The sequence below is a fragment of the Benincasa hispida genome, chromosome 2 (genome assembly GCF_027475165.1).
Source record: "Benincasa hispida cultivar pf3 chromosome 2, pf3_genome.v1.1, whole genome shotgun sequence".
NCBI lineage: Eukaryota > Viridiplantae > Streptophyta > Magnoliopsida > Cucurbitales > Cucurbitaceae > Benincasa > Benincasa hispida.
In genome coordinates this window covers 30557699-30629787 of record NC_143479.1, presented here as the reverse complement: position 1 = coordinate 30629787, position 72089 = coordinate 30557699, and the positions used below count along the sequence as shown (strand labels likewise).

Here is a 72089-nt window from a genome sequence, read left to right as displayed (position 1 = left end):
GTCTCAGTGCATGAGATCATGGAGTCCCTACAGGGGATGTTTGGACAACCATCTGAATAGCTTATGCATAAGGCTTTTCAATACATATTCAACTCCAAAATGGAAGAAGGCACCTCTGTTCGTGAACATGTGCTTAACATGATGGTCCACTTTAATGTGGTGGAGTTGAATAGGTCTACCATCGATGAAGGTAGCCAGGTTAGCATAATCCTACATTCTTTACCGGAGAGCTTCCTGCACTTTGTTAGCAATGTGATTCTTAACAAAGTGAAATATAACCTTACAACTCTCCTCAACAAGTTGCAGACATACCAATCTTTATTGAAAAGTAAGGAGAGGCAGAAGGGTGAGGCAAATGTTGCTTCATCTTCCAAGACCTTCAATGTGATTCTTAACAAAGTGAAATATAACCTTACAACTCTTCTCAACGAGTTGCAGACATACCAATCTTTACTGAAAAGTAAGGAGTAAAAAAAGGGTGAGGAAAATGTTGCTTCATCTTCTAGGACGTTCTATAGAGGTTCAACCTCAAGAATAAAGTCTGCACCTTCTGCTTCTAACTCTATAAAGGGGAAAAAGAAGAAGGGTGGTAAGGGCAAAGGGAAGGCACCTGCTAACCCACCGCCTGTCACCCCAAGGAGGCATCCACAGGTTGCTATGGGAAAGTGTTTCCACTGCAACCAAGATGGACACTAGAAGAGGAACTGTCCTTGGTATCTGAAAGAGAAGAAAGTAGCTAAGGCTAAGGCCAAGGCAAATAAAGGTAAATCTGATTTACTTGTTCTTCAAACATGTTTAGTGGAGAATAATGATTCTACCTAGATAATTGATTCGGGTGCCACTAACCATGTTTGTTCTTCTTTTCAGGAGATTAGATCTTGGCGACAGCTGAAGGCTGGTGAGATGACGATGCGAGTAGGCACCGGGCACATCATCTCAGCTGTGACAGTGGGAGGACTCCAATTCGCTTTACAGAATAGGTTTCTTATTTTAAATGATGTATATATTATTTTCGAACTAAAGAAGAACCTAATTTCTATAAAGTGTTTATTGCAATGTAAATATACTATCTCGTTTAATGTGCTTAAAGCGTTTATTCATAAAGATGGTGTTTTTATTTGCACAGCAAATTTGGAATCGAATTTATATGTGCTAAGGTCGTTAGCCATTAATTCCCTCCATAATACTGAATTGTTCAGAACTGTCGTAACTCAATAAAAACGTCGACGAATTTCTCTAGAAGAAAGTGCCCAATTTTGGCATCTTCGTTTAGGGCACATCAATCTCAATAGGATTGAGAGATTGATGAAAAATGGACTTCTAAGTGAGTTAGAAGAAAATTCTTTACCAGTGTGCGAATCTTGCCTTAGGGTAAGATGACTAAACGACCTTTTACTGGAAAAGGTTATAGAGCCAAGGAGCCTCTTGAGTTAATACATTCTGATCTTTGTGGTCCTATGAATGTGCAAGCCCGAGGTGGCTATGAGTATTTTATCAGTTTTTACTGATGATTACTCAAGGTACGGGTATGTTTATCTTATGCAACAGAAGTCTAAATCCTTTGAAAAGTTCAAAGAGTTCAAGGATGAATTTGAAAATGCATTGGATAGACGGATTAAAACACTTCGATCGAATCAAGGTGGAGAGTTTTTGGACTCGATATTCTAGGACTATTTGATAGAACATGGAATCATTTCCCAACTCTCAGCGCCGAGTACACCTCAGCAGAATGGTGTAGTAGAGAGGAAAAATAGGACCTTGTTAGACATGGTTCGCTAGATGATGAGTTACGCTTCCTTACCGGACTCGTTTTGGGGTTTTGCAGTGGAGACTGCAGTATACATACTCAACTATGTTCCCTCCAAAAGTGTTGCGAGAACACCTCTGGAGTCGTGGAACGGGCGTAAATCTAGTTTACGTCACTTCCGCATTTGGGGTTGCCCTACACATGTGCTTGAGGCTAATCTTAAGAAGTTGGAACCACAGTCGAGGTTATGCCTCTTTGTAGGCTACCCCTAAAGGTATACGAGGGGGTTATTTTTATGATCCAATGGAAAATAGGGTGTTTGTTTCAACAAATGCTACTTTCTTGAAGAAGGATCATATGAGAGAGCACAGTCCACGAAGTAAAGTCGTATTGCGTGAGCTTTCCAATGAAACTACTGAAACATCAACAAGAGTTGTTGAAAAGCCTGCTACATCAGGAAGAGCTGTTGATGGGAGTTCATCCAGTAGGTTAGTTCCACCTCAAGAGTTGAGGGAACCTCGACGTAGTGGGAGGGTTGTGAACCCACTCGTTCGCTATCTGGGTTTCACTGAAATCCTTTCTATGGTAGCAGATGGCGACATTGAGGATCCGTTGTCTTATATGAAGGTAATGCAGGATGTTGACCGGGATGAATGGGTCAAGCCATGGATCTCGAGATGGAGTCGATGTACTTCAACTCAGTATGGGATCTTGTAGATCAGCCTGATGGGGTAAGACCTATAGGTTGTAAATGGATCGACAAGTGCAAACGAGGTGCTGATGGGAAGGTACAGACCTTCAAGGCTCAACTAAAAAATTGGTTAGCAATAGGCGTCTCGATCTTCATCCTCCTATCCATTGCAACTTATTATAATTATGAGATCTGGCAAATGGACGTCAAGAAGACCTTTCTGAATAGCAATCTTGAGGAATCCATTTATATGGTGCAACTCGAATGATTCATAGCCCAAGGTCAAGAGCAAAAGGTTTGCAAATTGAATCGGTCCATTTATGGACTGAAACAGGCGTCTCTATCTTGGCACATACGGTTTGATACTATGATCAAGTCGTATGGCTTTGACCAAATTGTTGATGAACCTTATGTCTACAAGAAGATCATTAATGCTTCAGTAGTCTTCTTAGTGTTGTACGTAGACGATATCCTACTCATTGGGAATGATGCAGGTCTACTGACTGCAGTTAAGAACTGGCTAGCAACCCAATTCCAAATTAAAGATTTGGGAGAGGCTCAGCTTGTTCTAGGTATACAGATCTTTCGGGATCATAAGAACAAAGTGCTAGCACTGCCTCAAGTGTCGTACATTGACAAGATGTTGCTCATGTACTTAATGCAGGACTCCAAGAGGGGCCTACTGCCATTTAGGCATGGAGTCACTTTGTCTAAGGACATGTGTCCTAAGACGCCTCAAGAGGTTGAGAAGATGAGACGGATCAGTCTAACCCAGACCATTTTAATGTTGCTGGCCCATTTTAAGGGTCACCTACGAAGAATGGGTCTACAGGATCACCCATGGCTAGACTAGGGCAAGTGGGTGATTTTCTTGTACTGGGCTTTTATGGCCTATTTATTGTTTTGTACTAGTTTTTTGTACACCCCACTTTGCTTTAGGACAAGTGGGAGATTGTTAGGGTTGATGCCCTAAAGTCTAGTGTCTTGTAGTTTGTAAACAGTTTGTACGAACGCTTATGTTATGACTTGTCACAGATGGTCTATATGTGACTCAATCATGTATGTGGTGACATACAAGTGGATCATGTCTTGAGTGATAATCAAAATGGTCTATAGTATATGGATATAAGAGGGAAACCTTATCTTGGTAACGCTACGGATGCGGCCCGCTTTGTGGAATGATCACAAGTGTTATGACTTGTCACAGATGGTCTGATCCTGATCATTCGTGTTGGGGACATGCGAGCGGGGGCGTCCTATACAAAGAGTTCGTATAAGATTTGACCACAAAGTGTTAATGTCTCGTTATATAACACCGTTCATGACAGAGACTTCACTTCACTAGGATTACCATAGGTAACATGACCTCAATCCTGAGTGAGTTAGGAACTCCTGCCATTGAGGGCAGTTCTTTGATTTGTATGTGTGCGAGTGGCCAGGTTGCCGATTCAAACCTACGATTTTGGGGATTCGTCTGATTTGGGAGCTGGGAACTCAGCTACACAAGATGGAATTCACTCCTTCTGCGAGGTAGGGGTAAGTAGATAGATAGCTCCCTTAAGGGCTGATTCCAGGGCTTGAACTATGTGGCGCCACACATCTTCTCTTGGCCCGAAAGGTGTTCACACATAGTTGGGCTATGTTGTATTGTTCATTAGAGGAATCAGTGACACTTAAGGAGTGAGATGTAACTACAAGTGCAACACGATAATGTGGCCTAGTTGTACTTACAAGCATCTGTGAAGGGTCATCGTACTCATGATTGGTTATATCCGATGGACACAGAAATATATCTGTGGTAAGAAGAGTTCAGTTGTTGGTCTTTAGTGGAATGTTTGACAGTTAACAGATGGTGGATCTCGTGGCTAAAGAGTTTAGTTAGCCATTCACGGACCGTTGAAGCTTTGAGCCACAGGTCCATTAGGTCCCCTGGGTAGCTTGGATAAAGTCGAGAATCAGTGTTTGGGTTAATTTGAAATGTTCAAATTGACAAGAGGAAGTTCGATTATATATGATATAATTGGACTGGTTAATTATATATGATATAATTGGCTAAATGTATGAGATACATTATTTTGGAAGAAATTAGATATAAATATGATATATATCAAGTATAGGAGAAAATACTATAGTAGATATGTGATATCAAACTATAGGTTAAAAATATAATATGATTATATTTATTAATATTTTAGTTGGTTAATTATATGATAATTAATCCAAAAATCATGTTTGGACGTGGGTTAGTGGGGCAATGTCGGTTATTGTAACCGATGAATTAAAATGAAAATAGTTTTTCATTTTGATCACCCATCCAAAAAGAAACCAAGAGAGCACGCTAGTGAATCATAAACGATCGCTTAAGTATATCAAGAACCTATACGATAGTCACTCTCCACCTAAACAATTGTCCACCTCGTGCCTAAACGATCGCATACTAGTTTCTACACAATCGTATAGCTTCTCTAAACGACCGTATATGTGCCGAGTTTGCTTAACGATCGTATACAATTTCCTAAACAATCATTCAGTAAAACCTACACGATCGTGTAGTGTCTCCTAAACGATAAGCATCGTGCTATGCAATAGCGCCTTTTTTCCTCCCACTTGCTTATCACCTACACGATTCGTGCTTTCTTCTTCCTCTACCAAATTCACCAAAGACCATGCTCTGGGTTCTCACTCCGAGAATACCTGGGGCTCTTTTCTGGTGGTGTCATCCTCGCGGCGTTCGTGTTCGTGTGGTTGTTCGTGCTGCTATAGTCGACGCTGCTGCTAGGTGTTGGTAGATCACGTGGAGGTTTCTGTTGTGTTGAGTTCTGAAGATTGAAGATTGTCTTCAACTAGTATGACACTCTCTCCCTTGTTATATCTTGTTTATAGCATGTCGATAATTAGTGTTTGTTTGCATAACTGTATGTATGAATGTATATTGTTGTATTTCAGTCACTATGAGATCAGAGAGATCCGAATGCGCTTATGGAACTCTTTAGTAAGAGATCCTTCAATACTTCTGATTGGGAATGATGTAGGTCTACTGACTGCAGTTAAGAACTAGCTAGCAACACAATTCGAAATGAAAGATTTGGGAAAGGCTCAATTTATTCTGGGTATATAAATCTTTCGAGATCGTTAGAACAAAGTGCTAGCATTGTCTCAGGCATCGTGCTTTAACAAGATGTTGCTCAAGTGCTCGATGCAGGACTCCAAGAGGGGCCTATTACTGTTCAGGCATGGAGTCACTTTGTCTAAGCACATGTGTCCTAAGACACCTCAAGAGGTTGAGGAGATGAGACGAGTCCCACATTCGTCTGCCATTGACAGTTTGATGTACACGATACTCTGTACTCGTCCAGACATCTGCTATGTCTGGGCATAGTCAGTAGATATCAGTCCAACTCAGGCCAGGGTCACTAGACCACAATGAAGAACATCCTCAAGTATCTTTGGAGAACGAGGGACTACATGCTCGTGTATGGATCTAGGGATTTGATCCTTACTGGATACACAGATTCTGACTTTCGGACTGATAGGGACTCTTGTAAGTCCACTTCAGGGTCAGTATTTACTCTTAACGGAGGAGCTGTAGTATGGTGAAGCACTAAGCAGAGGTGCATCACCGACTCCACTATGGAGGTGGGGTATGTACTGGCTTGCGAAGCTGCTAAGAAGGTCGTCTGGCTCAAAAAGTTCTTGACAGAACTGGAAGTTGTTCCAGATATGTCTAGGCCATTATTCTCTATTTTGATAATATTGGGGCAGTGGCGAACTCCAAGGAGCCAAGGAGTCACAGGCACGAAAAATACAGAAGTATCATCTGATCCGCGAGATAGTGCATTGAGGAGACGTGATCGTCAGAAGATCACTTCGGAGCACAATGCTACTGACCCGTTTACGAAGGCTCTCACGGCTATAGTGTTTGAGGATCACCTTCAGAGCATGGGTCTACAGGATCGCCTGCGGCTGGACTAGGGAAAGTGGGAGATTTTCTTGTACTGGGCTTTTATGCCCTAGTTTATTATTTTTTTACTAGTTTTTTACACCCCACTTCGCTTTAGGACAAGTGGGAGATTTTTTGGGTTGATGCCCAAAAGTCTGGTGTCCTATAGTTTGTAAAAAATTTGTATGAATGCTTGTGATGTATAATATATGATATTTTACTTCACTTCTTGATTTTGCTTAGTTGTTTGTTTTATTTGCTTTCCACAAACCAATAAACATAAAATCCCTAGATATCAGTATGTAACTTAAGCATGTATGTGGTGACATACAAGTGGCTCATGTCTTAAGTGATGGAATTCATAAGTGTTGTGACTTATCCTAGTAACGCTATGGATTTGGCCCGCTTTGTGGAATGGTCATAAGTGTTGTGACTTGTCATAGATGGTCTGATCTTGATCATTCGTGTAGGGGACATGCGAGCGGGGGCATCCTATACAAAGAGTTTGTATAAGACTTGACTGCGAAGTGTTAACGTCTCGTTATGTGACACCGTTCATGATAGAGACTTCACTTCACTAGGATGACCATAAGTAACATGATCTCAATCCTGAGTGAGTTGGGAACTCCTGCCATTGAGGGCGGTCTTTTGATTTATATGGGTACGAGTAGCCAAGTCGCCAACTCAAACCTACCATTTTTGGGATTCGTCTGATTTGGGAGCTGGGAACTCAGCTACACAAGATGGAATTCACTCTTTCCCCAAAACAGGGGCAAGTAGATAGATAGCTTCCTTAAGGTCTGATTCCAGGGCTTGAACGATGTGGCGCCACACACCTTCTTTTGGCCTGAGAGGTGTTCATACATAGTTGGACTATGTTGTATTGTTCACTAGAGGAATCAGTGTTACTTAAGAAGTGAGATGTAACTATAGGGAAAACGGTAAATTGGCATAGATATACTTACGAGCATCTGTGAATGGTCATCGTACTCATGGTTGGTTATATCCAATGGACACAGAACTATATCTGTGGTATGAAGAGTTCAACTAGTTGTCTTTAGTGGAATGCCTGGAAATTAACGGATGGTGGATCTCGTGGCTAAAAAGTTTAGTTAGCTATTCACATACCGTTTGAGCTTCGAACCATAAGTCCATAAGGTCCCCTAGGTAGCTTGGATAAAGTCGAGAATCAGTTTTGGGTCAGTTTGAAATGTTCAAATTGACAAGAGGGGGTTCCATTATATATGTAATTGAACTAGTTAATTATATATGATATAATCGACTAAATGTATAAGATACATTATTTTTTAGGAAATTAGATATACATATGAATTATATCAAGTAGAGGAGAAATTACTATAGTAGATATATGATATCAAACTATAGGTTAAGAATATAATATGATTATATTCATTTATTATTTAATTAGTAGGTTATATGATAATTGGCCGAAAATTTCTCTTAAATCATGTGATAGTGGGAAGATCAATTTCGGTTATTGTAACTGAAGAATAAAATGAAAATTGTTTTCATTTTGCAAAAAGTTCGAAAAAATCACTCAAGATGTGGAAACGTCACGATCGCTTAGTTGAGAGCCTATACAATAGCGCCTTACCGCCTAAAAGATCGTATGTGTTCTCTAAACGATCGCTCAGTCTCTCTAAACTATCACTTAGCGTGTTGAGTTTTCTAAACGATCGTTTACTCCTTACTAAACGATCGCTTAGTAAGACCTACACGATCGTGTACCTTTCTCTAAACGATAAGCATCCGACTATACGATAGTTACCTATTATCTCCCACTTGCTTGTTGTTCTACACAATCATTCTTTCATCCTTCCTCTACCAATTCCATCAAAGTCCACTCTTTGGATTCTCACTCCGAGAATACCAAGGGCTTCGAGTGGTGGTGTTGTCCCCGGTTGTTGCTTGTTCGTGCACTGTCGTTCATGTAGACGATCATGGTGCTGGTAGCTGACTGATTGCTAGGCGATAAGGATGGTAGAGGACTCGCTTCTGCTAGATTGATTTCAAGTGAAGACAGTCTTCAACTAGTACGTTTACTCAATCTGTTGTTATTTAATTGTTAAAACATGCCTATAATTAGTGTTAAAATGCATACCTGTTTGGTAGAATGTGTGTGTGGTAATTCGGTCACAATGAAATAGGAAAGATTCGAACGCGCTCATGGATGCTCTTGTTTAAAAGTTCCTTCAACAGTGTCAGCTTTAATCAATAACTCTTTATTAATATAGACTTTTCTTTTTATGGAAACTAAATAATACATGGTGATCTCGTATACTTTTCTAGAAATAATTTAGCATTTGTCAACACAAACACTTGATTTTCTTTTACTTGAAAAGTATACTACTTTTGGTTCGCCTACAGATAGGCATGACATCTAAACAACACTCCAATACTTAAGGGTTCGACAGTAACACGTGTGTCGATCTATTCTAGATTTATGAACTATGTAAACATCTTTTACATATCATAAACAACTTTTATGAGCTATCCATATCTCATATGAAGTTTCAGAAAAAATGGAATGCTGTTCAAAACGATTAAGGCAACTAGATGTAGAGAATTGTCACTAGATTTCATGTTATATCAAAATAGCCTTGGAAATCTCTGATTCTCTGTATTCTCTACTTCGATCTAATCAAAGTGTTTTGCTTATTTTACCTAAAAAGTTTTATACACCTTGAACCTTTCAAGTGTTCTAAACTTACAACTTAGGCAAATACAACTGTACTTTAGAATAACTACTGATATATTCATACCCTTCCTTATGCTTTAACATTCACCAGACGATAAAGATCTGAATGTATAAGCTTTTAAGGGTTCTTTGGTTCTTTTGATCATCTTATCCTCAAGATAAGACACACATAGAGTTAAAATATTTGTCTTCTAACTTATATAGATGACCAATTTTAACCTTCTTAGTCTCATTAAGACATGATGTGACAATGATCTTAATTACCAAAGATAAGTACCAGAATACATATTTTGCCTTATTATTTTTCAGCCGTTTTAAATACTAAATACTTGAAATGGCCTTGAACTTTGGTTGGTCTTAATAGAAGTTGCTTTATAGTAGAACAGATATAAAATGTAACTTTTGCTAATGAACATTTCATTTATAACAAAAGATTATATATAACATATCCTTTACAAAAGATAAAACAAATTTTATTACATTAATAAAAGTAACCGAATTCATCTTTTGTCAGCAATTCCAAAATCTCCCATTGGTTCTTCTGAGATATTCTCCCATGTTCACACCTGAAGCATTATCTCATTGCAAGAAATCCCTAGGAACTAGTTTCCTTGTTTTGCTTTCTTCACTTTTTTCTCTATAAGATATTGTGGACAGTTTCTCTTCCAGTGCTCGTCCTCTCTGCAATAGAAATATTTTCCTTTATCTGTAGCTTTGGCCTTGCCTTTGCGGCAAGTAGAAGTTTTCTTTTTCTCTTTGCCCCTGTTATTCTTTAAGGGAATACTCTTATTCTTAGAAAAAGAAGCAACATCAGACTTTTTAGAGGATGATTCTCTTTTCTCTGCAACGGCAACATTTACCTTCGCTTCTTGTATTTTTGTTCTCAAAATGGACTGAAAAGCTTGTAGCTCATTGAGAAGTGTAGTCAAGTTACATTTTATCTTGTTCATTAATGTGTTGATGCGAAATTGCAAGAAGCTCTTTGGAAGAGACTCTAGAATAAAATCAATTGACTCCTCTCATCTACGACAGCTCCATTTACCTCTGCCACATCGAAATGGACCATCATGTCCAGGACATGTACTGTAACAGAGATCCCTTCTTTCATTCGGTAGTTGTAAACATATTTGACAGCATCATGCCTTAGGTAGAAGGACGGTTGTCCAAACATCCCATGTAAAGATTCCATAATTTCTTTGGCAGTACTCATGCTTTCGTGTTCTTAGCCAAGACATCAGATATGCTAGCAATAATGTAGATACGAGCTTTCTCATTTGCCTTCGTCCATCTGTTGTATGCTTCCTGAAAAGTTCGGTTTGCATTTAAGCTAGGGATGGGAAGACATTCCTCTGTCAAAATAAACCTTAAATTGTCTATCACTAGTATTGTGTTCAAATTTAATTTTCATGTAGCATAATTGTCCATAGTTAATTTATCCAAAGCCAACAATTGTACTAATGAACTAGTCATTGTAAAAATATAAACAAATTCTTCTTTAGTGAATTACTTTTAAACCCAATCATGTTTTAGCAAAGTAATAATGTACCCAAATTTCATTAGTTTTGCAACAATACTATAGTGAGTCAGAATAAGTGCTACCGAGGGGCAGTCAAATAACCCTTCATTAAAGCAAGAAATTATTGACTAAATACTAGCTCCAGAATAATGCTTATTCCTATAGTCATTTAGCTACCGTCTTTGGTCAAAACTTACTAACACTTTAGTAATTTCGTAAGTGTAACTCTCCATTTTCAGACCTTAGAGGTCGGCCCCAATGATGCTACCGAATTGGAAAGTCAAGGTTGAAAAATGACCTAAGAAATCCTATCCATTTCTGGAGTTTGAGTTGTTTCGAATCCTATGTTACAACCCTCTAAAAAGATATTCATCGTTAAACGACTAGCAAGGGCCGCCTAAAGCTACCCAACAGGCGCAACATAGGAATCTCACGGACAAAACAAACGGAAGAGACCGCAGGATGTGTTGACACATATCCTTCACCCACTTACTATAAACTACTTCTCTCATTTACCTTGATCTTGACCCATACAAATACTTTCCAAATGAAGGTCACTCCCAAGGTGACACAAAGCATCATATGAATCTCATGGCGTGAACTTTCTAGGGACGTGAGAGTTGAAATCAATATATCATATATTTGATTTTACATTGAACAACTTCCCCTCATTTACCTTGATATTGACTCATGCAAACATTTTAGGTCACTCCCAGGGTGACACGAAGTGTCGCATGAATCTCACGGTGTGAAATTCTTAGGACGTGAGAATTTAAATCAAAACATCACTTTTGATTTTACTATGAACAACTTCCCCTATTCACCATAATATTGATTTATGTAAACACTTTCTGAATGGAGATCACTCCTAGGGTGACACAAAGCGAAACATGAACCTCGATTATGAACTCTTGGAGACGTGAGAGCTAAAAATAACATATCACATATGTTATTAATCTTCTACTGAAGCGTTTATTAAATTTCCACTTAAATGTTCTAATAACCTATCATATATGCTATTAAACTCCCACTGAAGTGTCCTAACATTTGCTTGGGTATATCTCTACTTAGGAATGTTCCGGCTAATTAAGAAACCTAAGGCTAGGTGTTTATCTAATTTACGTTTATATTTGGATTTAACCTACGATGTCTAGGTGACAAACCAGTTTTAAAACCTCACACTCACGTATTGCTCATAAAACTGGTTAACAATGCTCAATTATTCGGCCATAGTCCCTAACTAGGAGGTGTTCCGTAGACCATTAACTTAAATACCTCCAGCCTTAGACAGGATTATATACTGGTTGTGTTTGTAATCTAAGTTTTATAAGATAACGACCTATTTTAACTATTAAAACAAGTGGTTAACCTACTTGAGCATGCAACTTATCTTTGTTATGGATTTTATTGTCTAACCCAATTTTATAACAACTTATAAAACTTTGGACATACTGTACATCCATAACATACATCAGATATCTCATGATTTAATATAAAACTTATATTAAAACATCAAGTATCTTATGATTTCAAATCTGGCATTCATAGTTCTCTGTTTTCAGCTCAAAAGTTTGTGGGTTATGTTTTAGATCTTTATGTAGGTCTTCTTTTCTTGCCCAGAAGTTCGTGAGTTCCTGATTCCATACCAAAAGTTCTCTGTATTTTAGTTCTTCGTGGATTTTTGTTTCCAACCTAGACCTACCGTGATTTGATTTAGAATTTCTTCCTTTTTTGTTTCTATCATCTAGTTGCTTCAATTCGTCGCTCACAAACTCAAGTTGCCTTTACCTTGAGTTTGAGGGAGGATGTTTCTATATTTATGCCTTAATTTATTTATTATATATATATTTAGGCTATAGATTACGAAATTAGTTATCATTCTTTTGTATAAATTTCTTATGTAAATCTCAAATCAAGATATAAAAAATATTCATTCAAATTTCTCCCATAGTTATAATGGCTTTTAAGTCACTATAGACAATTAACTTCACGCCTCATGTTCTATCATCCTCTCATAGCTTCAATTTTTAGAACTACTAGCAGCAGTCGCCATATATTCAAAGACCTTAAGTTAGTAAATACCATAATCTAATAATTTACTCTTTTATAGCTTGTGAGTGCATGCACGATACACCATCCAATAGATTACAAATCGGATTTCTTCTCACGAAGGTTGTAGAAGTGTGCTAGTGATGGTAATGTGTAGCATAAAGGCATTAGGTATAGTTCAAGATCTCAGTAGGAGATGTATGAAGGGGCACGATTCATAGGACACTATTCGCTTCATGATCACATCTATAACCAACAGAATCCAATGTTGACAGAAATTGATAAAACTATAAACGTAAACATCTTCCATCCTGGCTAATGCTCTGGTTTTAGACCAAGCATGAAACCTATATAAGTGTTCTATTTCCATTAATTTTAGCAATCAAACAAGCATGTTCATCAACTTAGAAGTAGGATTTCAGAAATTACCTTTGAAAAATCCTCCTCCAGTTGCAAATCTGATTGAATTTTTCACTCCAATGCTTGAAGACTACCACTTGATCTTCCTTACTATATTCTCTTGGCCCTTTGATACCTCAAAATGAAGTTGAATTAAGGGAATTGGAGGAAAAATCTGCTTTTTGTTGTAAGGAGAAGAGAGAACTCTTTCTTTCTAAAAATCACATATTTGCATGCGTTTCAATCTCTGCAAAAAAAAAACTTGTTTTTTTTTTGTTCGACAACTGCATGCAACTTAAGTTCATGAGTAAATGATATCAAATCTCAAACTATTTTGAGTGAAAAATAGTGGTGTCTTAAGTGGAAAAAACCCACTGTAGATTTTTCCAGTTTTAAATGATATAAAAAACAATTTCTAAATTTTGAAATCTAATTTCAAAAATTAAAAATGAAAATACCAATTTTAATAAAATTCATTAATTTTAAACAAAATTAATTCTTTGATTAATTTTGAATTAAATTAAAATAATTTTAATTAATTTAATATCAAATATTAAATTAATAAAATACACCACTTCCAAACATGAATCTATATTCATGTAATCTAATATTTAGATCATATTTAAATATTTTTCTATTCTCCAACTTCGTTTAATTCGATAATTAAAAGTTTAATTATATCGTATATAATTAACAATTCCCTTAATTCAAAGTTAAACGTTTCAAATTTTCTCATCGAACTATTCTAAGCTTTAGTCCATTTATGAGCTAGTAAGGGGACTTAATGAAACTATAGATCATGAGCTCCAACAATCTCAGATTAATTGTCTAAACACTTTTAACCGAATTAATCAACATTCATTCACTATCGGGTCACTCCATTAAAGCCCAGTAGATGTGCTCTCGTCACTGTAGATATATTTCTATCCACTTGATTTAATTATGATCAGTAAGTAGATCCTTCACAGGTTGTCCGTATTAACAGTTAGGTCAAAATTACCGTTTAACCCCTGTAATACATCTTGCTCTTTAAGTCTCCATTGATCCACTAATGAACAATTGGTTTATTGTCCTACCAATAAACCAAGTCTCTTTCATTCATAGAGAGGGTGAGATCCCTTTGTTCAAGACTAGGAGTCAGTACTTAAAGGAACAACATATCTGCTACCCTAAAACGGGTAGGAGCGAATTTCATCTTGCAGGACTATGTGCCCAACTACCTACTCGATTTAACCCCTAAATTGAAAGGCTTATTGGGCGACATTGTTGAGCCACTCTCACCCATGCAGATAAAAGGATAATCCCAAGTAAACAGAAGTTCATTGTTAGCTCAAGATTGAGATCGAGTTACCTTAGATCATCAGATTAAAATAGTCAGTTTTAATAGCAAATGGTCATTATAAAGAAAAGTGACTATTTTGTGGTTCGGATTTATGCAAATGTCTTTTGCATAGAATGCCCTCACTCACATGTCTCTAGATAAATGATTTTAGGATCAAATCGTTTGTATCATATACAAAGTGGGTCGCATCCATAGTGTTCCCAGAATAAAGTACCTAACCCTATCCTTAAACCTGATCTTTTTTTATGTCTCCACATAAAGTTTAAGTTTCATACTATAGCCAGGGGTGATGCCCTAAACTCTCGTAGGGTCCTGTAGTTTGTAAACATTTATATGAACAAACACTTGTGATGTAATAATATGAGATATTTTCTTCACTGTTGTTTATGAAATATGAGATACTTTGTTTGCATTTACCACAAACCAATAAACTAAGATCCTTGGTTGTCGTTGTAACTTAAGCATGTATGTGGAGACATACAAGTGGATCGTGCTTTAAGTGATAACCTAAATGGTCTGTAATATATGGATATAGGAGGGAAACCTTATCCTAGTAACACTACGGATACAACCCGCTTTATAGATAGTTACAAGTGTTATGACGTGCTACAGATGGTCTGATCCTGATCATTCATGTGGAGACATGCGAGCGGAGGTATCCTTTACAAAGGAGTTTGTATAAGACCGGACCATGAAGTGTTTAGCCTTGTTATATAACACCGTTCATGATAGAGACTTTCATTTCACTAGGATGACCATAGGTAACATGACCTTAATCCGGAGTGAGTTGGGAACTCCTGCCTATAAGGGTGGTCCTTTGATTTGCATGGGTGCGAATGGCTAGATTGCCGACTCAAACATACCACTTTAGGTTTCCATCTGATTGGGGAGCTGGGAACTCAGTTACACAAGATGGAATTCACTCCTTCCCCGAAGTAAGGGTAAGTAGATAGATTGCTCCCTTAAGGGCTGATTTTGGGGCTTGAACAATGTGGCACCACACACCTTCCCATGGGCCGAGAGGTGTCCACTCATAGTAGGACTATGATGTATTGTTCATTAGAGGGATCAGTGGTACTTAAGGAGTTAGATGTAACTACAGGGTTAAAACGGTAAATTGGCCTAGTTGTACTTACGAGCGATTTGTGAAGGGTTATCATACTATTGACTGGTTATATCAGATGGGCACAAAAATATATCTGTAGTGAGAAGAGTGCAACTATCGATCTTTAATGGAGTGTGCGGCAGTTAACGAATGGTGGATCTCGTGATTAAAGAGTTCAGTCAGCTATTCACATACCATTGGAACTTCAAACTACAGGTCCATAAAGTCCCCTTGGTAGCTCATTGGATTCAAGTTGAGAATCAGATTTTGGGTCAGTTTGAAGTGTTCAAATTGACAAGAGGGTGTATGATTATATATGATATGATTAAACTGGTTCAATTATATGTGATATAATTGATATGATATATAAGATATATTAATTAGAGAATTTTGATATAAATATGATTTATATTGAATTAAGGAGAAAGAAACTATGGTTTAAATATTACATATGATGTGATATTAAGACTATAGGTTATAAATATAATATGATAAGTTAGTTATTATATTTATTTATAATTAAAAAAATTATATGATAATTGTGGGTGGTTTCTCCTTTAACCATGCATGAATGTGGGAGGTTATGTTCAGTTTTCATAACTGAAGGATAAAACCAAAATTTTTTTCATTTTGAAAGGAATCGCTTCATTAAGTACATGACTAACTGTTTAGCTCACGAGAGACTACACAATAGCCTTTTAGTGTTTTTCTAAACGATCGTGTACTAGTGCCTTTGACTAAATGATCGTGTAAAACAATTTATTAAACGATCGTGTGCCAGGCAAGATTCTTTAAACGATCGTGTAAACAATCAAACCTATTTTACTAAACGATCGTGTACTTGCCGAGATTTACTAAACAATCAAGCACACAATGTCTATACGATAGACAATTAATTCTCCCACTTGCTTTTTGGTGTAAGGAGAAGAGAGAACTCTTTCTTTATAAAAATCACATAGTTGCATACATTTCAATCTCAGCAAAAAAAAAAAAAACAAAAAAAAAAGTTTTTTTGTTCAACAACTACATGCAACTTTAGTCATGAGCAAATGATACCAAATCTCAAACTATTTTGAGTGGAAAATGGTGGTGTCTTAAGTGGGAAAAACCCACTATAGATTTTTCCAATTTTAAATGATTTAAAAAAAACAATTTCTAAATTTTGAAATCTAATTTCAAAATTTAAAAATGAAAATACCAATTTTAATAAAATTCATTAATTTTAAACAAAATTAATTCTTTGATTAATTTTGAATAAAATTAAAATAATTTTAATTAATTAAATTAATTTAATATCAAATATTAAATTAATAAAACACACCAATTCCAAACATGAACCTCTATCCATGTAATCTAATATTAAAATCATATTTAAATATTTTTCTATTCTCCAATTTCGTTTAATTAGATAATTAAATGTTTAATTATATCGTATATAATAAACAATTTCCTTAATTCGAATTTAAACGTTTCAAATTTTCTTATCACACTATTCTAAGGTTTAGTTCGTTTATGAGCTAGTAAGGGGACTTAATGGAACTACAGATTATGAGCTCCAACAATCTGAACTCTTTTAATCGAATCAATCAACATTGGTTAACTTTCGGGTCACTCCACTAAAGCCCAGTATCTGCGCTCTCCTCACTGTAAATATATTTCTGTTCATTTAATTTAACCATGATCAGTAAGTAGATCCTTCATAGGTTGTCCGTATTAACAGTTGGGTCAAAATTACCATTTAACCCCTGTAATACATTTTGCTCTTTAAGTTTCCACTAATCCACTAATGAACAATTGGTTTATGGTTCTACAAATAAACCAAGTCCCTCTCATTCATAGAGAGGGCGAGACCTCTTTGTTCAAGACTAGGAGTCAGTACTTAAAGAAAAAACACATCTGCTAACCCTAAAATGGGTAGGAGTGAATTCCATCTTGTAGGACTATGTCTCCAGCTACCTACTCGGTTTTACCCCTAAAATGAGATCCTTATTGAGCGGCACTGTTGAGCCACTGTCACTCATGCAGATTAAAGGATAATCCCAAGTAAACAGAAGTTCATTGTTAGCTCAAGATTGAGATCGAGTTACCTTAGGTCATCATATTGAAATAGTCAGTTTTTAACAGTAAATGGCCATTATAAAGAAAAGTGACTATTTCGTGGTCTAGCTTTATGCAAACATCTTTTACATAGGATGCCCCCACTCGATGTCTCTACATGAACGATTTTAAGATCACATCGTTTGTATCATATACAAATTGGGTCGTATCCATAGTGTCCCTAGGATAAAGTACCCAACCCATCCTTATATTTATAGACCATTTTCGCAATATACCCAAACCCAATCTTTTTTTATGTCTCCACATAAAGTTTAAGTATTCATACTATGGTTAGAGGTTTGTTAGTTTATTGGATTTTAGGCTTTACAAGTGCAATTTACATATTCAATAACATCTTTATTGAATAAACCTCAATAACATCTTTATTGTAAATAAAATATGTTTAATTTTACAAACTGCGAGTTTTAGAACATACAACCCAACAATAAGTATCCTCCTTTTTCCATGTATAGCTTTGAACAAATTTTTGTCTATTTATAAGTTCAGGTGATGCTATAAAATCAAAGACATTATGCACTTTCAATCATGCATGTAACAAATGTTACAAGTTGACAAGTTATGTATACATGCCAATGTATCTGCTGGCAATATTGTGAATCTATGGGCACATAACTCGAGCCTAGCAATAAACTTTCTTTAGAGGAACAAGAATAAATCATTGTGAACATATACACATAACGGCAAAAATGAGGTAATGCATAATTAATAAAACATACTGATCGCACGAGGTTTTCAGAGAAACTTAATTCGTGGAATTTGAACTTTTGTATTTGTATTAATTTTGTTGAAAGTGAATGCAATCTCTAATATATAATATTTGGATGCTTTCAAAATAAGCTATAATCTTTAAGCTTGTTGATTTTCTAGAATGATTGGCCTTCAGATTTGTTGATCTTCTTGGATGATCGGCCTTTGGGCTTGTTGATCTTCTTGGATGATCGACCTTTGGGCTTGTTGATCTTCTTGGATGATCAACCTTTGGGCTTGATAATCTTCTTTGGTCTTTGGGCTTGTTGATCTTCTTGGACGATCGGCCTTTTTACTTGTTGATTGATAACGGGCAAAAATGCACGTTATTATAGTACTAAGTTCTTAAACAATGTTGGATTGCGTCGATGAAATATGTTAAATTGCGTCCATTAAGCATAAATTCTATAATATTGCGATCGCATGCGTCCAACGCATTAGAGCAGTTGATCTTTATATTTTGTGCAGAATATATGTGAACGCAGTGCAGAGATTGCGATCATAGGAATACATTGGTCGAGGCAACATCACCACAAGACTTTGCATTGATCGTGCTCGCAAACATTCGCTCAAGAAGAATCACCGCAACTTGGTCAACGCAACATGGTGGGCACATTCGGATGAAAGGATAATTAAGAGCGATGGGACAGAAAGCTGATGACAGTCGGATCCAAATTAAGTTGACAGCTAATAACGGTCACAAAGTACATTCAGCTTTATCGGTGACAATTATCCGGCGCGTCAGTCAGGAATTAAAGTTGTCCCATCTGTACAACTGAGAAAGAGAAGTCGCCTTTCACCATGGAAACTCTATAAATACCAAGTACATTCTTCAGAGAAGGGGTTAAGCAGTCGATTACTTCATCACTATTACAAGTTCATGCCTCTGTCCATAGTTTTATTTCATTTTAAGGTGGACGCGAGAAAGAAGGTGTGCCGGTAGATCGTTCCGGCAAGCTTGGAAAAGCACCGGAAACTCCAAGATAAAGAGAGGGTCGACGCCTACGGAAGTAGGAACATTTGTAGATCAGAATAGAGATTCAGTGTAAAAAGCCTCGATTAGCAAGGAATTTCTACCAGGCTCTCTACCTTTACTTTCCATTGTCATTTTGTACTCAACTCAATTATAAGAATGGAATGTCTTTCTCTATATTTGTTCACTCTCTGTTATTTATGCATGAGTAGCTAAATTAGTTGAATGGGTTGAGAAGTGGTTAGCTAGCATAACGAGGGAATCTTCATCTTTGCGATTATCTTGTTTATGTATGTTTCATTCGTCTATTAGAGATACTCGGGAGGGTAGCCTAAAGACAGGATCTAGACTTGGAAAGATCAGGTCAGAATCTAGGTTTGAAAGAACCAGATTAGAACGCATAAACGGGAGATAGGCACTTAGTAATGAGCACTATTTGTTATTAACACATCGCATGCATCTTAGCAATAAGGTATGATTGTATGTGGTCACCTTGCTTTCATGCATTTTGCATCAACGCATAGGACAAGAGTAAAGACTTAGGGATAAGCTTTATGGACATTTTGCATTCAACACATGCATCCTAGACTTAAGAGCATCGCATTTACATTGGGAAATGACTTACTGTGCATGGTTGTAACATGATCGCAAGGTTTGACGCATTCCCGAGTAACGCTAGCTAAAAGACCTTCTCAACCCGTTCATCGTATACTCATTGCATCGATCAACGCAACTATCTTTCTCAAATCTGCCGCCTTTACTTACTTCTTTTTCATCAATGCAAAAACACACCCAAAACTTATTATTTACTTGGTTTGCACAAAGTTTTCATAAATATTACAAACGTAACTATTTTCACAAGTCCCTGTGTTCAACCCTGGACTTATCAAGAAACTCAGGGGAATTTACACTTGAATTTCGCTGGGGAAACTTGAGTGCACAACGCAATCCATCAACGCATATCATCCATATTTCCATTCAATAAAATAATGCATCATTGATTTTCTTGTACAATCAGCCTTTGGGCTTGTTGATCTTCTTGGATGATCTGCCTTTGGGCTTGATAATCTTCTTGGACGACCGGCCTTTGGGCTTGTTGATCTTCTTGGATGATTAGTGCTCGAACGAGGCTTCCAAAGAAACTTGTTTTGTGGAGTTGAACTTGAGTTGTTGTTGATGTTGATGTGTATTTGATGTGATGTGGTTCGACCTCTAGTACTTGATCCTTTGCTTCTCTCTCAGTCGAATGCATACGCTTGATTTGAGGAAGTGAAACGCGTGATGTTCGTAGTTTTAATATGTCTTCTGATCTTCAAAGTTTTAGTATGTCTTCTGATCTTCACAGCTTTGATATGTCCTATAATCTTCACAACTTTGATATGTCTTCTAATGTTCAAAGTTTTAGTATGTCTTCTGATCTTCAAAGCTTTGAAGGAGTTGTGTTCTTCAGATTCTTAGAGCTTCAGAACTTTAGATCTTTAGAGAGCTTTGGCCTTTAATTCTTCCAACCCCCCTCGCCCCTCCCCCCTCCCCCCTCCCCCCAAATGAAGAGATAAGACATTTATAGAGGTTTCTCAGGACCTTATATGGACTTGGGCCTAATTACTTTATTGGGCCGAAATTGGATTTGGGCTAAAGTTGGGCTTGGGCCCATTTGTTATTGGGTCGAAATACTAGGCTTGAGCTTAATCTTTAATTTAGCCTAAAATTTCACCATGGGTTTGAATTGGGTTAGGTCTGAGCGACTTTAATTACTCGGTCCAATCCAACTTATAATTTTTCTAATAGGCTCGGACTTTCATTGATGATGTGGCAACTCGTGATTTGCCGAAATTTCTCATTCAACACATACACAATTTATTATAGAGGAACAAGATATATCATGTGTCACATTCGAACCATTCATTGTCCCCAGGGAGCTCATAAAACAATTCCTTCATGGAACAACCTATCTTAATCTTTGTGCTAGGTATATATGTGAAAAGCACTTAAAAAGTGTTTTCTTAGGCTTAAATGAGTTCATTGATACTTTATTTATTTAATTTGTAGGAATCAAGTGTTTTAATCGAAATGGACTAAAAAGGATGTAAGATGATGAAAATACCCCTTAGGAAGGTCAAAATTTGAGGGCAAAAAGGGTGAAAATGGCTAAAAAAAGGCATGGATGACATGCTACGGAGATTTTATAGCAATGCAGCACCGCAACGCCATCCGTTGCTATAAAAAGTTTTAATTCATAATTAGGTCATAATTTTCGCACCAGGTGGCCTTTTAGGCAAATGACCACTCATTTTCATCATTTTTTCGTCCTCAATCCATATGCAGTAATATTTTTTAGATTTGAATTTTTTTTTTTTTTTTGATAGGCTAGCTTAGGGCCTCTACCGAGATCAAACTTTTGAGCATAGACGACGTCTTGGAGCATTCAAAGGAATGGATGATCGAGAAGATCATTGGAGGTGAAGGGATCAAATCTCCAACATAAATGTTTAATTGCTTTTGTTTCAGTTTTCAGAAAATGAAAAAAATACAAAAAATTAAGAAATAAAAACAGACATCACATGCTATGAATTATTTATGCTAAGCATGAATTAAAAGTAGAGGAAAATTAACTTTGAAGACTCTTCTTCTCGTAATTCTTCTTCTTCAATGAATCAAATTCCTTTTTCAATTGAGAACGTCTCCAAAAGGGCTTCCTAACTATGACTTTGATGAGAACTCATTGGTGGGAGTGCTCTTTTAAAAGGGTTATGGAATTGAGAGGGGAGAGAGATTTTTTTTTTCATTTACAAAGAATCTTTCTTCTATAGAACTAATAAGTAAGAGAGAGATTCAAGTTCTACAGTACCTCTCTGCATATAACTTTTTTGTGTTTTTATTAACAAGGAGAGGGCAACTGCCGACTTCCCCACTCCCATTTCATTAAGGGAGAGTTAATTAATTATTTAATTATTAAATTATTAAAATAAAAATTAATTTAATTAAAGATCTTATATTTAATCAATTAAAAAATATTTGAATCATATTCAAATCCATATATCTCTATTAACTTATAGTTTTAATATGAATGTCATTCGTATTAAATTATTATTTGAATCATATTCAAATATATTTATTCTCCCATGTTATATAGTTTACATTTGAATCATATTCATAATTAACTATATAATAATGTATCTAAATAAATTACATTTTATGTTAAATGTATCATATAAAATAAATATATGTTTCTCTAAAGTAATTTGAACATTTCAAATTATTCTTTCAAAATTTTGGCTCTTGGTGAGTCGTTGTGAGCTAGCAAGGGGACCTAATGGACCTACAGATTATAAGCTCAAATGATCCAAGATTAATTAATTAAACTCTTTAATTAATTAACCAACATTCATTAACTTTGGGGCACTTTACTATAATCTCATAGTTGAACACTTATGTACTATAGGGCAAGTTGCATGGATATAATCAATATATGTAAGTCAATCCTTCACAAGTCGTTCATAACTATAGTTAGATCAAACTTCCATTTTACCCCTGTAATTACCTCTATATCCTTAAGTACCATTGATTCTCTAATAAACAATTTGTTTATGGTCCAACCATAAACCAAGCCCCTCTTGGGCCATGAGAGGGTGGAGCCCAATTGTTTAGTCCCGAAGTTAGCACATAAGAGAACTACTCATCTACTTACCCTATATGGAAAGGAGTGAATTCCATCATGTAAAGTTACGTTCCCAGCTCTCAATTCGATCAAGTCTCCAAAATGATGAAGGAAATCGCACACAAGGATTTCCATGAGCAACAAAAAGATCATTCCAAATTACAATCATATATGAACTTTACAATAGTCATAAACAGAAACATACGGTTATGCATTAATTACAGAAATTACAGCATGATAATACAAAAGATCAAGGACAAAAGCTACACACTTTTGTAGATTAATCGCCAAGCTCCTTGATCACGAACACTCGATCACAGCAACACAGCAACCACGAACGTTCGTCCAACACGACCGCTACACTACACGAACACCGCACACTCGAACTCAGCGATCGCCTCGGTCACGAACACCTCAACTACACGAACGGCCTCCACAGAACCTCGACAGTGTCGAGTTGAGTATGACACCACCAAGAAGGTTACCTTGGTATTCTCGGTGTGAGAATCTAAAGGGTGGGCTCTGTGTGGACTTGTTTTGAGGCAGAAGACGGAAAAAACAACAATCATGTAAACAATTGAGTAAGTGGGAGATGGTAGAACCTCTCGTATAGGTCAATGCCCAATCGTTTAGGAAAAGCTAAGCAATCATCTAGCAAAAGCTATGCGATCATTTAGCTCATCGCTTAGCTGTATGTCTGTTGCCTACAAACCCTCCCCGATCGTTTACCTTATCCAAGCTATCGCTTAGTAAATCCAATTTACTTGACAACTTCCGTAAGAATATTTTTCAGAGAGGAAATATGAAATTCACAAAATTCAACCTTACTAAAATTAGGAAAACATTTTTTCTTTTATCTCGCAGTTACCATGAAACCACCAATAACCTTCCACTCACTTGATTATTAGATAAAAAGAGTTAATTATCCAATAATTAATATTATTATAAATATAAATGATAACCAACTTATCATACTATATTTATAATCTATAGTTTTAATATTTCATCTCATGAAACATATAAACCATAGCTCTTTTTCTATTCCATGGTACTTAATATAAATCTCATTTACATTAACCCTCCACTAGATGTATCTCATACATCGTACCGATCATATCATATATAATTGAATTACCTCTTGTCAATTTGAACATTTCAAATCAACACCAAGAACTGATCCTCAACTGAATCCATTGAGCTACCAAGGGGACCTTATGGACCTGTAGCTCGAAGCTCCAATGGTACGTGAATAACTGACTAAACTCTTTAGTCACGGGATCCACCATCCGTTAACTGCCAGGCACTCTACTAAAGACCGATAGCTAAACTCTCCTTACCATAAATATATTATGTGTCCATCTTAACCAATCAGCAATGCGACAACCCTTCATAGATCGCTCGTAAGTACAGCTCGGCCAATAACCGTTATGCCCCTGTAGTTACATCTAACTCCTTAAGTACCACTGATCCCTCTAATGAACATAAGTCATAGTCCTACTATGACTGAGTCCTCTCTTCGAAAGAGAAGTTGTGGCCACTATGTTCAAGCCCCAAAATCAGCCCTTAAGGGAGCAATCTCTCTACTTATTCCTATTCGGGAAAGGAGTGAATTTCATCTTGTGTAAGCGAGTTCCCAACTCCAAGATCAGACAAGTCCCTAAAAAGGTAGGCATGTTGAGTTGGTAGTCTGGCCACTCTCACCCATACTAATCAAAGGACCACCCTCAAAGGCAAGAGTTTTCAAAACACTCAGGATTGAGGTCGTGTCACCTATGGTCGTTTAGGTGAGATGTAAGTCTCTAGTATCAACGGCGTTATATACAGAGTCTAATCATCTCGTGGTCTGGGCTTGTACAAACTCTTTGTATAGGACACCCCCGCTCGTACGTCTCCACATGAGTGGTTGGGATCTACTATCTGTAGTAGTTTACAACACTTGCAAACATCTACAAAGCAGGTTGTATCCGTAGTGTCACCAAGATCAGGTATCTCACCTTAATCCTTATGCTACAAACCTATTTAGGTTATCACTTAAGGCATGATCCACTTGTATATTACATATACATGCTTAAGTTTACATAAGATAACCATGGAGTTTTGTTTATTGGATATGAATAAATGCCAGAATGAAATAAACAGTTATTTTATTCATCAAACAATGTGTATCATTACAGACAACAAGACTCTGGGAGAATTAGGACACTAATCCCAACAAATGGTACGCTTATTGAGTTAATGACCTGGGTCACTCTCATCCATGCAAATTAAAAGACGAGCCTTCATAGATAAGAGTTCATGATTCTCTTAGGATTAAGATCGAGTTATATATGATCACCCTATGAAATATTAATCTCTTTAGTCAATGTGGTCACACAGAGATATTAAGAATCTGTCGTTTAGTCTTACACAACTCATTGTATAGGATAAACCCACTTGCATGTCTCTACATGAACAATGTGGATCATATCATTTGTAATAATTACAAAGTGGGTTGTATCCATAGTGTTGAAACACACCTAAAATGTGCATTTATAGCTCGTGATTTAGGATAGTTTTTAATATAATTTTGTTAGAGTTAATGTGTTTACAAGTGGATTTCAAGGTTATGTTTGAGATGGAGATTCAATGTCAAAAAAATCCAAAAAGAACCAAAATATGCCCAAGGAAGTCAATCCCGAGCCAAACATCGAAAGGATGGAAGAAAAGAAGAGGAAAAGACCATGTTGCCAAGAAATAGGGTAGCACCGCAACGCTGCAAACTTGGTTTATAGTTGTAGGTTACTGTACTTACGAGCGATTTATGAAAGGTCATCACACTATTGATTAGTTATATGGACACAGAAATATATTTGTAGTGCGAAGAGTGCAGCCGTCGGTCTTTAGTGGAGTGACTGACAATTAACAGATGGTGGATATTGTGATTAAAGAGTTTAGTCAGTTATTCACGTACCGTTTGAGCTTCAAGCTACAAGTCCATAAGGTCTCCTTAGTAGCTCAATGGGTTCAAGTTGAGAATCAAATTTTGGGTTAGTTTGAAGTGTTCAAATTAATAAGAGAAAAATTGATTATATATGATGTATTTGATACATTATTTGATTGGAGGAATTAATATAAATATGATTTATATTAAATTCCATAAAATAGAAAAAGAACTATGGTTTATATGTTGCATATGATGCAAATTTAAAACTATAGGTTATAAATATAATATGTTAAGTTAGTTATTATATTTATTTATAATATATTAATTATGTGATAATTAATTATTCTTTTTCTTAATAACCGACTTGAGTGGGAGATTATTTGCGGTTTATGGTAACTGTGAGATAAAAAGAAAAATAGTTTTCTAAATCATCAGATTATTCATTCGTATCGTCTCACAAGAAGAAAAACTATCGAGTAAAAGAGTTTTACTAAACAATATTATTACACAGCCTAAACGATCAAGTATCAAGTTTACTATACAATAGTTACTCGTTACTACACGATCGAGTAGAAAGTCTATACGATAGGCTTCTTCTTCTATATGATCGAGTGTCAAGTCTATACGATAAACTTCCTTCTTTTATTTCATACTCGATCGTTCACTTCCTCCATTCCTCTATCCAAAGTCATACAAAGCCCACAACTCCTAGATTCTCACACCAAGAATACCAAGGTAAGTCTTGTGGTGGTGTTATTGTTCTATTCGAGGATCGAGGATCGAGTTGTACTCGATTGTGATCGAGGTTCGACCAGTTGCTCGTTGAGATCGAGTTCTGATCGTTGCGTTTGAGTTCGTGTTGTTGGATGCGTTGTTGAACAATCGAGGGATACTTGAAGAAAGGGTTCTTCAAAGGTATTGCATACTCGATCCCTTGTTTGTTCTTAAAAGAAGCATGTTGTAATTTACTCCTTATACATAATATGTTCGTTTTTACTACAAATGTTTGTATTCTTTCTCAATGGACTTTGGAATGATCCGCTTCCGCTCACTGGTTCTCTATTTAGAGTTTCTTCAGTTAATTCATTAAAGAGTTTAATTAATTAATTTAGGATCATTGGAGCTTATAATCTTTAGATTCATTAGGTCCTTTTGCTAACTCACAATAGATCAACAAGGACGTAAGTTTTTTTAAAAAAAAATAAATTGAAATGTTCAAAATTAATTGAAGGAAACATATGTGAGTTATATATGATATAATTAATTTAAAATATAATGTATATAGATACATTAATATATAGTTAATTATGAATATAATTTAAACTTAAACTATATAATACGAGAGATTTAATGTATTTGAATATGATTGAAATAATAAATTAATATGGATGAGATTCATATTGAAATTATAGGTTATGAGAGATATATTCAATATGATTTGAATATTTATTTAACTAAATATAATGTATACTCAATTCAATTATTCTAATTAATTAATGATTAATCAAATGAAATGAACTCCCCTTTTATACAGGGGAGTGGGGTAATGGGGAGTTAACTCACTTTACAGGTTAAATACTGAATGGGTTACATGTTTTATTCTGCTAAAGAACTACCTCTCTCTCTCTAACCCTCAATATTATCATAGAGAAAGGTTCTCTGCAAAAAAGCTCTCCCATTCCAATTTCTTTATCTTTCAAAAGGAGACTCTCACAGGTCGTTATGCTTTGCCAGAGTTATAACAAAGAAATTCTTTTGGAGGTGTTCTCAATAGAGGAGACGATTGACCCCTTAGAGGAGAAGAATTGATGTAAAAGAAAAGTTTCTCCAAAGGTATTTTTCTTCTTTTTTATACTTAACCTAGAAAATTGCAATATATGCTTGTTCTATAATTTAGTTAGGTTCTTAAATTTTTTAAATTTTTTATCTAAACAAAAATCCGGTCTTAACGCCCTTACTACTGCTGTGCAGCCTTTCAAGCAACCTCGAGGGTAGGAATAGTGAAAGAAAGATAAGGGGAAGAATTGGGGTAGAGGAATTGGTCGACTCATCAGGCCCATGACCTGGCTTACAGAAGTACCGAAACAACCACAATATGCACTACTTCCAATTGAAAAACAAATTCTAGTCATTTATGCTGCTGTCAATAGATTCTGTGATCGAATCGAGGCAAATATGATCATCGCTTCTGCTGGGATTTGATCCCTTCATATTCAATACGTCATTTTCCTACACAATTACAAAAATGTGTTAGGACAAAAACCCTACATAATTGAAAAAATACGTTAAAACAAAATATACCCAACACAGCAATTAAAGTAGGGCAATAATGGTCTGTATGCTAGGCTGCTAGCCTTCATCTCATCAAGTCTGATTGCATCTCCCCAAATTTATTGGCGACTCTCAAAACCCTACCGTTTAAGTCTTGGACGTAGTCAAGGTCATGGTCCACATGCGATCTACGACTCCCTTTGCCCCTCTTAGGTTGGTGGATCTCAAGCACAGTTTGCATCTCAAAGAGCTGGTGGTTATCATGTTCTTTGAAGTCGACATGATATCGTTGTACGAATCTTGCTCATGCTCACACTCGTGCTCATGTACTTGCTCGTGCTAACCATCTTCAATATCACCAAAGTCACCAGAATGACTTTGAACATCATGTGATGTGTGTGACACCGATGGACTCATCTCGAGTTTATTTAGTATATAGATGAGTCGTTCTTCAACCCGATTGTTTCGGTATTGCTTCTAAGTATCAAACATTATCAATATGAGAATGATCACTGCCTGCACAAAACAACAACAAAATAATAAGAGTTACACACCTTCACAATTGACATTACTTTAAATACACAACTCTGTGTTAATTTAGTACTAACCCTGTGAGAATCATACATGCCTTTCTGCAATAATTTGGACGAAATTGAGTATGAGCACTCTCATCTCAAGAATGGAGGTATAACTTTGTTGTTTAGCCAGGTTGCAACTTTCTCGATCACCAATGATATGATCTCGTATGCCCACACCTAGTAAAAAATATACAATTTAAGATCATTCAACATTTACAAAAGTTAATAAATGATTATGAAACATGGAACCATAATTATCTGGAATGCAAGAGGAAAACCCTGTAGATTATACTTCATAATGTAATTCTTATTAAACTTGGACTTCTTGTACGTATCAACCCTATCCTTAAATGCTTTTTGAAGGCTTGACAATGTCTTACCCATAACTTATGTCCCCAGTCAAGACCACTGAAGTATTCCAAGTCCTCCACATCATCCAATAAAGTTTTGTCAACATTGGCCTTTATCTTGTCTTTTCTCATCACAGTCACTTGGTGTAATAGAACAATGTAATCTTTACCATTTCCATGTCACATTCGAACTCCAACTTCTTATACCGTTCTTTGAAGGTACCAAGGTTAATGTTCACCAACAAAGCATCGCTGAAGTACTTAATGCATAATGATTCAGCCACTTTAGGTTCAACCATCTTCACAATTCTATTAGATGACCGCCACAATCCTATTACCAACAAGAACTCTTCTTTGGAGAAGGCGAGAATCGTACCATTCAGATCAAAATGCCATTTATCCTACCTATTTTCATTCAACTCCCATAATAAGATATGTTGGACTAATGGGTTGTAAATACAATGTCCATATCTACAAATCGTCCAAACACCATCTTCTTAGATAAGGCAAGCTTAGTGGAGGTATAATTCTATTTCACTATAAGCTTGTGACTTGGTCAAGAAATTGATCTCGAGCAGCAATTTTTAGAACTCTAGCCGTACTGCATAAAAAAGTAGTAGTTATAAACACAAATACAACAGGCGGTAGGACACAAATGTTATAATTCTGTAAAATTCTTGATTCTCGATTCTTGCTTTCAATATGGAATTTATTATGCTTAAAGTAATTTCTCGATTTCGATACTCAATACCCAAGTATGATACTTGATAATCGAGATCGATGCTTGATGCTCAATGCTCAATCCTTATTTTCAAACCACACTCGCCATCCCTCCTTTATTAACCTTATCGCTCTCAATACTCTATGGTCTCACCTGTTCTTATTTAAACAAAGGCTATGGAGAGTGAAGATTTTGAATCTAACGAGTCTGAAATGGAAAAATGAAAATGACTTCAAAATGTAAAATGAAAACAAAATCGAAAGGGAAAAACAAAAATGAAATGCAAAAGAAGACGAAAAAGAAATGCAAAAAACGAAACACATATTACCTATTGAGAGAGGGAATCAAAGTATGGAATTTTTTTTTAGAGAAATGTATATGTAAATCGAGGCTTGAATGTTTTTTAGAAAGAAGGGGGAGATGAGAAAGCAGATGCAAAAAATCAAAGAAAAGAGTGAAGTAAAGAAAATACGTTTCAGTATGTATTGAAGAACTCAAAAAGTCAGGATGATATCGAGTATCGAATATCAAGAGATGAGCATCTATCACAGGAACTTATGGAGTGTTCGCAGGATCAATGCAGTAATTACACAATGTATTGATGCAGTAGAAGACCATTTTCATTCGATTGTCAAGCATGAAAATTTGGGCCTTTGAAAAAGGTTTGTCCACATTAAAACTAAGAAAAATAAAAAGAGGAACCAAAAGCTAAAGGGAAAAAAGAACAGATGAATAAATGTTTCGCTCGGATGGAGATGACGCTTAATTAAACAAATTCTCACAAAAGTTGTTTTTAAATTTAAGCAAACAACGAATTTTTTTTTTACTTTCTGCCTTTCTTCCCTCATTTTTTATAGAACATTTTGTGAAAGCTATCTTCAGATGCTATGAAAAAGGATATTTGTTGTAATAAAAAGTTTGAATATATATATATACACACACATATAACATATACTTGAATTCTAAAATAATATATACATCGGCATAATTGAACTAAAAGATGTCGTAATGGCTATTTAATATTACATTTTATTAACTATTAATATTCTATTCAATCTAAATTTATTTTATTATTTTTAATAATTAATTAAATAATTTAATTAATTTTAAGGTTAAAAAAATCATTTTAATTGATTCAATATTTAATTAATATAACAATACATCAAATAAGACTAAATTTAATTCATGAATACATTAAGTATTTTTTTACATTTAATTATGGCCACGTAACCATTTTGTTTTTAGGGTTTTTTTTTTTAAATTAAACGTATGGACCCTACTTCTACCTCCAAATTTCTTATTTTGTTATCTACTTTTCACCAATGATTTAGAAAACAAGCCAAATTTTGAGAACAAAAAAAAGTAGATTTCAAAATGTAGTTTTTGTTTTGAAATTTGACTAAGAATTCAACCATTAATTACTTAAGAAGGATGCAAAACATTGTAAGAAATGTTGATGAAATAGGCTTAATTTTTAAAAATAAAAACAAAAAATCAAATGATTGCCAAACGGAGCCTAAGTATATTTAACATTCGCTCATTAGTTATCCTACACATTCAATCTCATATATTTAATATTGTTAGCAATTAAACAATATAAAAATATATGTGATCCAAACAAAAAGTAATAAATATAAGAAACATAATAAAAAAAAAACAATTGTGAGAAAAAAAAGGCCAAACCTAAAAGTAACATCGTAATGGCATGGGACCCTAATTGTTTTAGTGTGGCACCCGCGGATGTAGGTTTGAATAGGGAGAGAAGTAATGGCACAAAATAATGAACACAACAACCATCGTACAAACTTACTAATATGGCGGTTGATCAATCATTTAGAAATCATCTAAATATAGTAGAAAACGTTAAGGTATTTAAATACACTAAATTAGCATACCAAATGAAACCAAAACCAATATTATTTTGTGGTTGTCTCTCTTACAAAATGAGTGTGGCTTTTCTGAATGATACAACAGTGACAAATTTCATCAATGACACAGTGATATTTGACAATTGCATCAAAGAAAGTTTTAAGAAGTTTGATATTGACAACGATGGGTTCCTCAACATGAATGAACTTCGTGTTGTGTTTCAGGGTCAACCATTAGAATCTGAATTAATGGATCCTGTGGACGATCTAGCTGAGGTTGTTCGTCGTAAATTTCACGTGGAGAAAAATGGTGGGATTGATGAAAAAGAGTTTAAGTCTGTAATAAGGGACATTCTTCTTGCTATGGCCCAAGGGATTGGAAACTTTCCTCTCCAGGTTGCACTTCAACAAGATAGTTTTCTCATGAAGGCTGTTGAACATGAAAAGGCCAAAGAACCAAAGTAGGAAATAGAATTCCCAGAAAATAATCTTTTGATTTAAGTTCTTCAATTTTGTCAGTTGGTTGTGGATGTTGTGATTGTACCCATTTGATTATTAAATGTATAACATATTTTTTTCTTAACTGAGATTAGTGGCATAACAAGACACAAATCACATTTAAATAAATAACTTTGAGGTTTGAATTCTCACTCTCCTAAAGAAAAAAAGATTGTAGGCATTCAAGGCATCATTACTATATTATAAGGAATAAGGTGTCGGAATCATTTGGGACAATATTACCCAAATCATAGGTATAACGAAAATGTGTTTGTTTTGCTGGTAAAAGTTGTTCAAACCTTGGATCATTTACTTCACTCGTAGCTTTGGAAAGAGAAGTTGGATAATCTTAGTGGAGAAAAGGTTGCTTGTTTGGATGTTTGTCTTTCATATTGTCAGGTGGTCTAAGTATTTGTCAGATTTCTTTCATGAAATGTCACTATCATCATGAAGTTGTTGTAACTTATCCGGATATATTCCAAATCATTGTGGGTCGCTTAGATGGAGGATTACATATTGCACGATCAGAGTATCTAGGATAGGTTTGTTCCTCTAGATCTTTGTCTCGGTGTTGGCGGACAATACTTCATGTTTACGACAGTTTGTAGCCTTTGGTACGATTTTCTATTAGGAATGGGTGACGTTATTTGACTTGGTTTGATCCTTAGTTGGATGAGGCTCTATACTTCAACAATTTAGCCAAACACATTATTTAAGAAAATAAAAATAACTTTTTGAAAAATATTTTTTTCCTAAACAATCTAAACAGGCTAATTCAATATTTTTTAATGTTAAAAAATCAAATCACATGTTAAAAAAAACATTCGTGATTTAGTTTTATAACCCTGGTACATATGCAGTTACCAAAGAAAAGTTGATATACCATATTTCACAACAAAAACATATATAATACATATACATTTTTATTTTTTAAAAAAAATTGAAATATGTTTTCTATAAGATAAATAGATGCATTTTTTTTCAAACATGCATTCTCAATTTTGGACATACTATAGATAGAAAGGGATATGATTGATGAATCTTTATATCTCCATTTTTCTTTACATCTTTTAGTAATTCCTATTTTGTCATTTGTTACAACTCTTCAAGACGAGATGGTTACAAATGAAATAATGTATTCCTTTGTATAAGGGTTTGATCTAGATCATAGATATAAAACATCACGATATAACAATGAATATATGTTTGCACGATCACTCACGTCCTTTTATCTGTTATAATTATCCAATTGAACAATTACATGAAAGGTGGTATCCTGTTATGTATGGGTGTGATCTAGACCACACATATAAAACATAAACAATCTAAGAGTGGAGATACCTTTGAATAGATAGTCACATCTTTTGCCCTATTGCAATTATTTAGGTCAAATTGTTACACAACGAAGCGGTGTATCTTTTTGTATATGGGTATGTTAGATTATAGATATGAAACTATATCACAATCTAACGTGGGTGTATGTTTAGTCAGACAATCACATCTTTTTTCCTTTACATTTCATAAATTTTTATTTTAAATTTCTCTTCAAATTTGTTACTATTATACAAGTCAAACAATGTAAAAGACTATTTTATTAGTTAGAATTTTTTTAAAACATTTTTATATGAACTAAAATAAAATTATTAATTTCACATGCATCGTAGAGGGCTATGGCCTAGTGTTGTTAATATTTTCTATATCATATTTATGAATAGTGGCACATACAAATAATCTGAACCAACCAACATACATACATAATATACCATAATCTACCATTGGATACAAGTTGCCCAAAAAAGACCGTAAACCCCATCATTGGCCAACTTATTTTTAGTGCATGTTCCACTCATACATTTAACAAATGTCAAAGTATGTTATAAATTTTCTTGATCTTATGAAAATAATAGTATTTTGACTACCTCAAGTACATTATTACATGCATAAAATTGTAAAATATATGTAAAGTTTTTAAGTTGACATCTCAGTTGTGTTCTTAAAAATGGGAGAAAAATATGTATGCAATTAAATGATTTAAACATTTTAAGCAAACAAAAATGGGCAGCATAAAAGCAGACTTCTTTAACTTACAAAAAAAAATTGAAGCAGATACCTCTAACTTAATGACTCAACTATGCACCTTAAGTACAAACTTCCATAATTAACACAACTAACTCTACATCCAACAAACATATTAACTCTACAGACATATTAAAACAACTCAACCTCTAAAAAATTGGTTTTCAATTCTTTTAGCTACTCAGAAATTTTTGTAATTTTATTTGGGGACTAGTCTATGATGAAAATCTAACTAATCTTGTCCTAGAAAGCAAATAAATGATTAACGTGGGGTGAACCAAACAATGACACGTCATAGGGTGATGATTTTGTTGATGGATTAACCAGATTAATTATCTTAACCTTAGATTGATTTTATTCTAACTATAGATCTAGAAGTATTTTATCCAGATGTCCTCTTTTGAGTACCTCTTATCAATGGCTATTTATCAGATTCTTATGGTTTCATCCAAATCTTCTAAGTACCTATCAATTTCTTGTGGTTTTTTTAGAACGAACGACCGGAGTACCTCCTATGGAGCAAAAGCTTGAAGATGGAAGGAAGGGAAAGAGGAAAAGTTTTGTGAGAAGAGGAAGAGTGTTTGTTTATTCATTCAAGATAATGGCAGCATGAAGAGCAGACTGAGCAACAAGATAACGACAACATGAAGAACAGTCAGAGCACCTCCTATCGACGGCTACTTCTCGGATTCTAATGTTTTCTTCAGAAGGAACGTCCGGAGCACCTCCTATGGAGCAGAAGCTTGAAAATGGAAGGATGGGGAAGAGGAAAAAATTTGGTGGGAAGAGGAAAATTAAGGTGTCTATTCATTCAATGTTGGAAGTGAATTTAAAAATTACAGTTAGCTTTTTCGGGAAAGATAAATCAGCAAGTGGGTTTTAAAAGTATGTTGCTAATTTTGAGTGGGTATAATTAAGGTGTATCTAAACTTTTTTCTTATTAAGGATTGTATCTACGTGTAAGGGATACTTTGGACTTTTAAAATGTTGATTTCTTTTTTTTTAATTATTCCATTTTGTCATTTTTACAAATGAAAAGTAGGTTTGTTATTTGTCCAAATAGAAAGCTAAAATATGTTATATTTCTTATTAGCTATTTAACGCATTCGTTCGAAAGCCAAATTAATCCAAAATTTGATTCCATCAAACCCACAACTTCTTAAATTAAGTAATAAAGACAATTCATAATTAAAACTTGAATTGATAGAAATAATTATTTCCAAAAAGTCAAGCGTCACATAAAACCTCATAAATTCACATTAAAATTATACTATTGTGTAAATATAGACTAAAATTACACTATTGTGTAAATATAGATTAGTTAAATCACATGACTTCATATTACCATTATACTCATGTGTAAATATAGATTAGTTAAATCACATAACTTCATATTACCATTACATTCTATGTGTAAATGTATATTAGTTTAATCACCAAACATATGAAAATTTGTGGAGAAAATTATGAAAAAGTAATATTTTGTTATAACCAGGAACCACAAAAAATTATAGTTAAAACTTCATAACTTCACACCACATTTACATGGTATGTATAAATGTACATTAGTTAGATCTCGGAGTTTTCACATCATAATTATACTATATGTGTAATGTAGATTAGTTAAATTTCATAGTTTCACATCGCAATTATATTGTATGTGTGAATATAGATTAGTTAAATCTCATAGGTTCATATTGTTATAATATGTATTTATATTATAATTATGATTATTTGTCCTTTATTGTAACTTTATATCTCTTAGATTAGGGTTCCTTAGTTGCATATATATATATATATGAATGTGTATATATATATATGTATGTATGTAAGTATCTTCAGCCTAATTAATGAATAAAATAATTATTCTCTCCAAAAGTATTGAGAATATGGTATTAGAGCAGTCTAGGGTTTAGAATATTCGTTCTATGGCTACGTTAGGGTTTACACTTCTCACAAGGTTAAGGATGGAGTTGAGTCATCAAGTTTGAGTGGTTGTTTGTCTACACCACCCATCCCAGTAGAAGCAAAGTCATCATTCGCTCTAGTCTGCAGTTGTCAAGTCGTCAAGAAAGGCTGTGCGTGAGGTTCACGCGCCGCCACAAAGAGGTTCATTCATCGCCCCATGCCGGCGCATGGAAGCACACGGGCCCACCATTCCACGTTTCGTCAGTTAGGTTCTTCTCAGTTCATCTTTTTTAATTGTTCTGTGCATTTGGTTCCATTGAAATCTACTTAGTTGTGAGTTATTTGAAAAACATACCATTTCTGTGCTTCGGGTTTGTTGCTATTTTGTTTCAATTTGGAGTTGTTTAGCTCTTTGGTTCATGTTTGATTTCTATTCTAAATTTTTATTTCTGCTCGTGAAATCTACAAACTGTTTGTTAGCCCATAATGGATGAACTGAAGCATGTGGTAGTATCTAATATAATTCATCTAGCATCGAAGATAATTAAACGTAAGTTAAATGGATCTAATTACTATGATTTGTGTCAGACGATACAATTTTATTGCTTAGTACAGATATGGATGACCATGTGACTTAAGAGCCACCAAAAGATGATAAGGAAAAGGCTTGGCTTCGTGATGACACTTGAATTTATATTTAGATTAAGAATTCTATTGAAAGTGGGGTTGTTGGTTTGGTAGATCATTGTGATTTTGTGAAGAAACTCTTAGAATTCTTAGAATTTCTATATTCTGGAAAAGAATACGTTCATCGAATGTCTGATGTTTTATGCAATTCTTTTGAGCTGAACAGAAAGCATAATCTGTTACAAGTTACTTTATAAGATTTAAGAAGACTATTGTCGAACTTGCTTTACTATTGTCACTTAGCCCTGATGTCAAAGTTCAACAAGCTCAGTGAGAAAATATGGTATGATATTTTTTAATGGACTTTTACCTGAGTTTCGAATGACTAAAACACAGATTATTTCTGATTCTGAAATTTCATCATTAGAGGAAGCCTTCAGTCATGTTCTTCGTATTGAAAGTTCTCAATCTAGTTCGCCTTTTTTTCAACCTAACCGCGCTCTTATGAGTAAAAATAATAATAACTCCCTGGGTACGTCAGGGATAACTAACAATTTTCAGAAGCCTAGTTATGATAATCGAAGATTAGATTCTCAGGAGATCGTCTGTCACTATTGTCGTAAGCCAGAACATATGAAACGTGATTTTCAAAAGTTGTTGTATAAGACTCAACGATCTTAACATCCTCAAATAGCTTCCACCAATGATATGGCTGAAAAGTCTGTTACCATCTATAATGAAAACTTTGCTAAATTTCAAGTATTCCAGAAATCCTTGCAGGCATCTTTTTCATCAAATCCTATTGCCACCATTGCCGAGACAGGTAATACGAAATGTCTTCATACATCATCTACCAAATGGGTCATAGACTCTGGTGCCACCACTCATATGACAGGTAATTCTAACTTATTTTCTACGCCTTTGTCCCTTGTCTCATATCCATTTGTCACTTTAGCAGATGGATCAATCTTCTTTATTCTTGGATCTGACACCATTTCTCTCACTCCATCACTTTCTTTGTCCTCTGTATTACACTTGCCTAAATTGTCTTTTAATCTAATTTCTATTAGCCAACTTACTCATAACCTTAATTATTTTGTCTCGTTTTTTCCTTGCTTGTTTCAGGATCATATGAAAAAGAACATTATTGGTAGAGGACATGAGACAGAGGCCTTTACATTTTTTACCATCAGATACCAAAAATTATGGCTTGCTCTGGAGTTACATCCCCGATTGAAGTTCATTGTCGTTTGGGTCATCCATCGTTGTTCGTGTTGAAGAAACTTTATCCAGAAATTTATTCCTTATCTTCTTAGAATTGTGATTCATGTCAATTTTCTAAATTCCATCGTCTTAGTTCTAATCCTAAAGTCCATAAATGAGCCAGTGCTCCTTTTGAGTTAATCCATTTTGATATTTGGGGTCCATATTGAAGGAAATCAGACATGAAGATTTCCATGAGCAGCGGAATGATCATTCTAAATTTCATTCAAAATTGAACATTACAATTACAATCAAGAAATGGAAACTAACAAGTCATGCACAATATGAAATTATAGCATGCTTTAATAGGATAATCAAGGGAAAGATTATACATACCTTTGAAGACTCATGCTTCAAACTCCCTCGATCACGAATGCTCGTTTAGTCTCCAAGACAGCAACACACGAACACTCGAACACAATGACCACAATACAGCATAATCAACAGCAAACACAAACTCAACGATCTCCAAGATCACGAACCCAGCGAACGGTTTCCAAAACCTCGAACTCAGTCGAGTTGAGTGAAAATACCACCAGAATGGCTACCTTCCTATTCTCGGTGTGAGAATTCAGAAGTGTGGGCTCCGTGTGGACTTGATTAGAGGAAGAGACTAGAGGAAAAATAATCGGTAGACGATTGAGTAAGTGGGAGATGTCAGATGAGAGGTGTTTATCGTATAGACGAATGCTCAATCATGTAATGAAGCCAGCCTATCGTATAGAAAAAGCCCTACGATCGTTTAGTTACGACCAACTGAGTGAACTATCGTATAGTGTCACTCCATGATCGTTTAATCTCTCTTTCAGCTATCGTTTAGTGAATCGAATTCACTTGATAGCAAACCGTGATTTTCGTTCCGAGAATAACAACTCTTCTAAATTTAGGAAAACCTTTTTCCTTTTATCTCACAGTTACCATAAAACCACCAATAACCTCTCATTCAATTGGTTATTAGAGAAAAAGATATAATTATCCAATAATTCATATTATTATAAATATATATGATAACCAACTTACCATATTATATTTATAACCTATAGGTTTAATATTTCATCTCATGAAACATATAAACCATAATTCTTTTTCTATTTTATGGTACTTAATGTAAATCTCATTTACACTAATCCTCTACTTGATGTATCTCATACATCACACCGATCATATCATATATAATCGAGTTTCCTCTTGTCAATTTGAACATTTCAAATCAACACCAAGAACTGACTCTTAACTCGAATCCATTAAGCTATCAAGCGGACCTTATTGACCTGTAGCTTGAAGCTCCAACGGTACATGAATAACTGACTAAACTCTTTAGTCACAGGATCCACCATCCGTTAACTGTCAGGCACTCCATTAAAAATCGACAGTTGCACTCTCCTTACTACAGATATATTATGTGTCTATATCAACCAATCAACAGTGTGATAACTCTTCACAGATCGCTCGTAAGTACAACAGGGCCAATAACCGTGATGCCCCTGTAGTTACATCTAACTCCTTAAGTATCACTGATCCCTCTAATGAACATAAGTCATAGTCCTACTATGACTGAGTCCTCTCTTCCAAAGAGAAGTTGTGGCCACTATGTTCAAGACCTGGAATCAGCTCTTAAGAGAGCAATCTATCTACTTACCCCTACTTCGGGGAAGGAGTGAATTCCATTTTGTGTAACTGAGTTCTCAACTCCCAAATAATATAAATCCCCAAAAAGATAGGCTTGTTAAGTTGGCAATCTGGCCACTCTCACTCATACTAATCAAATGACCGCCCTCAAAGGAAAGAGTTCCCAAAACACTCAGGATTAAGGGCATGTCACCTATGGTCGTTTAGGTAAGATGTAAGTCTCAAGTATCAATGGCGTTATATAAAGAGACTATTCATCTCGTGGTTCGATCTTATATAAACTCTTTGTATAGGACACCCCCGCTCGCATGTCTCCACATGAATGGTTAGGGTCAACCATCTGTAGTAGTTCACAACACTTATAAACCTCTACAAAGCGGGTCGTATCCGTAGTGTCACCAGGATCAGGTATCCCTCCTTAATTCTTATACTACAGACCTTTTTAGGTTATCACTTAAGGCATGATCCACTTGTATATCTCATATACATGCTTAAGTTTACATACAATAACCATGGAGCTTTGTTTATTGGATATGAGTAAATGTCAAATAAAATAACTCTTATTTTATTCATAATAATGTTTATAGTTTACAAACTACGAGACTCCAGAAGAATTAGGATATCAATCCCAACATCCCACTTGTCCTAATGCCTCGAGAGACTAATGTACAATACATGAAAAATTACAAGTACAATATATAATAAACTAGGGCATACTCTATACCTCAGTATCATCTCCCGCTTGCCTTAGACAAGATGTCGCATGTCCCACAGACCCAGACTCTCCAGATGATCCTCGAACACTTTAGCCATGAGAGCCTTTGTAAAGGGATCCGCAACGTTGTGCTCCGATGCAATCTTCGTGACAAATACATCACCGCGATGCACAATTTCCCTGATCAAGTGATATTTCCGTTCTATATGCTTGCCTCAACAACGACTCCGAGGTTCCTTTGAATTTTCCACAGCCCCGATGTTATCACAATAGAGAGTTATCGGCAAAGACATATTTAGAACAACTTTCAAATTTATAAGGAATTTCCTCAGCCAAACAACCTCCTTAGCTGCTTCACAAGCAGCTACGTATTTGGCTTCCATAGTGGAGTCTGCGATGCATCCTTGCTTGATGCTTCACTACACTACAGCCAATCCATTCAGAGTGAACACTGACCCCGATGTCGATTTACGAGAATCTCTATCAGTCTTAAAGTCAGAGTCTGTGTATCCTGTAAGGATCAAATCCTTATCTCCATACACGAGTATGTAGTCCCTCATTCTCCAAAGATACTTGAGGATCGTCTTGACCGCAGTCTAGTGATCTAATCTTGGATTAGATTAATCATGACTGACAATCCTTACTGCATAGCAAATGTCAGGTCTGGTACACAACATTGCATACATTAAGCTTTCAACAGCTGAAGCATAGGGAATCTGTCACATCTCCTCAACCTCTTGAGGTGTCTTAGGACATTGATCCTTAGACAAAACGATTCCATGCCTGAAGGGTAACAAACCCCTCTTGGAATCCTACATCCTGTAGCTGATCAACATTTGATTGATGTATGATGCCTGAGACAAGGCTATGATGTATGATACCTGAGACAAGGCTAACCCTTTGTTCTTACGATCCCGAATGATCTAGATCCCTAAAACGTACTGCGCCTCACCCAAATCTTTCATTTGGAACTGGGCGGCTAGCCACTTCTTAATGTTAGTCAGAAACCATACATCATTCCCAATGAGTAGGATATTGTCCACATACAGTACCAGGAAAGCTACTAAGTTGTTGATGATCTACTTGTAGACACAAGGCTCATCAACGTTCTTATCAAAGCCAAACAATTTGACCGCACTCTCAAATCTAATGTTCCATGATCTAGACGCTTGTTTCAGCCCATAAATGGACCTATTAAGCTTGCAAACTCTTTGCTCTTGATCTGAAACTACGAACCTCTGGTGGAGCCATGTAGATGGTCTCCTCAAGATTATCATTAAGAAAGGCAGTCTTGACGTCCATTTGCCATATCTCATAATCATAAAATGTGGCTATGGACAGGAGTATCTTGATAGACTTAAGCATGACAACAAGTGAGAAAGTTTCCTCATAGTCCACTCCCTCGACCTGGGTATAACCCTTTGCCACAAGTCTAGCCTTAAAGGTTTGCACCTTTCCATCTACACCTCGTTTTCGCTTGTAGATCCACTTACACCCTATAGGTTTTACCCCATTAGGCTGAGCCACAAGCTCCCAGACTTGATTGAAGTATATAGACTCCATCTCCTGGTTCATGGCCTTAATTCATTCATCCTTGTCAACATCCTCCATTGCTTTCTTAAAAGACAATGGATCCTCGACCCCATCATTAGAAATGACGTTCTGGGCTTCAGTCAAACCCATGTAGCGATCCGGTGGGTTCATAACCCTCCCACTACGTCGAGGCAGTCTCAACTCTTAAGATGGTTGACTAGATAAACCGACCTCAATAACTCTTGTTGATCTGTCAGTCTGTTCAACAACTCTTGTTGAACCCTTAGTAATCTCAGTCTCACTAGAAATATCACGTAAAATAAGCTTACTTCGTGGTTTATGATCCCTGATGTAGTCTTCTTCCAAGAAGATAGTATTTATAGAAACAAACACTTTGTTCTCATTCGGATCATAGAAGTATCCACCCCTCGTTTCCCTAGGGTAGCCTACAAAGAGAAAAACTTTCGAATACAGTTCCAATTTCTTCGGGTTATTCACAAGCACATGGGTCGGACACCCCCAAATCCTGAAGTGGCATAAACTACCTTTACGACCTCTCCACAGCTCAAAAGGTGTTTTAGAAATACTTTTCGAGGGAACGTTGTTCAGAATATAATATGCAGTCTCCACTGCAAAACCCCAAAACAAGTCTGGAAGATGAGCATAACTCATCATAGACAGAACCATGTCCAACAAGGTTCTGTTTCTCCTTTCTGATACACCATTCTACTGAGGTGTACTTGGGACCGAGAGTTGGGACGTAATTCCATGTTCTATCATATAGTTCTGGAATTTGAGGTCCATATACTCTCCACAACGATCAGATCATAGTGTTTTTATCTTATTACCTAACAAATTTACAACTTCAGCCTTATACTCCTTGAACTTGTCAAGGACTTCAAACTTACGTTACATTATGTAGAGATACCCGTTGAATAATCATCTATGAAAGAGATGAAATATTCATACCTACCTCGAGCCCTAACACTCATCGAACCACAGAGGTCAGAATATACAAGCTCCAAGGTTTCCTTGGCTCTGTAACCTTTTTCAGTAAAAGGTCGTCTGGTCATCTTGCCTTCGAGGCATGATTCACAACCGGCAAGGAGTTTTCTTCTAAACTCTTTAGAAGTCCACATTTCACCAACTGCTCAATCCTATTGAGGTTGATGTGACCTAACCTTAGATGCCAAATATGGGCGTTTTCCTTAGGAAAAACCTTTGGTCTTTTAGTTTTTGTTGTCATACTGAACATTTCAGTATTAAACAAGGCTTTTATGACTAACAGCCTTAGTACATACAAGTTACTTTCCATTGAACCAAAACCAATCTCCATCCCATTCTTGAAAATAAACACTTTACTCTCAGAAAAAGAGACGGTATAACCTTGTTCAATGAGACAAGAAACCGAGATTAAGTTCCTCTTAATATGAGGAACTACAAAAATGTTATATGTTCCTTGTCCAAAAATAACTTCAGCCTGCCTACAGCAACAGCTGAAACAACCTCACCAGTACCGACTCGAAGAGTCAACTCTCCATGTGACAATGTTTTCCTGGAACTGAATCCTTAGTAAGAGGAACTGACGTGATTAGTAGCACCCGAATCAAGGATCCAAGCAGAATCATCATTCTCTACCAAACACGTCTCCAAGACCAATAAATCATATTTACTGTCTTTAGACATCCTCCTCTTTTGGAGAGTAGTGGAATCAATGTCAGAACCTAAATATTCCCCACGTTCAATGTCAAAGAACATTTCTCTTCTATGAACTTTAACAGAGTCAGCAACACTTGAGTTCTCTTCCTGGAGATTAACTTGGGAACTGACACTACCGGTATTGTCATCCATCCCTCTGTGCTCGAAAACTAAGAGTTGGCGTTCAAACAAATCTTGCAACAAGTCCATGATCTCGTGTGCAATGACCATGTTCTCAACCCTTTTGGCCAAAGCATCAGGTATGCTAGCCAATATGTGAATTTGGGGCAATGAATTAGCCTTCATCCACACCTCATATACATTATGAACACTTTGTGGTACATCAAGGGTTAGAACTTGAGGACATTCCTCCACCACGAAATACATTTTACAAGACTCTTTCCACTGTATGTAACCAATCAAACTAGACGCATTAAACGAAAAATCAAACATGTTGTTGAAAACAAAAACACATTGACCTACTTTAGGTTTTAAGAAAATACTCGTTGAAAAACTTACAACATCCAAATGGTTTAGCAAAACTAACATGAACCCCGTGTGACATCTAGTTTCACAATGACACTCCAAAGGTTTAGGACAAAAGCTGCCGAAGGGTGGTCAATTTATCCCTCCCCTAAATTGAGATATTTTCAACCAGTCATTAATACTAGAACAACTCTTACTCCTATAATGACTAGCCATCATTGATTTGGTCAAGAAATCATTAACTTACTTAACAATTTCCCGTAAGTGTGACCCGTCATTTTAGGCCCTAGAGTTATAGCCCAAGCTGCCAATCCGATTAGGGAAAAACTAAAGTGACCCTATCTATTTCTGGAGTTCACCTTGATATTGACCAACTACACAAAACCCATCCGAAGGGGGACGCTCCCAGGGCGCTACGAAAGAGTGCAAGAATGATCTCACGGTGCGAACCAATGAGAGAGACCGTAGGACGTGTTGACACACACCCTTCACCCACTTACTATAAATACTCTCTCCGTCCACCTTGATATTGACTCATGCAAACACCATCTGAAGGGGGATGTTCCCAGGGCACCACGAGGCCAAGCATAAATCTCACGGCGTGAACATTCAAGGAGAAACATGAGTGGAATCATTGACATATCATATATATCTCTTCCTCCCACTGAGTATTTTATAACCTAAGGTTTAGTTTACTTAGAAAAAAAACACGGCTAAGAATTTTAATTAAGTGACTTTTTAGGTTTGCCCTAGAGTAACTTTTACCTTGGATAGTTGAAACAACTTTTGATCATCATCCATTAAACTCTTTAACGGAGTCTTTGGTCAACTGTCACATGCTTGCAGAAAATCTATCTAATTCACCTTTCCAAGTAGGTTCCCAGGTAGGGGTGTTCCATTTCCGTCAGCTTAAGTACCCCAGCCTAGACAGAACCCGCCTTAGAAAAAAGTCCCTTATAGATAGATTTAATAAAATTTTAATCTTTTATGCCAATCAATTTAATCCTATTAAACCCATTTAAAAAGATTAAACTAGGTTGCTAATCCCATTAGAACCTTGAACTTAGATCTATCTCAATCCAATTTTTAAACTCTTTTAAAAACATGAGTTTACCCTAAGTCCGCATGCAACTCTTTCTTATTCATTTTAGTTCTAATTTATATTATAACACTTATAACAGAAACAACCAAAACCATTCACAACATAAAGGAAACACATACAAGGCATTCATAACACTTACAAACAACCTAAGTGTCATGCTCCATGCATTGTTCATTCATCTGCTAATTTTATATAACACTTATATAACAAGCAACGAACCAAGCAAAACATGCTTCCATTCACCCTTATACTATAACGCTTATAATATAAAGATGACACATAACACTTACATAAATATAACTCTAATTTCATGATGCATGTGCATGCTCTCTTGTAATTTCATCATGCCATATTATAACACTTATAATACATGATGCATGAATAATTGCACAACTTAAGGTAGGTTTCAAATCTATATGTCATACACTATGTCATATAAATCACATATTACATATGGGTTTCAAATCACTTTACTCGATCGTTTACCTACGCTTCCAGAGCTAAACGATCATTTAGCAACGATCATGTACCTTTTACTATGCAATGAAGCACGAGGTACGCGATGCAGCGCGCCCGCATAACGCAAACCTTAAAAGATCATTTAAACGACAACGATGCAGTGAAGCACAATTGTCTAAACGATCACTGAGCGAGCGCCAAAGTATCATATATCACGTGATCTTGTAGTCAGTAACTATGCGATGAGGCATGTTAACTACACGATCGTTTAGTGCGCAGTCTTTTATTAAACGATGAGCATCAAATGCTCCCACTCGATCGTTTACCTCTAGTGTCCATGCAATCAAGAAACCAACGCTACGCGATAGAGCAAACACTTTACTCCATCGTTTAGCATTAGCTAAACGATCGTTTAGTAAATACTACACGATAGCATAGAAAAATCTACATGATCGTTTAGCCAAATTCCAACGATCGTTTACCTTAGGCTACACGATAAGACCAACTCTTGGTCTTCTTCCTCGATGAGAACTGCATCTCTATGCTTTGAAACTTCATCACGAATGACTCAACAAACTCAAACACTTTGAATTACATACTCGATTGCTTGTTAATTATGCCCAAAAAACACAGCGGCCCTTATAAATTAACACTTTGTAATTGAAAGAAAGCTTTAAACAGAGGTAATTAACCCGTAAACATTCATCAACACTATCCACAAACGCATTTAACACTTAAATGCAAATGCAGAAAACCCACTACGACTGTAAAAGAAGTTCAAAACAGAAGTGAAATTTGAAATATCAGAACAATTTGGCTCTGATACCAATGGAAGGAAATCGGACATGAGGATTTCTATGAGCAGCGGAATGATCGTTCCAAATTTCATTCAAAATTGAACATTAACAATTACAGTCAAGAAACGGAAACTAACAGGTCATGCACAATACGAAATTATAGCATGTTTTAATAGGATAATCAAGGGAAGGATTATACATACCTTTAAAGACTCATGCTTCAAACTCCCTCGATCACAATCGCTCGTTTAGTCTCCAAGACAGTAACACATGAATACTCGAACACAACGATCGCAACACAGCACGATCAAGAGCAAAACACGAACTCAACGATCTCCAAGATCACGAACCCAACGAACGGTCTCCAAAACCTCGAATTCAGTCGAGTTGATTGAGGACACCACCACAATGGCTACCTTGGTATTCTCGGTGTGAGAATCCAGAAGTGTGGGCTCTGTGTGGACTTGGTTAGAGGAAGAGACTGGAGAAATAACAATCGTGTAGACGATTGAGCAAGTGGGAGATGAGAGGTGTCTATCGTATAGACGAATGCTCAATCGTGTAAACGAAGGCAACCTATCGTATAGAAAAAGCCCTACGATCGTTAAGCTACGACTAGCTGAGTGAAATATCGTATAGTGTCACTCCACGATCGTTTAGTCTCTCTTTCAACTATCATTTAGTGAATCCAATTCACTTGACAGCAAACCGTGAGTTTCTTTCCGAGAATAGAAACTCTTCTAAATTTAGGAAAACCTTTTTCCTTTGATCTCACGGTTACTATAAAACCACCAATAACCTCCCACTCAATTGATTACTAGATAAAAAGATATAATTATCCAATAATTAATATTATTATAAATATATATGATAACTAACTTATCATATTATATTTATAACCTATAGTTTTAATATTTCATCTCATGAAACATATAAACCATAGTTCTTTTTCTATTTTATGGTACTTAATGTAAATCTCTTTCACATTAATCCTCCACTTGATGTATCTCATACATCACACTGATCATATCATATATAATCAAATTTTCTCTTGTCAATTTGAACATTTCAAATCAACACTAAGAACTAACTCTCAACTTGAATCCATTAAGCTACCAAGGGGATCTTATGGACCTGTAGCTTAAAGAGGCCAACAGTACGTGAATAACTTACTAAACTCTTTAGTCACGGGATCCACCATCCGTTAACTGTCAGGTACTCTACTAAAGACTGACAGTTGCACTCTCCTTACTACAGATATATTTTGTGTCTATATCAACCAATCAATAGTGCGATAACTCTTCACATATCGCTCGTAAGTACAGCTGGAGCAATAATCGTTATGCCCCTGTAGTTACATTTAACTTCTTAAGTACCAGTAATCCCTCTAATAAACATAAGTCATAGTTCTACTATGACTGAGTCCTCTCTTCCAAAGAGAAGCTGTGACCACTATGCTCAAAACCCGGAATCAGTCCTTAAAGGAGCAATCTATTTATTTACCCCTGCTTCGGGAAATGAGTGAATTCCATCTTGTGTAACTGAGTTCCCAGCTCCCAATCAGACAAATCCCCAAAAAGGTACGCATGTTGAGTTGGAAATCTGGCAATTCTCACCTATACTAATCAAAGAACCGCTCTCAAAGGTAGAAGTTCCCAAAACACTCAGGATTAAGGTCATGTCACCTATGGTCGTTTAGGTGAGATGTAAGTCTTAAGTATCAACAGCGTTATATAAATAGACTATTCATCTCGTGGTCCGGTCTTATACAAACTCTTTGTATAGGACACCCCTGCTCACATGTCTCCACATGAATGGTCAGAATCAACCATCTGTAATAGTTCACAACACTTGTAAATATCTACAAAGCGGGCCGTATCCATAGTGTCACCAGGATCAAGTATCTCTCCTTAATCCTTATATTATAGACCTTTTTAGGTTATCACTTAAGGCATAATCCACTTGTATATCTCATATACATGCTTAAGTTTACATACAACAACCATGGAGCTTTGTTTATTGGATATGAGTAAATGCCAAATAAAATAACTCTTATTTTATTCATAACAATGTGTACAGTTTATAAACTACGAGACTCCGACAAAATTAGGACATCAATCCCAACAGTCCAGTCATGTCCCAAACAGGTTTTCATTATTATTACTTTTGTTGATGATTATTCTCATGTGACTTGGTTATATTTAATGAAAAATCGTTCTGAGTTATTGTCTCATTTTATACTTTCCAATAGATATCTCCTTGAAACAGCTCCCGCCTATCCTTTCAAATGTATGTTCCAAAGCAATTTTGAGCTGATGTTGTGTCCACTGCTTGCTTCTTGATTAATAGAATGCCTTCCTATCCTCAATGGAGATATTCCTTATCGTATTCTTTTTCCTTCGAAATCTTTGTTTCCTACTACCCTTAAGATCTTTGCCTATGTTTGTTTTGTCCGAGATATTCGTCCAGATTGTACCAAATTAGATCTAAAATCTTTGAAATGCATTTTCTTAGGTTATTCGCGTGTTCAAAAGGGTTATCATTGTTATTGTCCTACTTTAAACAGGTATCTAATATCTCTCGATGTTACATTTTTCGAAGATATACCCTTTAGTCAATCACCGTCGAGTCTGTGTCAAAGAGAGGATGATGATCCTTTTATCTATAAGATTACCTCTTCTACATCATCCTCTCCACTACCTTCCTCTGTGTCTCTTCCTTCTAATCTTCCGATTACTCGAGTCTACTCCAGGCGTCCTCTACAGCCACCTTCAGACTCATGTCCTCCACCACTGGCTTCTTCGACATCTGATCCGAGACCAAGTGATGATCTTCCCATTACCCTTCGAAAAGGTAAACACACTTGTACTTACCCTATTTCTTCATTTGTTTCATATAACCAGTTGTCTTCTCCCACTTATTCCTTTATTACATCTCTTCATTCCACCTCTATCCCTAACTCTGTTCATGAAGCTTTATCTCATCCCGAGGGACATGGTCCAATGATTGAGGAGATGACTACTTTGGATGATAATGGTACTTGGGATCTCATTTTGCCTCTACCTGGAAATAAGGCTATTGTGTGTAAATGGGTGTTTGCTATAAAGGTCAATCCTGATGGACAATGGCTCGGTTGAAAGCTCGTCTTGTTACCAAAGGTTATGCTCGAATTTATGAGACTGATTATTCTGATACATTTTCTCCTATTGCCAAATTAACTTCCATTCGGCTATTTATATCGATGGCTGCTACGCACAATTTGCCTTTATATCAACTTGACATTAAGAGTGCTTTTTTCATGGTGATCTTCAAGAGGAAGTCTATATGGAGCAACTATCTGGGTTTATTGCTCAGAGGGAGAGTGATAAAGTGTGTCACCTTCGAAAATCTTTGGATGGACTAAAACAAAGTCCTCGTGCATGGTTTGATTAATTTAGTCAAGCACTCAAATGTTTTTATATGAAGAAAAGTATGTCCGATCATTCTGTATTCTATCAACGATATGGCAATGGTATTACTTTACTTGTGTATGTTGACGATATCATCATCACTGGAAATGATATATTAAATATATCTTCTCTCAAGACTTGTCTCCAAGGTCAATTTCATACCAAAGATTTGGGACCAGTAATGTATTTCTTGGGTATTGAAGTAATGAGAAGCAAGAAAGATATTTACCTGTCCCAACGAAAATACATACTTGATTTGTTGTCTAAGACAAGTAAACTAGGAGTCAAACCATGTAGTACTCCGATGATACCAAATTTGTAACTTGCTAAGGAATGAGAATTGTTTAAAGATCCTGAGGGATATAGAAGATTAGTTGGAAAGTTGAACTGTTTAACAGTGGTACGATTTGACATTGCTTATTTTGTGAGTATTGTGAGTCAGTTTATGTCTTTCCCGACTGTAGATCATTGTACTGCAGTTGAACAAATCCTATGTTATTTAAAAGTTGCACCTGGACGTGGGATCTTATATAAAGATCATTGTCATACAAGGATTGAATGTTTTTCAGATGCTGATTGGGTTGGATCTCGAGAAGATAGAAGATCGACCTCTGGATATTATGTTTTTGTATGAGGAAATTTGGTGTCGTGGAAAAGTAAGAAAGAAAATGTAGTTTCACGATCAAGTGCTAAGTAAGAATATAGAACTATGGCACAATCCGTGTATGAAATAGTGTGGATACATCAACTTTTATCTGAGATGGGCTTTAGTGTTACTGTGCCAACTAAACTATGGTTGATATCTACAGGATATGCAAAGACTGGAGAACAATTTAGAGATATCCTAACTAAAGTAGTAAACGGAGCAAGAATAAGCTATCTGTTCAACAAGCTGGACATGATTAACATATTTGCTCCAACTTGAGGGGGAGTATTATATATATTTATATTGTAATTATGATTAGTTGTCCTTTATTGTAATTTCATATCTCCTAGATTAGGGTTTCTTAATTGCTTATATATATATATATATATCTTTGGCCTAATGAATGAATAAAATAGTCATTCTCCAAAAGTATTGAGAATACATATTACTATTACGCTACGTGTAAATGTATATTAGTTAATTACTATAATCCTTGAAGGACAAACTAGGAATACAGATTAAATAGGGCAGATGCAGGCACATGTTTTCCCCAAATTCGAACTGAATTTAGAATTGGTCAAATGTCCAAAAACAAACCTTAAATCTTGCCATATAATACAATTTTCCTTTTTTTTTCAATATCCGTTACTATTTAAGAGTGGAGACATCTGTGCATAAGGGTGATCAGAAAAACCAACTCGACCGACCAAAACTAACTGAACTAATCGGTCGATTGCGTGCAAAACCAACTAATCGGTTGATATTTTTATGACCAAGACCAAATTCAAAAGGAGACGAGGTAAAAACAGATATAATGCCATAATTGTGTCGCTCCAGCAACAACACAAGGTACTTTTTTATTTTTTTATTTTTTTATTTTTTTGAATAGGTATACTTATTATTTTTAAAAAATATAATGATAATAAATTTTTTTATTCTATGCATTATCTTCTTCCTTTTTCTCCCTCTCCATCCATTTTTCTTTTCTCCCCTTCTATTTGTTTTCAGTTTATCTATATGATTAGAAGGGAGATGTGCTTGTTCTTCACTCTTCTCTCCACTGTGTACAATATGCGTTCTTTCCAATTCAAACTCCTCCCCCATCCTGTTTAAACCTAAAAAATATTATAATAATTGCTACAAAAGCTGAAGACTGAGACAAGAACAGCCATTTCATTAAGGTAGAGAGAGAGAGCTGCCAGTGGTATTACAAGAGAATTAGCTGGCCTAGCATTATGATTTTACTATGATGTGATATTACATTATGCCTCACGTTTAGAGCATAAAATCTGAATCCAGATGAGCTAAACTAGACTTAGCTCATCACTCAATTTGGCAGTTTCAGATTCAATGTCAGCAATCTTTTCTCTTAGCATCATCAATTCCTCACCAGAATCACATATATATGCAGAAGCTTGCCTCCCTGACAAAGTTGCTCCTTCCATGCTATCTATGTAATCCTAAATATATTGAGAAGAAAATTTTGGAATTACTTTTGGTCTTTTTCACATATGATCTTTGCCACGAAGTCAGATTTCTGATAATATAACCAATGTCTAAAAAGGACTTTGAAGGAGAGGCTCAAATTTATAATAAGATTAGGTGAATAAATTTCCATCTTAACTTAGCCTTCTGGAGTTGGAAAGTAAATGAAGAAATGTAGAAATACCTGTTTTGTGTATGACCCAGCAAGGAAGAAGTTTCTAATAGGGGTCTTCTGATCTGGTCGAAAGGGATCTTTGCCGGGTGCCTCGCGATATAGAGACTGTCCAATCTTGACAACCGATGACCATGTTACTTCTAAACCTTGTGATGATGGGAATAAATCCAAGACCTGATGTAAACGAGCAAATCTCAAATGATGTTAAGTTAATATATTCATAGCACAGGTTTGGAGAAGAAAACATGGAAAAATATATAGCGTCGTTATTTTGAGTAAAGCAGTTTAGGGTGAGTTTACATGGCTTTCGAATGAGAAAAATACGTACGATATTTGGATATATAATCAAAGGTTTAAGAATTCTAAACAAGAAAACTTAAGAGTGAGATTCCAAAATGACATACAAGACGGTGAAAAGTGCTCGTGGAAACATAATTAAATCTGATTTTGGCTACAACTGAGAGTGCTTTTGGCAGTGCTTTCCACCCAACTTGGAAATAATTTTAAAATATCCTTCAAAAAGTCAAAAGCATTCGTAAATACATAAATGGTTAAAGTTGTAATTTTAGAAAAAAGAAATTTAGGTACAATTGATTTTGCAAAATTGATTTTCATACGATCATATTCATGTTTGGTTTCAAATGTTCAAAAGCGACCTTTAATTATTATATTTGGTTTCAAAAATGATTATAGAATTACCCAATTATTAAAAAGACATTTTTTATTTAAAAAATATCAATACATAAGTCGACAACATTTACTTGGGAAAAAATATATATAAAATAAAAATAAAAAAAAATAAAAAAAAAAAACTGTGTGGGGGTGATTCCCAATTAATCCCACTAGTACATTTCAACTCATTGTTCAAAAGTTAATTATAAGAGATTTTTTAGATTTTCCTAGAATCAACTTCAACATTTGTCGAGCATCAATTTTTGGGAGATAAAAAAATTTTCACAATGGCAAAAGTGATTCTAGCTATCCAAAAATCACTCCTAAAACATACCCTATATATAAAAGTACTTCTATAAGTACTTCTATAAGTCCTATAAAAATACTTCTCTAAATAATAATACCATATAACTAATACTATGTGAGAAAGCAATTCGAGATACGTCTGTTAGAGGGTCTAAATAAAAGTAACACCTGTTTTGCAACTCTGGCTATAATCTCATCATTTGGCAATGGCATGTAAGGATCCCCGGGCGTGAGGACACATCTGAAAGTTCAAATAACTTTATAATGAAAACATAACATGCAAAATGACATCAAACAAATAATGTTTCCACACATATTTTTTTGTGTTTATTTTTCCTGTTTAGAAAGCAAACACAGGAATATTACCAGCCTTGATTGGTACAGTGGGATGTGTAAGTGGTCACAAGCATAGTATATACAAATGAAAATAATAGCATAAAGAGAAAGCATAACCGACATCATTGTTAATAGTAAAAGTGGTCTTACTGAAGCAATGATCCCTGTCCTTCAATGTAGTAATCCTCGGGAGAGGTTAACGCTAGATCTGCAAAGCATGAGAAATCTGCATCTGGAGTGTAAAGCAGATTATCCAACCCCACAGCTTGCTTTAACTGCCTACAGTTAATCGTTGAAGATCCATGAAGATTGAACTCTTGAACTAATACAACAAATATTTGTATTCTAATGATTTTAATGTAAGATACATGGGCTTCTTATATAAGACAAATGCTTGAGACATAAAAAAATAATCATAAAATAAAATAATTAATTAAACCAGAACGATGGTAACTTTTGCACCATCTAATAATTTAATTTTTAGTTTTTAAAAATTCAGCTTTAGGATGATTATTATTATTATTATTATTTTGGTAAGAAACAACGCTTTAGCATAGAAAAAACAGGGTTAAGAACAAAAGAAACTCATTCCCAATTACAGAAATAGGCCCAATCCAAAAGAATAAAGAAATCTTGATAATAACAAAAATACTGTTTACTAGAAAGAAAATGTAAATAAGAATGATTTTCTAGAAGTGGAAATTGGAAACAAAAATGTCATCCGAACGGCCTTACTGATTTTGTCTACGAGACAAGAACACATTAATCATTGAGAGAATCACCTCGAACGTTCTAGATCTTGCAATTCTGTCACCCATCCATTGTACCGAAGTTGGACGGTGACAACCGGAACTCCAATTAGCTTATAAATATTCTCAAAGAACTCCCATTCTCTCCATTGTGATGGTATCAACCTTTGGATTCCAGGGACATCGCATGCTGTCATAAAGGTATAGTTTATTTTTAAAATAAAAAAGAAGAAAAAGATGGAAGACATGTATTCAAGCACAAACCTGCTACATAAGCATCAGCTTTCACAATTTTCTTATTTGTAGCCTGAGACAAACAGAGTTCATCAGCGTTCAATATCAGTCCCGTGAAATATTTTGGATAAAAATTATTGACCGATTTTTGACATCCATTTTCAACCTACTTTTCTAGTGTTGCATTAAAATAATTTTTACTTTCTGCCTATATTTTCTAAATTTGAAATTCAATCATTATAATATTCCTAATTGAGACCTACAAATCGAAATAGTGAATATAAAGCTTACTAGTCTAACAAGTGACATGTCTGACCAAACAGATGTTATATATTTAAGTTTTGAAAATTATATGACAATTAAATCCATCCATATGATATCATATTTCGTTTCTGCATCGTTCAGGGAAAAGAATATCACAGAAAATATGCAAAAGGAAGCATTTCACCTTAGACATTGCAAGTCCTGCAATATAAGTTTCTCCATCTGCAAATTTGTCATAAAGTACCTCCCTACATCCCCACCTTAGATGGAATCTGCTCTAGTCCGGAAAATGAAGTCAAAATGATCAGCAAAGAAAACTAGCCATGAGTACTGAATCAAAACCTAAATAGAGTAATATATACCTGCCCCCTCTGTCCGTGATATACTTCCTTATGGGACCACTTAAGAAAACGTCCGGAGAACCTTTCAGCATGCGTAATAGAGAAGCCTCAGTCTTAGTAGCAAACAATGAGAAGATCGTAAGCATACAGCGGGCACTGATGTTGTCACAATCGATAAATCCAAGAGCATAGGCAACCGGGTCCCACATTCTCTGGATACTGGCACGTGTGCCACCTTTAGACAAGAACCACTCTGAAAAGCTTATCTGCATCATTGTAAAGGCAAGCATTTAGAAAAATGGGGTTGCAATGGAATTTATCTTCATATCATCACTAATCATGAGTATCAAAGATATTAGGACATCAATCAGGCCAATATGATGAAAACTGCAGAAATCAACATTTCTCCCCAACACATAAAAATAGGATTTTTTTTTTCTTTTATAATTATTAAACAAAGATATATTACATTACAGCAACTCAACCTTTGGCACACATCCCTTTCATTTCAAATTCCAGCCTTTTTCATGACGATGCCAATGACCTACATGGTGGCCATGGAGGATGTGACGGCCAAGAGCAGCAGAAGATCGTTGGTGGGGTCAGTCTATTGAAGCATCTACGCTAAGAATGGGATTCTGCAGTTGCCGACTGTGCTTGAATCTCTATGGTAGTTCTTCAGCGATTCCATCAAGAGGAATCCTTACAACCGAATGCCTGGTCGTCAGCAGACCAATGGCGACTCCGAGATCAAGATAATTAAGATGCGAAATAAAAGATAAACAAGAAATATAAAAGATAAACTCCTCCAGCAAATTGTAGGAACCAAGAAATATAAAAGATAAACTCCTCCAGCAAATTGTAGGGTGCTGGTTCTCTCCCTTGCAGCCTCAGCAAAACACTCCACACCTCTCACAGCAGCAACTACTTAGTAGTAGTGGTTTAACTTTAGATCGATATTATAAATTTTGTTTGATCAATTGAAGAAGGATTCGACACCCTTTTTCTGGTCTGTCAACCATTCTTCTTTTGCTAATTCAGAGTTCCAATGAACACCAATCACTGCTTCAAGGCTTACTTGCAACTCAAATTCATTAGAGAACTCCGGAGGGAGAGCTTGAACGTGTTGAGTTGAACCAACCAATTTCTTTAATCGATACACGTGAAAAACATCATGAATGGAAGCCTCCAGAGGCAATTGCAATCAATAAGCCACATTGTAAATCCTCCCTATCACGGTATACAGGCCTAGAATCTCGATGACAACTTCTCACAACGTTTCTTAGCAAGATAACATTGTTGATAGTGACGAAGTTTGAGGAACACTTTGTTGTAATATATATTTAAATTAACATGTATAGTCACCCTTTATCGTAATTTTGTATATCTTAGATTAGAGTTTCTCATTCACCTATATATATGTATCTTTTGTCTAATTATATAATATGAAATTTATTCCCCAAAAGTACAAAGTACATAGTATCAGAGCATTATTCGCTTAGGGTTTAGAATATTCGTATGACAGCTTTGTTCTGTCACAAAGTTAGGGTTTGAGTTTGGGTCATCAACTTCGAGTGTCCGTTTGTCGACACCGTCCACCTCAGGAGGAGCGCCGCCACCATCTGCCTTCACCGTTCGCTGGAAACAGCTGCACGAGGTACACACGCCACCAGATCGGTTCTGCTCCGTCACCACGCATCGGTGCGTGGGAGCGTGTGAAGCAGTATTCTCCGCTTCCGTCGGTTGGGTCTGTCTCGGGTTGTCTTTTCTGGTCCATCTGTGCCTTTGGTTCTATCAACATCTACTCAAGTGTGAGGCTGTTTGGAAAATACCTTTTTGTTACTAGGGTTTGTGACTGTTTTGTTCTAATTTGGGGTTGTTTTACTCTTTGGTTTACCTTGCTTTCGATTATGATTTGTTTAATTCTACCTATGGGATCGTGTATTAGTTCTTAATGGAGGAGATGAAGCATATGATTGTATCCAATGTAATTCTCTTAGCATCGAAGATAACAAAAGATAAGTTAAATGGAGCTAATTACTATGATTGGCGCCACATGATTCAGTTTTTATTTACTTAGTATTGATATGGATGATCATGTAACTGAGAATCCACCACAAGATGATAAGAAAAAGGGTTGGCTTCGTGATGACGCTCGACTTTATCTTCAGACTAAGAATTCCATTGAGAGTGAGGTTGTTGGTTTGGTAGATCATTGTAATTTTGTTAAGGAACTCTTAAAGTTCTTAGAATTTTTGTACTTAGGAAAAGAATACGTCCATCGAATGATTGAAGTTTGTATGCAATTCTTTCGAGTCGAACAAAAGCAAAATCTGTTACAAGCTACTTTGTGAGGCTTAAGAAGACACTGCTGAACTTAATTTATTATTACCTTTTAGCCCACATGTCAAAATTCAACAAGCTCAGCAAGAAAAGAGGGCTATTATGATATTTTTTAATGGACTTTCACCTGAATTTAGGATGGCTAAAACACGGATTCTTTCTGATTCTGAAATTCCGTCATTAAAGGAGGCCTTCAGTCGTGTTCTTCGTATTGAGAGTTCTCAATCTGGTTCGTTTGTTCTTAACCTAGTAGTGCTCTTATAAGCCAGAATAATAACTCTCGGGTTACTCCCAGGATGACCAACAATTTTCAGAAGCCTAGTTATGATAATCAAAAATCAGATTCTCAAGAGATTGTTTGTCACTATTGTCGCAAGCCAAGACATCTGAAACATGATTGTCAAAAATTATTGTACAAGGCTCAACGATCTCAGCATGCTCAGATAGCTTCCACCAATGATATGGCCGAAAAGTCTGTTACCATCTTTACTGACGATTTTGCTAAATTTCAAGTATTTCAGGAATCCTTGCAGATATCTTCTTCATCGAAACCTATTGCCACCATTGCTGAGACAAGTAATTCGAAATGCCTTCTTACATCATCTACCAAGTGTGTCATAGATTCAGGTGCCACCGCTCTTATGACAAGTAATTATAGCTTATTTTCTACACCTGTCCCCTGCCCCATCCCCATCTATCACTTTGGCAAATGGATCCACCTCCTCTATTCTTGGATCTGGCTCCATTCCTCTCACCCCATCTTTTTCTTTGTCCTCTATATTACATTTTCCTCAATTGTCTTTTAATTTAATTTTCGTTAGCCAATTTACACGCGACCTTAATTGTTGTATCTCGTTTTTCCCTAGTTATTGTTTGTTTCAGGATCGTATGACGAAGAAGATTATTGGTAGAGGACATGAGTCAGGGGACCTTTACATTTTTTATCACTAGATACCAAAAGTTGTAGTCTGCTCTAAAGTTACATCCCTGTTTGCAATTCACTATTGTCTGGGTCATCCCTCTTTGTCCATGTTGAAGAAACTTTATCTTGAATTTCGTTCTTTGTTGTATTTGAATTGTGGTTCATGCTAGTTTGCTAAATTTCATCGTCTTAGTTCTAGTCCTAGAGTTCATAAACGAGCCAAAACTCCATTTGAGTTAATTCATTATGATATTTGGGATCCTTGTCCAGTCGTGTCCCAAACAGGTTTTCGTTACTTTATTATTTTTGTTCACGATTATTCTTGTGTGACTTGGTTATATTTAATGAAAAACCTTTCTAAGTTATTATCTCATTTTTGTGCTTTTCATTCTGAAATCCAAAATCAATTTAATGTCTATCAAAACCTTGTGCACTAATAATGCTAGTGAATATTTCTATCATGTACTTGGGTCTTATGTGATCATAGCATCATTCATCAATCCTCTTGTGTAGACACTTCATCTCAAAATGAAGTTGCTGAGAAAGAACAGACACCTCCTTGAAACAACTCGCGCCTTATCCTTTCAAATGTATGTTCCAAAGCAATTTTGGGTTGATGCAGTGTCCACTGCTTACTTCCTAATTAATAGAATGTCTTTCTCTATCCTCAATTGAGAGATTCCTCATCGTACTCTTTTTCCTGCAAAATCTTTGTTTCCTATTGCCCCTAAGATCTTTAGTTGTGTTTGTTTTGCTCGGGATATTCATCCACATCGTACCAAATTAAATCCAAAATCTTTGAAATGCATTTTCTTAGGCTATTCGCATGTTCAAAAGGGTTATCGTTGTTATTGTCCTACTCTTAACAAGTATCTTGTCTCTCCCGATGTCATGTTTTTTGAAGATATACCTTTTAGCCCCTCATCGTCAAGTCATTGTAAAGGAGAGGAGGATGATCTTTTTATCTATGAGATTACCTCTTCCATATCATCTCCTCCTCAACCTTCTTCTGTGTCTCTTCCTTCTTGCCCACTTGCCACTCAAGTTTACATCAAGCGTCCTCCACAGCCACCTTCAGACACATGTCCTATACCGATGGCTTCTTCGATGTCTAATCCGGAATCGAGTGATGATCTACCCATTGCCCCTCGAAAAGGTAAACGCACTTGTACTTACTTTATTTCTTCATTTGTTTCGTATAACCGATTGTCTTCGTCCACCTATTCCTTTATTACATTTCTTGATTCCATCTCTATTCCTAACTCTATTCATGAAGTTTTATCTCATTCTGGGTGGCGTCGTACAATGATTGAGGAGATGACTGCTTTGAATGATAATGGTACTTAGGATTTAGTCCCGCATCCGACAAGAAGGCTATTGGATATAAATGGGTGTTTGCTTTAAAAGTCAATCCTGACAGAACAGTGGCTCAGTTGAAAGCTCACCTTATTGCCAAAGGTTATACCCAAGTTTATGGGACTGATTATTCTGATACATTTTCTCTTGTTGCTAAATTAACTTCCATTCGACTATTTCTGTCCATGGTTGCTACTCATAATTGGCCTTTGCATCAAATCCAAATTAAGAATGCTTTTCTGCATGGTGATCTTCAAGAATAAGTTTACATGGAGCAACCACTTGGGTTTGTTGCGCAGGGGGAGAGTGATAAGGTGTATCGCCTTCTAAAATCTTTGTATGGACTGAAACAAAGTCCTCGTGCATGGTTTGGTAAGTTTAGTCAAACACTCAAATGTTTTGGTATGAAGAAAAGTACTTCTGATCATTCTATATTCTATCAACGATCTGAGAATGGTATTACTTTGCTTGTTGTGTATGTTGATGATATCGTAATCACTGAAAATCATATATCAGGTATATCTTTTCTCAAGACTTTTCTTTAGGGTCAATCTCAAGATTTGGGAAAATGAAGTATTTCTTGGGTATTGAAGTAATGACAAGCCAGAAAGGTAATTATTTGTCACAACGAATATATGTACTTGATTTGTTGTCCGAGACTGAAAAACTAGGAGTCAAACCATGTAGTACTCTGATGATACCAAATTTGCAACTTGCTAGAGAAGGAGAATTATTTAAAGACCCTGAGTGATATAGAAGATTAGTTGGAAAGTTAAACTATTTAACAATGACACGACCAGATATTGCTTACTCTATGAGTATTGTGAGTCAGTTAGTCTTCTCCTACAGTGGATTATTGGGTTGCAGTAGAACAAATTCCATGTTATCTAAAAGTTGCATCTAGACATGGGATCTTATATAAAGATTATGGTCATACAAGGGTTGAATGTTTTTCAGATGCTGATTGGGCTGAATCTCGAAAGAATAGGAGATCAACATCTGGATATTGTGTTTTTGTAGAAGGAAACCTAGTGTCATGGAAAAGTAAGAAACAGAATATAGTTTCTCGTTCAAGTGCTAAGTCAGAATATAGAGCTATGGCACAATCTATGTGTGAAATAGTGTGGATTCAGCAACTTTTATCTAAGATGGGATTCAACATTACCGTGCCAACTAAATTATAGTGTGATAATCAAGTTGCACTTCAATTGCATCCAATCTAGTGTTTCATGAATGAACTAAACATATTGAAGTAGATTGTCACTTTGTTTATGAGAAAATACAAGGGTTAATATCTACAGGATATGTGAAGACTGGAGAACAGTTGGGAGATATATTTACCAAAGTTGTAAATGGAGCAAGAATAAGCTATCTATTCAACAAGCTGGGCATGATTGACATATTTGCTCCATCTTGAGGAGGATGATTATAATATATATTTAAGTTAATATGTGCAGTCGCCCTTTATCGTAATTGTGTATATCCTAGATTAGGATTTCTCATTCACCTATATATATGTATCTTTTGTTTAATTAAATAATAAGAAATTCATTCTCCAAAAGTACAAAGTACACACTTCATCACCCACTTGATGCACATCATCCCTTCTTTTTTAACATAAAATTTTTGCATATAATTTTGGGCAATCACTAAATGTTTTTTTAGAGCAACAAGGGTTTTATCCTGAGCAACCAACTGCAATTCAACCGTGTCATTAGTTGTTTTCTTGTGCCTATCCTAAGGGAGGAACCGGTTGTCCATAAAAAACCTTAAAAGTAGTATTGATGGATGTGTAGTACGTAGTGTTGTACTAATATTCAGCCCAATGCAACCACTTACCCCGTAACTTAGGTTGCCCATTACATAACACCAAGGTACATCTCTAGACACCTATTAACCCTCTTGGTCCGTCCATCCATCCGAGGGTGAGAAGCGATGCTTCGTTTTAACACAATCCTTTGGCTAGTGAATAACTCAATCCAAAAGTTACCAACAAAAATCTTGTCTTGATCAGATATTATAGAGGGGGGAACCCATGTACCCTCACAATCTCGTTGATGAAAATCACAACTATTTGTTTTGTTGTATAAGGATGACACAAGGGCACAAAATTACCATATTTGCTCAAAACAGTCCACTACTACCATAATGGTGTCATACCCTTGGGATTTTGGCAACCCTTCTACAAAACCATAGTTATATCTTTCCATACTTTGTGGGGAATAGGGAGGGTTAAGCAACCCTACAGGGGAGATGGATTCAGTCTTATTATGCTAACAAATGAAACAACTCTCCACATACTTCTTCACATCAGCCTTCATGCCCCTCCAATACAACTCACTAGTAATCCTCTTATACGTTCAAAGGAATCCCAAATTCCCTCCCATCACAGAATCATGATAAGTGTGTAACAAGGCTAGAACTAAAGAGGAAGTTTTGGAAAGCATTAACTGGTCTATGTACAACAATTTTCCTTGATGTAAGGTGCATTTGGCCACTGAAAAAGAATCCTGCCAAATTTGAGTTACTATTTTCTGTAACTCCTCATCTCCATCCACCTCTTTTTGTACCACAATCAGATCTATCACAGTTGGTCTCGATAATATCATAGATTCAACTTTTGTTGGCATTCTAGATAAAGTGTCCACAACCTTATTTTGTAACCTCAATTGATATAAAATCTCAAAATCATAACCCAATAACTTGCTCAACCATTTTTGAAATTGAGGTTGTACCTCACGTTGCTCAATTAAAAACTTGAGAGCCTTTTGATTCAATAATACCGTGAACTTTCGGCCCAAAAAATAGTGGCACCATTTCTGAACGAAACAGCTGTCATCAACTCACATTCATAGATAGAATTGGCTTGAGCCCTTGTAGATTAAGCTTGACTAAAGTAAGCAATCAGTTCGCCCCCTTGCACCAATACTGCTCCAAGCCCCGTTCCTGATGCATCGGTTTCAATAATGAAAGGGAGATCAGAGTTCGAGGATTGATAGGGCGAACTGCTAGTTTTCATAATCGAGATATCCATCCTAGTCATTATGACGCATTTGCCCAATTGACATGTCTGAAGGAATTAATGTTGGACTTATTGGATCATCAACAATTCATGCAAGGATTGGTCATCGAGGATCTCTAGAAACTCCATTTTATGAAATTTATGAGAGATCAAAAAAATGCAGATGCTTTTTTTATCACCAAGTCGAGATGAATACTATATAATAGCAACAGGAAATTCTTCGACACTGAATCCAGGTATTCAGGAAGAACATGTTGTTCCAGCTCGATATCATCAAAAATCAATAAGGTGGACATGGCTTGCTTAAGTTGGTCGAATGTTGAAGCAACTTCTTTGCACCACACAAAGGAATCTTTGTGTAGCAATTTTGTCAAAGGAGCAACTAGGTTGCAATAGTGTACCACAAATCGTCTATGATACATTATCAGACCCAAAAATCCCCTTAACTCAGAGACGTCCTGAGGTAAGGACAGTTCACCGTTGCTTATATTTTCTCCCCGTACAGTATACCTCCACCCCTTTACTTGAAACCCAATGTCCCAAATATTGTTTCTTATGTTGACTAAAGGTAGGGGTGTTCACGGTTTGGTTTGGTTTGACACTCAAACCAAACCGAACCGCAAATTTTAGAAATTGTTTTTTCTGAAACCGAACCGAACCGCATTATGCGGTTCCTTTTTTTTTTTCCGCGGTTCGGTGGCGATTTCAAAGAGGAGACTTCCACGGAGGTCGAGGAGGGACGAGGGAGGACGTTGGACGGAGGTCAACCGATGTCAGAGAGGAGACTTCGACGGAGGTCGAGGAAGGACGAGGGCGGACGCCGGATAGAGGTCGAGCAATTTCAAAGAGGAGACTTCGATGGGGATGGCTGACGGCGAATGAAAAACTGAAAGTGAAGGTGAAGAGTGAAGTCTGAAACCCTAAAAACTAAAAAGAAATAAATATATTGTATATAAATTAAATATATTATATATAATTATATATTTTTAATATATTCATTTAAAAGCGAATTCGTTCAATTTCAAATCGGTTTTGGTATTTGAAACCGAACCAAACCACATTAATTCGGTTTAATATTCGGTTCGATTTCAGCGGTTTCAATGATCACCCCTAACTAAAGGCACACTTCTTTCGGTTGGAAAATAGTTGGCGATCTTGAACCACGTTAAATGCAACTCCCAAATGTTGCTTGTGGGTAGAAATATCAGGGTTGAACACTGGGATGTCATGGAAGAACACAAGAATGAATCTTCTTATAAACAACCTAAAAATCTTATTCACTAGTTACTGAAAGGTGGTCGGCGCATTGGTTAAACTGAATGGCATCACCCAAAACTCATAATGCCTTTCATGAGTTCTGAAACTCGTAATGCCTTTCATGACTTGTGTAACTCATCTAAAAGCTCTTAAATAGCTGGGATTGGGAACTTGTCAGTCATAGTTGCTTGATTGACCTTATGATCCACACAAAATTCCCACCATCTTTTTTCTTCACCAATAAAACAGGACTTGAAAATGGGCTTCTACTGGGTCTTGCAATCCCAGCCGTTGGCATTTCACTCACCAAATTTTCGATCTCATTCTACTAGGTCAAAATCTTTACTGCACAAACTAATCACCGACTCCTCTATCATAATCAACAAAATTTGAACTTAACAAATGAATTGTAATAAATATATAATAAAATTAATTGATGAACCTGGAAGAGTAACAGTTGAATGATTCAAAATCCTCGAATCTTAAAGACCTTTAGAAATTTCCTATAAGCTAGCTAAAGGCAAAGAAGAGACAATAATGTTGCCACAATTTTCTTCTAATATGTCATAACCATAGATTGCCCAACTTGAAAAGTAAAATAAATTCTTCGAGAATAATGAAGAGGTAAAGCGGGCAAAATTTGTTCATTTACATCTAAATTCAAATTCTAAGACTTGGAGAACTCCGGCTGAAACCTTGTATTTGACTTATCCACTTCTAACTCTTCCTCTTCCAAATTGGAAAATGACGCTTCATTATTGGAGAATAGTTTAATAGTTTTCTTAGCCGGATGAACACCCAAAAAAAACCTTTCTCATTCTTGAAGGAAAATGGTTGAGATGGAGTTGAATGCCCTTTGTAACCATGAATATCCAAATTCAATGAACTATATGATCCGACTAATTGCATAAAGCCCACGGTAGCAATAGAACCAGGGAAAGTATACAGAAAAAAACAATTATTTTCTATTCTATTAGTAATAAATTAGTAATAGTGATCTTGGCTCAATGAGTCCTTTCATCCGTGATGAACTGTTGGCACCAGTCCTCTGTTTTGTCTATGTGGATCGAGGAGAATAGGGGCTTGATGGGAAAAGGATTGTAACATGGGAGAAGAAAGGAGGTCAACCTCTTTCAAATTTACAACATGGATTCTAGCAATGCAATGTAGTTGGACTCTCATGTCGATCCGAATGAATCATCCTTTCCACGGAGTTGAGTTATTTTCTTTTTAAAGGATATGAAACTTTTCATTAAGTAAATGAAAAGAGACTACTGCTCAAATACACCAAAATAGTCCTCAGTGAGCTATTATAAGCAATTCATCTGGAATCATATCCCTTTGGATAACTCCAACATTTATGTTGAAGAGACCACAACTACTACAAGGAGCGAATTGACCAACTATATGAAGAGGCAAAGAGGGCAAAGAAATGAAAACGTCAAAAGATATATATATTAAAGCAAATGAACATATTATTAAAAGTCGGCCTATGATTTATTATAGCATTTTTTGGAATTCTTATAAGAGAATAGTATGCTAACTAATAGTGAGCGATGATGATTTTTTCCAAAATATATATATATATATATTATACATGAAGATTTATGATATTTGTTCATTTAGTAAGAAAATAAAAAACCATGTGAAAAAAGAAGAGAGCATCCTCACACTATCCAAATTTCTGATATCCTTCATTGCAGCATCTGGATCAACAAGAGCCTTAACAACTGGACTTAAGGCAAGAGCCAAAGCGTTTCTTGCTTTATCATAAGTCTGCATTTGACGATTGTTTTGGGAAAAGGGTCAGAAAAATATCTATGAAGCAATGAGATCATCTATTTCATTATTGAAGAAACTAAAAATAACAGAAAGACGATTAAACTGTCAACTTCCATCGCCTAGGAAGCACGAGCATGGACATGACACGGACACAGCAACATGCCAATTTCTAAGAATACAGGACACAGACACGTCGAGGACATTACTTTTTAAAAAATATGTGTATATATTCTTGTGATAATGCTTCCAAATAAATTAACCATAAATATTAAACATAACGGTGCTTCAGTCATACACAAACAACAGGTACAATAGTAAAAGATTAGTTGTCTAAATCCAACAAAAAATTACAATACAAATGTATAGTACTCGAAAGAATTAACATCTTTCAGAAACTAAAAGCTTAAATTCTCATCTCAAACGTCCCTAATGCCTTCATCTTGATCACAATTGTCAACCCCATTGCTATACCATGATCAAAGAAAACCACTGCCTTTAAATTTGGCTCATCCAAGGACAAGTTAGCTACTTCAAGTTCGGCTGTTCTTTTTGAGAGAGGAAGAGTTTAAAAATCTTCATCAGTAGAAGAAAAATGGTGCAGAGGGTGAAGCTTTGAGTAGGCATATTTTGTCCAAAGAGAGAGGCACTAGTGCTAAGGAAGTGGAGATTGATGATCGTGGGTGGGTACAGTAAGTGGTGAACTTCTAGGGTTTTGTTTTTATTTAAAAGATATTTTAAGAAAATAAATTCTGGGCTAAACGTGAAACTAAAAAAGAAAAAACGGGCTGCTTTCCAATTTGCGTGTCCCAGCGTGTCCAATTATCTCCCAACATGCAGACATGGACACATGAGGTCATCACTGTCATATTTTTCCTTCTCAATGTTAAGCAAAAAGAAAAATGCTAGCAAATCCTTTAATAAAGAAAGGTAGAAGTCCTATATAGCATTGTAAAAATTGTACTGAAAGATATTAATAATTAAAAAGATGTTGAAGGCTAGTGACAATGAGAAACATTACCCCAAGCTGATTTGTAGCCAAGAAAGCTCGAATTCCATGTATGGGAGCTCCAATAGGAAAGCGGAAATCAAGTTCTGATGTTGTAGAACTTCATTAGAAACAAAGTCACAATAAAATCTATATTGACTAAAAATAAAGCTAGTTTTCATATTCCCACAAAAGCAAAAACCATCCAGCATTATAATTAGATGAAGTGGTGACTTGAACTCATGACTTGAAGAGAATTTTATTAAAGTATAAGAAATGAACTCTACCTCCAATTTCACCTCCCTTGTTTACAAACGTATGAGTATGATCCTTCACAAGTAGATTTTTCTCTGCGCCAACCTAATCTCAACAATTATCAGATTATATGTACAATTGGCTCGGTCTTGAATTATAATATAAAATAAGATTGTCAGTAAGAAAAAGTGCATCTAATATCACTGGCAACAAGCTGGAGAAAATGCCGCTAAATATGTTATAGAAACAGCCATTGGTACTAAACAGCCAGTTCTAATTTCAAGTTCTACTACTAGATGGACAAATAAATATCATACAATGCAAAATCTACAACATGTATGTTCATTATTTGAAAACAACTTTACCATTCATTCTTGACCTTTACCCAACAGAGGTGTCTTGAATTGTTAAATCATCCATCATGAGTCACAAAGAACGTTTACAGACTACAAATCATTGTATGATGCATATGAACCACTGGAATATCATTGGGTGGAACATGGAATCAGGACCCAGTGACATTCCAGATGAAACCCAAATGAAAACTAATATAATTTGTACTTTCTTAGTACGCAGAAATTACTAATCTCTAGTTAAGCATTATACAAGGCCATAAAGCCTCCAACCAGAGAGTACATAGAACTTCAATGAGACCGTAATGCCCAGGCTTGACACATTTAGTTTCTAGCAATTTTCTCTTATTATTCCGTTTTGGAGTTTCTATCCTTGAACATTAGTCTCTTTCCATATATTCAATGAAAATATTCATTTCTTGTAAAAATAAATTCATTCATTCATTCATTCATTGATTAAAAAAATATATATGTTAAGCCAATGTTTAAGATGGAAAAAGAACGTTAAATATTTGAATGTCATATTTGTTTATCAATAAGGCAAACAGTCTTCACCTTTTTCATTAAACGAAAAAGATTGTTGTAACAACCAAAGAACACATGTAGCCCCATTTCAATATGGTTTCCACGTTTATCAACAAATGATCCCACTTTCCCACCAATGAAGGTCCTTGATTCATATATATCAACCTGAAATCATAAAAGACACTGTGTGTCATTATTGAATTGCATGATCAGTTGAAAAATGAAAACCATAGATAGTTCGTCTTTTGTTCACTTTTCGAAAATGCTAAATTAAGAAGTAAACATTTATACCCAGATGGGTGCGTTTGGAGAGACTTTTAGAAGGATAAGTCTAACAATAATCATCAAAATTCTTACAATATGTAGAGTGCGTTTGAATTAACTTTTGAAGTGTTTAATTTTGAAAATAAGTCATTTTGGAAAAAAAATTGAAGTATCTAGCAACCACTAAAAAGGACTTTTGAAGTGTATTTTAACTCGATTTTATCAAAAGTGTTTAAAAAAAAATGAATTTTTTGAAAAACATTTTTTTCCCTAATCAATCCAAACATGCCCATAATTAATAAAAAGAAACTGGAAAGAAATACTTAAGAGAGGTTTTAAGAGAACAAATAGAGTCTCTTCCAAAAATTACTTATACAAGAAAAGTTTGTATCTTTTTTTATATTCGTGAGTGTCCAGGCCAGGTTACATGCACCTCGACTAATCCCACGGGATAGCCCACCTGACCCTACAATATTTGGATGTCAAAGAAGCTCATAGAATATTAAATCCTAGGTAGGTGGCCACCATGTATTGAACTCATGACCTCTTAGACCTTCGCGAACTCACCCTTGCTATGAAGCAGTAGTTACTATTAAGATACTGTATAGTTTCGGGGTCATCTAATACAAGGTACTGAAGAAAACAGTGAAAGGCTAGGTGATAAACCGAACCTCATGGCCTTGATCCAAAAGCTCAACAGCGGTGGACATCCCTGCAAGCCCAGCTCCAATAATAGCAACTTTCAATTTGGGTCCCCGATAACGTTCAGGTTCAGGGGGAAATAATCCTTTTGGAGCTGTAAGGTAAGCCATTAACTTGATTATACTAAAAACCTACACAATTAAATGACTAAACGTCTAACTTCAATTTTTCTTGTTCAACCCCAATCTGAATTTCATAAAATTTTCAGCAGTTAGCATGAACAGCCCAATTGTTACTTCAAAAACAGTGTACTGCAATCTACCATATGCTCCTAGGTGAAAGAAAGATAAGCACAATTCGCCCTAAAAAATAATAAGAATAAATAAAATAAATTAGAACTTACCATTAACACTCATATCAGAAACATCTTTGTCCAAGGAGGATCTAACCAAAAACTTTTTACCCTTGAGAAGAACCACCGAATTACAAGCAGGAAGTCTAAAATTGCAACAGTTCCCATGCTTCCCTGTGAAGGAAACAGGAGGAAAAGGAATCCCAGAAGCCATAATTGTAAAACGAAGAACAAAAGAAGGATAGAATGAGCTTCCGGGAGCTCAACTCTATAAAATTGAAGCCACTTTCCAAGTAAAATAGTTTAATGGCTGAAATTTTGTTTTGAGAATTTGTAAGGGAGAGGGTATCAGGAAAATGAAGATGCGTTGAGTGAGAATTTGTCTCGTAACTGAGGCACGTAAAGACGCTGTTAATGCCAAAACTGCTATGGGTTTTGAAATTTTGCCAAAAAAAAACAAAAAGACATCAACAACGAAAACACGGAATGTAAGAGAGAGAGACACCGTGGGAAGTGCTTCTCCTAGCGATGATGCGCCACCAAACAAGGGACTGGCGGAGATAATGCTTAATCTAGTTGGGGAAAATTCATTTAGTTCCGGAGAATTTTTCTTTTTTTTATTATTATTATGTTATGTCACCGTAAATAAAGTGGAGTCCACTAATAATAAAGTGGAGCCCACTAATATTTATATAAATTTACAGTGTGAATAAAATGGACCTTTAATATTATTATTGTTGTTTTCAAAATTTATTAGAGAAATATTGTTGTTTTGAAACTTATTAGAGAAATATTGTTGTTTTGGGAGTTCGAGGCTAAAAGTCGAGGGTTGAGGATTCGACTAATGTAGAGGTCGAACGTTGAGAACTCGACAAACAAACAAAAACTTGGAAACAATACGTAAATTAGGGTTGTCGAGGGTTGAAGTTTCGACAAACAAAGAAACACTTTAGGGTTGTCGAGGGTTGAAGTTTCGACATACATGGAAATCTCACTAATTTTATGATGAGGATCTTGCTCTAGAAGGGAATCTCGCTAATTTTGTATAGTCTTGACATACATAAGTCGAAACTTCAACCCTCGACAAGGAAGATAAGTGGGTGAAGCAGATTGTAAGAGAGAGCGAGATTGTAGGAGAGAGCGAGACTGTAGGAGAGAGCGAGATTGAAGGAGAGAGTGGCCATGATTAATGCTCTTTACACAATCAGGATAAGCTTAGTCTAATTAATCCTATGCAATCATCCCATATCCTCAACATTTCTCATACATACGTTGTTAAAAGGTTTTAATTAAGTTAACCATAAGAACTATCATAAGAACTATCATTAATGGATGCTATGTTATCATTAATTAGTATACTTTGAACTAACTCAAGATGTTACATATCTGTAAGGTAAAATGTTCAAACTTCCATCTTTTATATAATTAAACTAAAAACAAAGGTTTAGTTATGCAAGTTACCACGCTCGAGAATGGACTTTCATCTAACATGATTTACATACAAACAAAATAACCAAAATTCTGAGAAAATAATGATAAATTCTCTCAATTGGCAATGGCTGAGATAAATTCAATGATAGAATAAAATGGTGAAAAATTGATTCTCAGAGATGGGTTTGTATATTACTTCCATTTGAGCTTCCATTCTCAGAGATTGTAAGAGAGAGCGAGATTGAGAGTGCGATCCCTCCCAAAGTTTGACCTTCTCCGATCCTGGAAGGAAAACCCACTGAGGAGAGAGCGAGATTGAAGAAGAAAGCGAGATTGAGAGAGCGAGATTGTAGGAGAGAGCGAGATTGAGAGCATCTTGCTGAACATCTCGCTCTCTCCTACAATCTCACTGAACATCTCGCTCTCTCCTATTGTATATTCAATTTTTTTATATATAAAGTTGTACATTATTCTTTTAATTAAATTGTACATTATTATTTTATTTAACTTGTACATTATTCTTTTAATTAACTTGTACATTATTCTTTTAATTAACTTGTACGTAACTTTTAATTAACTTGTCTTGTACATTATTCTTCTAATTAAGTTGTACATTATTCTTCTAATTAAGTTGTACATTATTCTTTTAATTAAGTTGTACATTATTCTTCTAATTGGGAAACAAATATTTTTTTAATTGAGAAATAAATATTTTTTTTTCAGATCATGGCTTTAAACCCAGGACCTGTTGATCCCAATGTTTTGTACGACCAGTCCATTCATCGATTATCTGTTGTATGGCGAGATCGTACTACTGGAAAAATATCTTGCAGGCATCGAGAGGCAGTTCTCCAGCGCACTATCCCGATCCACCCTCGAATACTACCGCTGCTGCGCACATCTGGATTCTATGTGGTTGCTAGATTGGTATTTATTCAATTGGATTGGCATTTGATCACAGCCTTGGTCGAGAGATGGAGGCCCGAGACGCATACATTCCATATGTCTGTTGGAGAGTGCACTATCACTCTACAAGACATAGAAGTGTTGTTGGGGTTACTTATTGACGGTGAGCTGGTCACCGGAGTGATGTACGATGATTGGTTAAAAGTTTGTCAACTATACCTCAGTGCGACCCCACTTACCTACAAGATTAAAGGATCGAGGTTAAGTTTAATATGGTTAGGAACACAATTTCGTTAGCTCACAAATGATGCAGACGAGAAAACTGTCATAAGATATGCGCGAGCATATATACTATAAATGATGGGTGGAAGTCTGTTTTCAGATAAATCAAGCCATTTTGTGCACTTGATGTTCCTGCTATTATTAGCTAACCTCCATGATGCGGGGCGGTATTCGTGGGGTGGAGCATGCTTGGCATGGTTGTATAGACAACTATGCAAAGCAACAAGACCTGAGGTTCGAGAGATAGCT

General features: G+C 35.8%; 2 protein-coding genes and 1 long non-coding RNA gene across 5 annotated transcripts; 1 reads left to right on the top strand and 2 right to left on the bottom strand.

The window, feature by feature from the left end:
• Positions 1-27530: 27530 nt before the first annotated feature.
• LOC150037810 (uncharacterized) lies at positions 27531-43437 on the bottom strand. Of its 3 annotated transcripts, none has more exons than XR_016527443.1 (3): positions 38424-43437; positions 28807-29727; positions 27531-28714 (listed from the first exon to the last, which is right to left on the bottom strand). It is a non-coding gene; the product is annotated as an uncharacterized LOC150037810 (long non-coding RNA). The 3 variants fall into 3 exon arrangements; XR_016527444.1 differs by lacking the exon at positions 38424-43437 and having other exon boundaries at positions 28807-28953; positions 29157-30619; XR_016527442.1 differs by lacking the exon at positions 38424-43437 and having other exon boundaries at positions 28807-30619.
• Positions 31216-32365, top strand: LOC150037811 (uncharacterized). The gene has a single exon (XM_090310500.1). The coding sequence runs from the start codon at positions 31662-31664 to the stop codon at positions 32178-32180; it is 519 nt and encodes a 172-aa protein (XP_090166626.1). The 5' UTR covers positions 31216-31661; the 3' UTR covers positions 32181-32365.
• Positions 43438-51755: 8318 nt separating the features above from the next.
• Positions 51756-69836, bottom strand: ZDS (zeta-carotene desaturase). The gene is made up of 14 exons (XM_039023482.2): positions 69273-69836; positions 68899-69023; positions 67994-68128; positions 67118-67190; positions 66864-66937; positions 65735-65839; positions 55185-55429; positions 55007-55094; positions 54589-54631; positions 54358-54514; positions 53726-53854; positions 53408-53480; positions 52271-52435; positions 51756-52061 (listed from the first exon to the last, which is right to left on the bottom strand). The coding sequence occupies exons 1-14, from the start codon at positions 69433-69435 to the stop codon at positions 51906-51908; spliced, it is 1731 nt and encodes a 576-aa protein (XP_038879410.1). The 5' UTR covers positions 69436-69836; the 3' UTR covers positions 51756-51905.
• Positions 69837-72089: the final 2253 nt, after the last annotated feature.

Bases quoted from the DNA above. Each gene is read 5' to 3' on its own strand.
- LOC150037811 (XM_090310500.1), top strand. From the start codon at position 31,662: ATGGCGGTTGATCAATCATTTAGAAATCATCTAAATATAGTAGAAAAC.
- ZDS (XM_039023482.2), bottom strand. From the start codon at position 69,435: ATGGCTTCTGGGATTCCTTTTCCTCCTGTTTCCTTCACAGGGAAGCAT. The intron at 69,024-69,272 runs GTAAGTTCTAAT...CTTACCTTACAG, and splicing joins TTCTGATATGAGTGTTAATG to CTCCAAAAGGATTATTTCCC. The intron at 66,938-67,117 runs GTAGAGTTCATT...CTACAACATCAG, and splicing joins CAAGGGAGGTGAAATTGGAG to AACTTGATTTCCGCTTTCCT.